This window comes from Durio zibethinus, chromosome 26, assembly GCF_047325235.1.
Source record: "Durio zibethinus cultivar Kanyao isolate XHJ-2024 chromosome 26, ASM4732523v1, whole genome shotgun sequence".
Taxonomy (NCBI): domain Eukaryota; kingdom Viridiplantae; phylum Streptophyta; class Magnoliopsida; order Malvales; family Malvaceae; genus Durio; species Durio zibethinus.
This window is the reverse complement of record NC_143187.1, coordinates 1,467,382-1,529,184: the sequence shown is the minus strand read 5'-3', so window position 1 is coordinate 1,529,184 and position 61,803 is coordinate 1,467,382. Positions and strand designations below refer to the sequence as shown.

Sequence of the window (61,803 nt, the reverse complement as noted above, 5' to 3'; positions counted from 1 at the left end):
CTTTTTTTTCCTTAGCTTTTTCTCCAAATTAGGGTATTAAAAAAGTAAATATTACAAGAGAAACTAAAGGTTATTCAGTTTTCATTTAAATTAAAAATTTATCCAAATAAATGAATTTTTTTTTTGTTTTTATTACTTTCTTTTATTTTATTTTCTTTTCCTTCCCCTCCCCTCAATCCAAACATAGTGTTAGAATCTTATTATAGAATAAAATTTTTCCTCATTTTTTATTATTATTAATAAATTAGTTAATTTTTATTTTTATTATATAATTTTTAGTTAATTTTTATTTTTACTTTATAGATAAAAGAAAATTTTTTATTGTATTAAAAAAATTTTATAAATACTCAAATATGTTGGTAGTATTTAAAAAAAATTTTCACACTTAAAGATTTCATTAGTATCATTATTCGAAATACTTTTGAATTTTATTATCGGATAAAATTTTTCTTTCTTACATTTTTTATTATTTTTGGTTATTTACCATTTTTCAAATTAAAAAAATTTAAATTTAAAAATCATTTTTTTAGTGTTAGTATTATAATCCTTAGATATTATTTTTATTATGATTATATTGTTTTATAAAGTTCATTTTAACTTTTAGTAAAAAAAAAATAGACTTTGTTTTTCATTATTTAGTGTTATTTTTTTTTTCATTTTTTATTAATTTCATATTATAAAAACCACAAATAATCATCATAAGAAATTTAGAAAATTTTAACATGTATAAATATTAATAATAAAATTCAAAATAACAAAAATAATATATAAAAAAATAAGTAAAAAAAAAATTTTTTTTTACTTGAATTGGATCGATCAACAGTTCGATCAAATAGCCTAGTGCTGGTTCAACTGGACTGATTTGGGCAAAGAGGAACTGAGTCATGGATTAGTTACTCGGATCTCGAGTCAGGTTGTGGGTTGGTTCACAAATTTTAGTGATTTAAAACGACGTTATTTTGACTATTAGCTACCTATATCAAAGCTTAAAAAAAATTTTTTTGTTCATTTTCTTCTCTCTCTAAATAAAAAAGTCCAAAAACTCTCTAAACAAAAAAATAAAAACAGGGGTCAATCGGTTGCCAAAAATTGATCACTATCTGTCATGTCGGTCATCAATTGCCATCGGTGATCGAAAAATGCAAAAAAACCCCAAACACACCTCTTGTCTCTTTTTTTACAAATGTGATCTTCTTTTCTTAAAAAAGAGTTCCAAATGGCCTATATTTGCTCAACTTTTGGTCAAAAACTACTTTTTTTTATTTTTTTGGATCTTGATTTTTTTTTTGTTGAATTCAATGCTAGGTTCTTTCACCGGAGAGATTGTATTCTTTTTTTTGTTTCATGCTTTTTTTTTTTATAGTGATTTTTTTTTTTACAAAAGCTTTTTTTTTGTAAGATTTTTTCTTTTTTTTTTGTTATTTTTTTAAGGCATTTAGGCTGACTCTTAAGATCTCTTCCTTTCTGGTTCGCCGCCACGGAGCTCTATTTAAAGAGTTTTGGTCATGCTTTCACCTGGGTAGGTGGCTCCAGGACATGGGTTTTGTTGTTCTACTAGATAGGAGGGTTGGTGGGTAGAGGTTCAGGGAGTGAATAGGTATGCAGAGAGGTTCAGGTTATGGTGTATGGATAAGGGCTCTGGTTTTGGTAATGCTTAGGGGACAAAAGCTGTAGGTGGCAATGGTGTTGTGCATAGCACTAGCCCTTCTACCTCTTTGGTTTTTTTTTTTTTTTTATATTTTTTGATTAATTATTAATACTTATATTAATGTATTTTAATATTAAACAAATACAATAAAAAAAAAAAAGCTTAGGCCTAAAAACTGAAATTAGGCCCCAAACTTGATTGAATGGAAATCGGATCTCGACTTGAGAACCCAATAAATTCGATAAATTTTAAACTAAGATTCAATTAAAGTTTTATATAAATTTGATGTCTATATTTAGGCAAGCCAAAAACATTACAAAAATAAAAAAAAAAGATTAATAATTTAATATAGCTACCATACATAACACAATAACAATGCCAATGAACGAGGACATATATATATATATATATATACATATATATATATATATATGTTGAAAGGTTTTGAGGAGATTAATTTCATCGAAAATATAATAGCCAAGAGGGTAAGTATGACCCATTGACAGGTGTTATCCATTTGTCTTATTCAATTGATTCCTACATACACCAATAATTTTGGTAAATTATATAGTGTCTTTCTTTTCTTCGAAAAGATGATCCCCTGTTCCACTCTGCCCTTATATTGGATAAAGATTAAATATATTTTCTTTTCAAAAAGAAAAAAGAAATAGTGTTAAGGATATTTTCTTTTTAAAAAAAAGTGTTAAGGAAATTTTAGATTAATTAATATCGTTAACATTGGTGCAACTAATAATAATTTATTATAAGCTGGCCGGCATTGATCCCACCTACTTAAAATATTAATGTATTCATACAAATTTAAATGGTTTCTTTCTCTATAAATCATGGTAAAAATCTTAAACTTAACGAAATGATGTTGAAATATTATCATAATTTTTATTATTTTTTAAATACATTTCTATGAGTATTTGACAGAAAAAATCTTCATCATTTTTGCAAACATTATTTTTTTTACAAAAAATAAAAAAGATAGATTTTAAAATAAAATTTTGTAGTTAGAGTTGAAGAAAATAAAAATCGAGTAAAAATTACATAATAAATAATTCTATGTAGATCAAAACATGGTAAAAAAACTATGTTACTAATATTTGCCAAATCTAGTAACCTCGTCTTCTCGAAGAGCATAAAGAGATAATGCATTGTACTTTTTACCGTATATATAAAATCTATGTTCAAAAGCGCATATATTTCAAACTGATCACAGAACTAAATAATTTGTTAGAGATTTCTAATTTAAATAACCCAACAAATAAAGAAATAATAATAAATAATTGAAAAGAGCAAGTAAAAACTAAAAACCATAAAACAAGAGAGAAAAAAAATGAAATTCACTAGTTCCCTGGATAACCCATGTGGGTTTCAAGTTGCAAGATCTCTTATATACACAATGAACTAAAGATTCTGAATTTAAGAGGTAAAAGATTGTCAAGAAACTGCCACCCCATTATTAGAGCTGTTGAGTGGACAAAACCTGGTGGGTTTTGGATGGAAGTTCCTTCGCCTTTGAATATCGTGGCTTGAAGGCTTGATTATCTGCATCAGAAAGGCCTTGATCAGGCTTGTTTTTGATGATGATGATGATGAAGGTGATGCTGTCATCATCATCATCATAGCCGCCTTTGACTCCTCTCTTTGTCTGTTAACATGGGGCGTCGCCGATTTGCTTGAAACTTTGCCCAAACTCCTATGGAGGCTGCACCTGAAAGAGCCAGGGTGTTTGGTTGGAGAGCAAAGGCAAGCTCGTGTTGAAGAAGGCGATGATGAGCTCTTCGTTGCCATCGAATGGATCAGTTCCAGTGCTTTCTTTCTTTCTTTTCTTCTTCTTTTAAACAAATTTATTTGGGGTGGGCGGTTAGCTTCTTTTATATATGGCCATAAGTATATGGGTGCTTTACCAAATAGACCTTTGTCTTTGTCCAACTTTACGATGAGATAAGATAGTTTTCTCGTCATTTTGTGTATCAATTGGTTAATGACACACAGTATTAATTATTTAATGATCATGCTTTAGCGTAATATCATTGATGATCAGACTTGCATTAAATTTCTAGAGACTAATTGCTAGGCATGGAAGGCTAAGTGACAGCCATAGACATGGTGATTAAGATGGTTAATTCATTAAAGCATATGGTATACAATAATTATATTATAATTAATCAATTATAATTTAAAATTATATAAGTTTTATCAAAATACACTTATAAATGTTAGATTTTTATATAATTTTTAACATAATTAAATAATTAATAAGATTGTAGTTGAAATACATTCGTTTCTCACATGTCTTGTTACAACTTAGAGCTACATGAAATTTGTAGCATGCATGCATAATGTTTGTATGTATGGCTTTGAATTTATTGATTAAATTCTACAAATTTGTGATTAGGCCTTGACATATTAGGACATTTCTCCTACTTTCCTTTACCCTGCACTCCCCATGTGCATGCCAATTGCCAAGCCATTAACTCAAAAGGAACAATACAAATAATTACGAACGGATTGCTAATGTTGGTGCAATAATACAAATGTAAAGTTAAAAAATGAACAAGACAGAGCACTCTGGAAAACCTCTTTGGTCGGTTCAGTCCTATTTTGGACACAGCTTATCCTTATCAGATTAACCAATCTCTGCTTCAATCTCCTTATCTTGCAAACAGATGTCTGAGAACTTGGCACATGTGAGGTTCATTTGGGCACGTACTCTCAGATTCTGACTGAACTAATGACATGTTACCAAACCCCATAAAACAGACAATAACTAGAAAATAACCTTTCTTTCTTCAATTTGTTTTATCCTATTCTTTTCCATCTTTCTACATATTCCACTATTCCAGCAACAAAAACCAGGTGCTCATTTTGAAGTTTTTATGAATCAAAACTGGTTGTCAAGATCTTGCTTTTATATTATTTTCAGCCCATAGAATCATACGGCTGTTGGGTTTTGAGAATTTTTTTTTACCAAATCTTCAGCTTTAGCCCACGGATTTTCGAAGGTGCTTGGCCATGGGGTTGACGCTTTAATCCTTGGTCACACTGACCTCCTGTTTTCTTAATTGACTAAAGAGTAGGGGTTTTGAACTTTGAATTCCAAGCTTTCTGGCACGTTGTTATTAGCAATAAATAAAATACTCCACAATTTGTATGGATAGAATCCTTGAGGTTTCTGTTAAAGCATGGGTTAACGTTTGACTGTCCATTAAAAAAATAAAACATGAATCAATTTTTTAATTTCATTTGTGAAATTAAAAAGATATATATTCATTGACAGTATATTAAAAAAAGAAATTCATAACACCTCAAGCACATGGAATGGGAATTAACCCAGAAACGCTCTCCTTGTTTTTAAGGGTATTAACTAATTTAATGTGATACAAAAAAAATAAATATATATAAATTGATTTAATCTCACAATCTAAACTTTTGAAATAATTATTTACTTAGATAATTACTTCATTTGTTTCAAAATATTTGTTATATGTTGATTTTTGTGAAATTAAAAAAAATTGACTTTAACGTATTTAATATTAAATTTTAATTTTTTTATAAAATTAAAATTCTATTATTTTTAATTTCAAAAAAATAAAACAATTATAAAAAAATAATTTTAAAATATAAAAAAATTTTAGATATTAAAAAAAAATGGAACATAATTTTGGGACATCTCAAATAAAAAAAAAGATAGACAAAAAAATAAAATATAGAGAGTAAAATATAATATGATAGAAAAAAAATCAGGATTCAGTTTGATCAATATCCAATGAATTTTGACCCAACTTGATCTTTTAGGGTCGATTTTTTTTTTTTTTGAAAATTAGGTATCAAGTCGGTTAGGTATGATGATAGAAAGAAAAAGTTGAGATCGAATTTTAGACAAACTTTATCCTACTCAATCCGATATATATAAAATTTTTTTTTCAATTAATTAATTAATTTTATATTTATATATTTATTTTATTTTATTTTATTTTTATATTAAAATAATATTTTATTAATTTCAAGTTGAATCAAGTATAATTTTATATAATATCTAATCAGATTTGAATTTAGGTACGAAAAAAATTAATAAAAAATCAAATTGAATCAAATTTGAATATTATATATATATATATATATATATATATAATCGAATCGAATTCAAAATAAACAAAAATTCTCTTTGACTCGATTGTTGCTCTCCGTAGTTTAGTGTTATTCCAATTATAAAGGAAATAAACTAATAATAAACCGCAAGTTCGACAAGTTAATACGATCAGTAGTTAAGAAAGGTAGTTGATAACTTGATACCATGGTCTCAGAAATTTAAATTTGAAACTAATAAAATTTCTATCTTAACCCTGCATCCTAAGCTTTAGTACATTTGAAAAAAAACGTTGTATGACCGTTGCAAATGTGACAACCGTTGGAATGACCGTTGAAAAGCAAAGTTGTTAAAAAGGTCCCTAGATTGAATGGGTGGGGTTTCAATTCTCGGTTCAACCAAGTTGATCCAATTCCGTTTAGAGTGAGATGCAAGAGATTTTGGTATTAAATATAACAAATACCTAACAAAAACATGCACTTAATTTGGAGCCTGTTTCTTTGGACGGTACGATAAGATTCCAATCAGGTTGCTGTTTTGAATCACTTCAACAAACATCGTGTTTGATCGCTCGACAAACATCCAATTCAATATACTTTGGTTCAGCATTCAGAGAAGAAAGTGTGGTGGGGAGGAGTTACATTGCAGCAATGGTGAAAAGTGTGATAAAAATAAGAGAAAGCCGATAAATGGTTCGAGAATGTCCATAATGCTGATGTTGGCAGCAACAATGGCGGAGAAAGATCACCGACAGGTACATGGCAAATCCCAAAAATCAAAATGGAGCAATGAGAAACAGAGGAGACAAATTATGCGAGTAAAGTTGAGAATATCTTCAAGCTATGAAAATTATAAAAATACCAATATTCAAGCTCTAACTATCTATATATAATCTTTTAATCATAGAAATGCATCTGAATACAAAAATTACAACAATCATATAGGAAAATCCACCTAGGAAAGTTCATGCTGCTTTTCTTGGAACACCACTTTCTTGCTTGAAGAGCATTAGACCAAGAAAATATAACTAACTGGAAAGGGTTTGGTTGGTTCATGATAAGATGAAGAGGCTTTATGAGAGAGTGAAAAGAAGGTTGAAAGAAAGAAGACAAACGTTGGAAGGAGAAGAAATTGATGTGATTCGGTACTGAGCATTGCGTTGAATGTTTTCGTTTCTTGTTGTGTCTCAACAGTGAAGAAAAGAACTGATTACTAATGTAATGACCATCCTGAGTTCTGCAGGCTTATGATTCAAAGCCATTCTTGTCTTTGGCATTGTAGTTGAAACTCTTTTGACTTGTACTTCTGCTGAGAATGGTAAAAAGGGAAGCACATATATGGTTGAATAGAATATTACTTGCAGGCAGGATTCAATAGAAAGAATCAGGTGTGCTCCATTGCCAATAACATAAATTTACTACTTGCCAAAAATTATTTTACATCAATAAAACACGCATATTGGGAAAATAATTTTTGAAAATTTAGGTTAAATTACTTGAAGGGTTTTTTTTTTTTTTTTAATGTAATTGCTGCTTGTAGACGGCATATATATGTGGGGTCATTTGCGTACAAAACATTAATTTAGTTGCACACAAGTTCTATTCTAGATGAGAACTCACAAATAATAGTTGTTAATTTTTGTTTTTTTGGATAAATGGGGTGTTAAAATTCTGAACAATGGACAATGCTATATATGAACAAGACATGCTTAATTTGAACCTAATTAAGTCGGTCTAGTTTATGAACACTTTTCTCCAATCTGAGGTAGAGCAGTCACGATCATATAACGTTAAAGATGTGATTTTCGAATGTTGTAGATATCCCATCCCATCCAACCCTTCATTTTTGTTCTTGCCATTTCTTGTTATATAGCAAGGAAAGGGTGCACATTCTGAGATAGTTTATAAGCAGAGAAGTTTTCAGCCTTAATGATGTGACCTGCTCAATTCTTTACAGCTTCCTCCCCCCAACAAGAGGAGACTCATCATACCTCTTATTGATCCTTTTGGTATAATTCCGGTGCCGCCTTTCTCTAGCGTACAACACCCAAAAGATCAAAGAAAACATCACCGAACCTGTAGCAGTTACCAAACCAATATAGACCCATTGACTGTATCTCCTCAGCCCTGGACAATGATTCTCATTAATGTCTTTGAAAGTGTCTCGGATCACGGTGCAGTCCACTACACTAGCAAGGAAGGGGCTATAATTGTACAATCCGAAGCTTACATTAACAGCTGAACTCATCTGGATGTACATGTCAGGGGTCAGGCGGCCTGCTGTGGTGCAAATACCAGCTGCTGATACTTGACATACATATTTCTTCCATTCCTGCATGAAACCTAATAAATCACGTAAAAAATTGGACAGGTTTTGAAGCTGCAAAACAGCTTAAGCTTCTAGGCTTTTTTACCTCGGCTGCATTGCTCAAGGCTACTTCACCCACACCGCAGCTCTGTCGAGTGTCACCTTTTGTGTATGGGTCACAGATGACGGGTACTAACGGACCAGATTGATTGTGATAAACAGGTACTGCTTGTGAAGGTATAAGGGTTTCGTTGTTGGCTACAGCGACAATGTACTGGTTCAGAATACCATTAACTCCAGTGGTTACTGATCTGCTTGCGTCCAAGACATTTTGGCCAAATTCCCTGTCCCAACAAGGGATAAGTTCCTTCATTGATGAATTGGCCATGGGGTTTTGGACCCATTCGTCCATTGCAACGCATGTATCTGCCACTATGCTGAATTATGGTGAACATTCGGTTAGATATAACAGAAGATGGATGCATGCCTAAATTCCTTCTGAAATCAATCCTAAACATCTTAATAACTATTAGAGTTAGATTCAAGTTTAGCAATGCATATGATTTGTTTGGACTTACTTGTGAAAAACCAGAAATATGCCACACAAGATATATGTGAGTGTGATAACAATCCACCCTATGACCACGAATCTGCAATTATAGAGTGTAAATTTTCAGTGAAAAGATGGAAAAGAAAAAGAAATAAAGAAGACACTATAATCATATATTCTAATTCACTTACAGATGCACACAAGATTGCATGCCAAGAATCGAAAATACTGCAATCCATCAACAACAACAATGACAATGTGAGGAGATAGATTAATAGTTGTTCTATTAAATAGGAATGGATAATGATAACCAACTAGTTTGGGGGAACCAAAAGGCTTACAGAATCCGAGAAATGCCAATAGGAGCAGGAAAACAGTAATAGTGATAAGAGCAACGTTCCTACAATAAAGAGCAAAGCATTGATTAAATAGCCTATTAATAGACTATTTCTCTTGTGAATATTGATATAAAAAAGCAATTAACGACATACACGGGGTTAAGAATGTTTAGCATGGAATCTGTAATGTGAGCGGATTTGATATGAGGAATGTTTCCTGTGGCATTGATTAGCGACTTGACCTTGTCGATCTCGGTTATGAGATTAGGAGGTAGAAAATGTTGGTTCAAAACGATATTCTTGGCTGATGAAAGATAATTGTACACGCTTATAAGATTATTGACGACACTTATTGCTTGATTCACGATGTAATTTGTTACACCGTTTACGCTGCCCTGGAATCTTCCCTCTCCAGTGTACATTATTGCACATCCAACACTGAAAACGAAACAAGTACTTCATTGATTAAGCAGTTAAAACATAAAACTCTAGGCTTAGAAATGTTGAGTTGAATACTGGAGGACTTACATTGCAGCAATGGTGAAAAGTATGAGAAAGATGAGAGAAAGTGCATAAGCAAGTCGAGAATAACCATAGGGCTTCTTGCGGCGGCAGCAGCAGCAGGAACAAATACAAGTACATAACAGAAATAGACCAAACAGCACGAACCAGACTATAGCAATGGCGGCGAAAGGAGCAGAACTATAAGCAACAGACTGCAAACAGAAAGATGGAGCTGTACTTTTAATTACTCATCATTGAAGTCAACTGAGAATTAAAGCAATTTCAGTGGCAATATATTAGAAATTGGCATCATTGATTGGAATTTGGTCCTGTAAAATTAAAGAAGGTATTTACTTTTATACATTCAATGTCAAATCTACAACTGAGTTTGATCTATTTTGATAATTTCTTTTTGCAAACAAGTGAAATAAAACACACCTGGCATTTTGTTCTTGAGATACTTAGATTAAAGTTTCAAAAACAATATTTCAAAATGAAGCATTGCAGCAAACTTGAGTAAAGAAGAAAGTAACATTTATTATCTACCATGAAAGCAATGTGGTATAGAAATCTTACAGCCAGGTAATGTACGTTAGCAATATTCCATCCACCTGTATAATAATTAAAATTGTCTAGAGGATCCTTCCTGTATGTCTGTTTCACAGCTAATATGAAACTTCCATTTCCTGGTCCAGCTTCTTCCATTTTCACCGTCACCAAGCTCATAATTCCTGCACGTAAGAGAATGATTTAAACATGAAGATTAAAAGAAAATATTGGCGAAAAAACAGCCCCAAAGTTCTTGATGATCAAATATGAAAGCAGAAAAAAAAAAAAAAGAAACAACATATAACAATCATACCTGGAGAATCATCTTCGGATGGCAGATCACCATTCTCATTCTGTCCATGAGAAAGTGAAAAGCCGGTTGATAAAATGAGAAACAAAGCTGCTATAGTAAAAAATGGCTTCAATTTTACAGGCGTCCTCCTGATCATCATTCTTTTATGCAACTATACCTGTTCTTTTTTTTTTTTTTAATCTCTGGGTTTGATCTTAATTCCCTTTGTGAAACAAAGGGTTTAGGCATGCAAAGAAATCTATTGCTTTTCATTAACGTGAAGCTGTAAATTAAATGTATGTTTCGGGTTTGCATTTTGAACGCATACTTGCTGTTTTTGCATATCTATATTTGTCTTTAAATTGTTATTATCAGTTATATTTGGAGCTTTTTGGCATCTTATAACTGCAATAAAACCAGCTGGCCGTAAAATTTTATCTATTTCTTGTTTTTTTTTAAGGGGTTTCTTGCACATATAAATATAATTGTTAACAATATTCATGATCTGTCACATTGGTCTCCAAGAGAATTCAACGGTTAGAAGTTAAAATTTCGACTTTAATAGTTTCAGATTCTCTATATAGTTTGTCAAGATGAGAAATAAATATAGAAAAGAGCTATCTTTTATATATAAAAGTGAACCACGTAAATAATCATATAAATTTTAAAAATTAACGAATTTACCTTTAAACCTATAGTATTATTTATTTATTTAGATCTAAAGCTTTTGTTAGTTAGTTTTTTAAATTTAAATCAATTAAAAATTTAAAAATGAAATCCATGTCAAATTAAATTACTCTAAATATGTATTTGGTATGAAATGATGAGTTATCAAATTATAGTAATTTGCGTTAAGTAATTACATTACCTTGTTTGTTAGCATTTTTGAAATCTTAAGTGGCATTGACGTTAAATCACTAGAGTGATAAGATTATTATCTTGAAAAGTGATCTAATCTCTATTAAAAGGTTGAAAAAGTTTAATCACCGTGAAAAAATAATTTCTACAAAATTTTTTTATTAATTTATCCGAGAATAAAAATATGATTCTCTCCAAATTTATTCTTTATAAGAAAAGAGAAATCAACCATTTTGCGTCTTTTCCCGCATTCTTTTCTAGTTTTTATTTAAGTTTTTTTATTATTTATATTAGTCATTTTTTAAAGATTTTTCATTCTTTTGTGATATAAATACAAGTTTGAATTTAAATGAGTGCTTGAATGGCAGATATAATTCTATGCTTAATGAGCTGCATCCACTTTTGAGCTCAGAAGCTCTGCAGCTAGCTCAGTTATCTCATGAGACCTCTGAGAAGTCTCATGGCAGTAATAATGATGAAAGTGTTAACTCGTATGAGTTAGAAAACCAGAGGGAGGAAGATAATGATGATGAGGAGGATGAGCAAGGAGCAAAGGGAGAAGTATCCCAATTTCTGCATCAACTGTGTCAGCCTTGGCTTTATCAAAACAGACATAAACTACACTATTCTTAACTGTTGAAGAAGGTGCCGAGGGTGCTTGGAGATTAGCTTGGTTGCCTAGTCCTTCTGGCCTCTTCTTTTTTCTGATGGAAGAGTCCAATTTTTTATTGAAGCTGCTTTGTTTTAAATAAGTTTGGTGTTACTCTTAAATATTTTTTACAATTATTTTAGATATTTTGTACTTAGATTTTTTTTTCATATAATACTAAAATGATTTAAAATCATTATTAATTTATAGTATTTAATTAAATATAATTTAAGATCACCAGTAATCAATTCACTTTGATTATTTTATTACTATAATAATTAAATTATCACGATGATTTTGAAAATGATATCAAATATTACCTAAAAATTTATTCATAAGATATGTTAGAGTAGAGGTGTTGTAAAAAATAAGCCCAAATTAAAGCACCTTGGTTGTTTTAAGAGCAATAGCTGGAGATCAATTGCAAATTAATAAAAGGAAGGAACCAAATTAAAAGGATAGTTTTATTTTATGCAGCCGATTAAAGAACAAAGTTGTTACCATTAAAGTACAATGTGATATATACCTTCGAAGAACGAAAAGGAGATTCAAGCACTAAGCCAAACTTTTTTTTTACTTTATTATTAGACATAAATTTAATTAACAGAAAGAAAAAGAATCACACACAACCCAAAAATTGAAAAAAAAAGGACAACAATCCTCGATAAGCTGAATTCATGGAGTGAAAGAATGCATCCCAAGAGATGGGAACTTGTTCAATCACTGGTTCCAATATGGAAAACTCGACTGCAATTATAAACAGAGCAAAATGCTTGTAATGACATCAACAACAAGAGCAAAAATGCAGCCAAAAATGAAAGAAACTGCCAAGAACCAAACACATAAGACTTTATCATGTTTTTAGCTTTGATGTTCCATCGTCCGTTATGATACTTGTTAACTTCTTCAATTGCCTTGTAAGGAAAGGCACTTTCGTCAACCTGATGGACTGGCTCATCCCATTCCGAAGATCGGCTGCATCTTGATCACTCCTCAAGTGATTCAAAATTATTCCTTTTTCTCGAAGCAACTTCACATCTTCCTCAGTATCGATGATCCCATTCATCAGTTCAGTGTAACGTGTAAACACCAATGGCCCTGAGGCATTCGATGCTTCGTATGCCACTATGTTTCTCATGACTACCTCAGTGTTCACATCTAAGCTAACAGTGGGGAGGTGAAATGTAAAACTCTTAGCATCAAAAGCAATGGTTAAGATGCTCCCTGTGGTGGGCAAGAAACGTACCCCGGAATTTGAAAGTTCAGAAACAGAAGGAATTGTGATCTCTTCTACTAATGGTGGTTTGTCAGCGTTGGAACCCTCACCTTCTGATTTGGTGTCCTTTTTACCTTCATCATTGAAGAAAAAGTATTCCACAGGCTGTTTCAGGAATGAAAATCCGGGAAGTTTAGAGAGGACTGTCCATGGCAATTTAAATATGACTTTGACAGGCTTTGATAGTAAAATTTTCTTGACCAGGCGTGCTGGACCTTTGTTTAGCTTCAATAGCAGGTTCCATATATGGCGGAGGAGTTGCTGAACGTAACCTGGGTCGCTGGAGGATCCTTCTAATTTACCTTTCAAGCCTTCACTCTGTTCTTCAATCTCTGATATGATCTCAGATGTGATTCTGGATTGGAGTTTAGGCACGATGATATCATACAAACAATCTAGCAAATGAGATGTTTCTGAAACATGGATCTTCGGCAACACCATCATCTTGAAAGGGGAAAGCTCTTTGCAGAGCCGAGTTAGCATTGACAGCAAGAGATCATCAGCTGGTTCAAGGGATGCAGATTGAACTTCCAGCATCTTTCTCAACACAAATAGAGGAATTTGATTCTCAAGCATCATTATGTCTTTAAGAATCGCATTATGGGTGGATTTCTACCTGCATAATCAACCAAGTGTGTCATTCTTGAAGATACTCTGGCAAGTAACTTACCTTCTTTCATGGCATAGATTTGAAGAAACTCAAGCAAGAATGAGGCATCAATAGCCATCATCGAAGCCAAAGTTTCATTGCTGAAGTCTAGTAACTTATGGTAGCATGCTCGGATCTTTGGCTCTAGCCTGGCTAGTTGCTCAACAAGGTCATCAAACGAGAGATTATTGAGCAGATTTTTCTGAGTTCTTTTTGCAGCATCGATCTTATATCTCTCCAACTCATACAGATTTGGACGCCAGTAATGGTAAGGGCCAATGGCAACCGTGGGGTGTATGAATCTGGATCACTTGACTGAAGGGTTTTGGGGACATTGAATATGCTGACAGGAATTTCATAATCGTCTTCAAGCTCTGCCTCGAGTGTCTGTCGGATGTTAATAACCCATCGACGCTCATCAAAGCTTGGATTGGAACTTGAAGACATAGTGTTTTGCAGAGAAGACACGGTGATAGGTAAGGTAAGCTTTTTGGTGAATGAAAGTTTGGAGTTGAGTGACGCAATTGAAAGAGAATGTCTCTTACAATTTAATGGTGTAAATCACTATCATTAACGCGGGGTTTCTTTGTCCTTTATAAACATTGGCAGACGCTTTCCTCTTGCTCAAATTAATTTACAGTTAATTACAATTTTGATGTCTAAATTTTAAAAAAATTGTACAAATTTATACCTTAACAGATAAAATATACAAATCACTCCTTCCATATTTATCTGCTTAGTAGGAATTAATATATCGTTAGTGAATTTCTTTTCTTACATACCATCCACATGGAATTTTCATGTGGTATTTAATATTTTTTAATTAAAACATGGCAAATATTTGACGTGATTTTATTGGTTAATTATTATGTATGCAAGTTGAGTTAAGGATTTAAAAAAAAAAAAAAACAATTAGAAATTAACAAGTGATTTGTACATTAAATATTAATTTTTACATTTTTTTAAAAAAGTTTGACTAGCGCATTAAACTCGATATTTTATTACCTAATTGCCTGCATTTGGGTATGCCTGCACACATTTAAAAAGAATTAATATATCTCAAGTAATTAAAATGGAATAATAATGAGTAAATTAAAGTATCTCTCCTTTCTTTTGGAACACCTCTTTAATTTTAAACTTCATCTTTACTTAAGAATGGAATCTCTTGGAAATTAATCAACCTGCCATCTTGATTTCCAATTGATCATCATGATCCAATTCCTAGAACAACAATTCTCACTATATACGCTTTGTATCCAAAGTCTGTTAAATGCATGTAATTTTGTGATACAAGTCAAATGCCATAAGATTTATCACTAGTCTCTACCTTTTGATTTCCTTTAAAGTCTGCACTGTTGGGTTAAACGTGCCTAGTTGCTTGAACTTGAATGTTATCAAGCAAAACTTCTATATCTCACATTTAATAGTCTATGATTGGACCGTGATTTTATAAATAAGATAGAAATATTTTTAATCAAATGATAAAATTATGAGGGAGGTTTTATATTAGAGTAGGCAATATCTCATAACAAACGTAGTCCAATAATCTTTACATTAATAAAATTAAATTCTAATTAAAAAGAATCAAATAAAAAAAAATAAACTAACATAAAATATGTTTTGATTAAACCACACGGAATTGAATCTAAAACTGAAAATTTTCAAGGGCTTCCTCTTAGGTATTAGCAATTAGAATAAAAAAAAGTTGGTGAAAATTCCTAGCAATGAGGAACCAAAGAGCTATCAGGAAATTTCACTATTTTTAACTTCATTAATAAAGTAAATGATCCATGCATGGTGCCTTCGATTTCACATGTGAAAGAAGCTGCCAATAAAAAAGTAGGTGTTGCCATGGTTGCGCGGAGGAAAGAATAATTTTGACCTCTACATGACAAAGCTATGTTCACAGTATAAATGTTGGAACATACTATAAATATCTTTAATTTGATTAATTATTTAATTTTTCTAAGAGCCGCAATTTAGTATGCCCAAAAGAGTAATTTCCTGTTTTGGTATGAAACGTGACCTTGTGTATGATTTTTGTGTAGAATAAATTAAAAGAATACCGATCCTAGATTGCTTTAGATTTGTTTTAATAATAGCAGTATTGATAATCTAAGAGAGACAAAATTAAAGAAGAGGGGCAATTGCACCAACATCCCTCATACAGATCCCATTTTTCCGAGATTTATCTCGTTCAACTTGGAGTAATAAAAAAAAAAAGAAGAAAACCATGTAAATAATATTTATTAATTAAACCATGAAATGGAAATTTAAGCACATTCAATTCAATTCAAATGAGTGTTTATTCTCAAAAAGGAAAAAATAAAAATAAAAACCTTTGACCAAGGCCAATTAAAAATTGGGTAGGCCAAGATAAACTTATCCTTGTAACTACGATGAATGAATTCACCTATCAAACATGAGTTTGAAGAAACTCAAGCAAGAATGAAGCACTAATTAATGGCCATCATCCAATCCAAGCAAAAGTTTCAGCATTGAGATCCAACAAGCTCGAATCCTTGGCTCAAGCTTTTCCAGCTGTTGAACAAGGTTTTGAAATGAAAAACACTGCAATTGCTTTTGGGTTCTTTTTGCTGCAGCCTGCAGGTTGTATCTCTCCATCTCATACAGTTCTGAACGCCATTAATGATAAGGACTGATAGCAACCTGTTGTGGGGTGTAACAATTAGGGTTACTAGAAATGAGTACATTGGGAACGTTGAAGATTGATACAGGAACTTCAGTATCATCTTCGATCTCTTCATCAAGGGACCTATGGACGGATGTTGATCACCCATCAAATTCATGTCGATGGATCGGGCCAAATTTATATGGCCTCTATTTCTAAAAGTCAAGCTAAGGCTTGATTCTAACCCATCTACCAATTTAATTATCATTTTATAATTAAAATAATAATTTTTTATTAATACTAATATTTTAATATTTTCAAATATATTTTAAATTTGAAATTAAACAAAAATACAATTATCCATAAAATATTTTAATTAGGTTAGGCTAAACTGGGCTTGAGCCTCAATATTTGTTATTCTCAGTTACTCACGACCCAAAACATTGGTGTTCTTAATACTAAAATCTTAATTTTTATAAAATATAAAATTTATTTAATATATTTTCCTTTTACTAAAATTGGTTTATATAGTTAATTTAAAAAATATCATTCAACAAGTTTGAAGTTTAAATTTTAACATTTATAATTTTTTTTATATCTTAAGATTGTGACATCTCTTATATGAAAAAAAGTTATATTTAACAAGAAAAACATTTGAATCTCACAAACAAATGCATTTTTGTTGATATTAAACATTAATTAATTTCTATGGTTTGAAATGGTATATTAAACGTTAATTATAAACATGTGATATCTATTTGAGCTAAACAACTAAACAATTTCACTCTTGTAATTAATACATAGATATAGATATAAATATAAAGGGAGGTTAAGAATTGTATTTGGGCAAACATAAATTTAATGTGCAAAATTGTGCGATAAGAAAATTCCTAGATTTTGACAAATGAAGAGTGTCCTACATAAGTTACACACGTGAGTAAAGTAGTCAAGCAATGTGGCCATTCATCGTAGAATGAAATCTTACAGCAAAAAAGTTTATTTTGGGTTCATTAATTGACTTTATGACAAAGGGAAAATTCATTTTTAATTTGCCTGAACTTGCTCTGCACATGGTAATTATGATTAAATTAATATTTTTCCCAAATTGCTACGGTAATGTATATATACTTTCCTTTCCCTTTTTTCACATTAATATTATAAGAGATCTCTCATCCTTTCTTTTTTACTTTTTGATTATTTCCATCGCTTCCCTAATTTAGGTTACAGTATGTTCTCTTTACAGGGTTTGGCTCAAGGTCGGTGCATATTTCATCACCAATAATATTCGATTCAAATAAAAAAATTTTCAAAAACATTTAAACATTCGATTTAATGATTGATATATATTTTCGTATTGTTTCCAAATCTTTTATTTAATAATTAAAAATACTTGAGGGAATATCAAAATTCTGATTTCGAATCAGGCTTTTTTCTCTCCTTACTTATACTAAAATTTAACCTTCTTGATGTAATAAAAAATATATATATATATTCTCATATTCAAAAATATTATGGGATGTCTTTGGTTTTTGAGTAGAGCATGCCACTTTGTTGATCATTGTTGATTTTACAATATCTCGGTCATGTCACTAACCTTTTTTCTTTTCGTTCTTCCCTTAGTCCACACAACGAGAGTATGTCACTTACGTACCAATCCCCAAACGCCATTGGAGAGGGGTCAGATTCTCCTTTAATTTATTTGCCTTTTTAAATCATCAATCCTATATCTAATATCTTTGCCAGGAAGAAATGATCATATATCCTTCGGAGACAAGTCCTCTCCGACTCTTGTTATAAACATATATAATAGTAAGATTTTAGCTTTGTTACCACCATTATTCTATAGGTTTTTTTACGGTGATGGATACGATCTTATCAACTGCTGGTGATTTGCTTTTTCACCTTTTAAAGCTGGATCGTCTGCTTTATAATCTTTCTCGCATTGTTTAACCAAATCTTCATATAATTATGTAGGATTCTGCTTATCACACTCATAACGACAAGTGGGGTTCCTCCCAAATATATAGCTGCCATTGTGGGATTAATAAAAACCATTGTACTTTCGGAATGACCACCAGCTAAATCACAATAAAATAAGAATAATCACTGCAAGTTGGCACCTTTGCAATCCAAATTTCCTGTCAGGAAACAAAATACTATTTTTAATAATAAAAAAAAGCCACTATATGGTCATTTTTTTATTGATTTTGGTATGATTAATACCGGTATGCAAATGATCCACTTGCATGGTTTTTCTCTCGTATTAAGAAAAATGGAAAATTAAGCAGCATCCTATCATGTGATTCAAGATGTATATATACGTGTGTTCGAATACGTCTTTTCAAGATCAAAAGCGAGAAACTTAAATGCTTTCGTCATCATTCCCATTAACCTGAGTTGAATCCGAGTTGCATTTTCCTTAATTCAAACATGAAACCCTTCAAAACACAATTTTTAGGCAGACTCTGACGCTTTAATCCATATATCTCAAATTTCAATTAACGACAGTTAGATCCAAATTAAAGTCTCACTCCACACAACAATATTCAATGAATCAATCAATAAAAAAAAAATGAAGATATTAATTTGTGATGCATCTTGGTATACTTCAACAAAGGATTGAGGAAATGCACCAAAGTAAGTCAGTCAGAGGTCTGGATACGTGCAATTCGAGAGCAGCTATAAACCGAGCAAAAGGCCTGGAATATCATCAAGATCAGAAGCATAATTGCAGCTAGCAATGTGAGGAACTGCCAGGAACCATATACATATTGCTTAAAGAAGTACCTCGCTTTAACATTCCATCTGCAATTATGATACCTGTTAACATCTTCTATCACCTTATCTAAGAACGGGACTTTGGTCAGTCTGATGGACTTGCTCATCCCATTCCACAATGCTGCAGCCTCTTCATCACTCTTCAAATGGTTTAAAAGTATTCCTCTTTCTCTCAATAACTTGACATCCTCCTCGGTATCGATAATTCCATTCATCAATTCAGTGTAGCGCGTGAAAACCAATGGCCCTGATGCGTTTGATGCCTCGTATGCGACCAAATTCCTCAAGACCACCTCTGTATTAATGTCTAAACTGACAGTTGGGAGATATAATGTAACAGTCTTGACATCAAATGTAATGGTCGAAATGTTACCATTGGTGGGTAAAAGACGGACTCCCGATTTAGAAAGGTCGGCGACAGAGGGAATTGCGATCTCCTCTGCCAGAGGTGGCTTGTTGAGGCCAGAACTGTTTTCAGGTTTTTCTTCTTCCTTGTCTTGTGAGAAGAACAAATATTCAATTGGTTGCTTCAGGATTGAAAATCCAGGGAGGTTAGATATGATTTTCCAGGGCAATTTAAGTATGACTCTGAGAGGTCTGGATAGCAGCAGTGCTTTGATGAGACGCAACGGGCCTCTCTTTAATTTTGAAAGCAGATTCCATACCTCACTCAGGAGTTGTTTTACATAACTTGGATCTGCAGAATCACTTTCTTTGTCTTCTGGGGCTTCTTTATGATCCTCTGCTTCATTTGTTTCACATGGTTCATCCACCTTCGGCACAATCATGTCGTAAAGGAAGTCTAAAACATGAGCACACTTGAAGATTTCAATCTTTGGCAAGTTATCTATCATTTTGAAGGGGGAAAGCTCTTGAGACAATCCCCTTAACATCGAAAGTAACATATCATCAGCTGATTCTAATGACGAGTATTGGACTTCTAGCACCTTTCGAAGAATAAACAAAGGAATTTGATTCTCAAGCATCACGATATCTCTCAGAATTGAATTGTGAGCCGACTTCCTTCCTGCATAATCAACCAAATGTGACATCCTCGAGGAAACTCTCGATAAAGTCTTTCCTTCTATGAGAGCATAGATTTGAAGAAACTCAAGCAAGAATGAAGCATCAATGGCCATCATCCAAGCTAATGTTTCACCATTGAAATCCAGATACTTGTGATAACATGCTCGAATCCGGGGTTCAAACTTGATCAATTGGTCAACAAGATTATGAAACGTAAGAGACTGAAGCTGCTTCTGAATTCTTTTGGCTGCGGCCAATTTGTATCTTTCCATCTCATACAGCTCTGGACGCCAATAATGGAATGGACCAAGAGCAACCAATTGAGGGGTATAAGATTCAGGATCAGTCAACATTAGTGTTTTGGGAACATTGAAAATGCAAACGAGAACTTCGATTTCTTCATCGAGGTCTTCATCCAGGGAACGACGGACGTTGATAACCCATCGAAGCTCATCAAAATTTGAATTGGAAGTGGAAGACGTTGAAGCTTGGAGAGTAGACATGTTTGCTTTTCTGGTGAAGAACTTGGCAATTTAATTTGGTGGTTTTGGAGTTATGAGAATGAAGCTTTTATGGGGGCATTTAACAGCAGAAACATCATCACCATTAATGTAATGTAATACTACTTTATTCGGTTCCTTTTTACCAAACAAAAGGATTGAGAAATGCGTTTCTCATGTTCTTAACTATTGTTTCACATCGATTTCATCGGTAAAACTTCAAGTCTAAGGTGCTTTTCCATTTTTTTTTTGGTTAGTCATTGAAGCAATCTTGAAACAAAGTGCTTGAGAAAAATAAATCAAACCACACAAAAATCAACGCGGTGCTCTTTTCATTCATGAATCAATGTAATTTAAAAGCATTTTGGTCTCTTAAATGTCACACGGTCATCCATTATCTGGGCGTTTTGAAAAAAAAAATTTGTGTTTCAAAAGGGAAAAAAAAAAGGGAAGTTACGTGATTAAAAATGTGGTAATTGTTTTCAAGAACTGGATAATTTCTTTTAAAAATAAAATGTAGAATTTTTTTTTTGCCATCATATAAAATAAAATATAGATATACTTATCCATTTATTTTAGAAAAATTATTTTATTTAGCATGTTTAGATAATTAACATGTATCTATCACTGTTATATATTTGATTCCTTTGAGTCGACGGAAAGGAAAGTCCTGGTAATCACCTTTTTTTTTTCTAGGACGCCAAAGAAAAAATGAGTTGTAATCTTTCTAATAACTTGCGCTGCACATGATAAATATAATATTATTTAATAGAACATTTATTTTTCACATGCCAATTTACATTTTATCTATTTAGGAAAAGTAAAAAAAAGCGAATTTCAGCTAGCTCGTCCCCTTTCATTTTGCTTTCTGTAGACTAACCGTCCCGTTGTAATGTATACTTTTTTCATATATATTTGATTTGATTTAATTTATATATTTATAAATTGTAATCAATTCAATATAAAATTAATTTAATAATTTTAATTTTAATATAAATTATATTTTAATTATATATAAGATATAATATTTTTATTAAGTTAATATTTTAAATTAAAATATTAAATGATAATTTTATTAATATAATTCATAAATATATAATTAAATAAATAATAAAAAAATTTATATGTACCCTAATCGGATTAGAGAAGTTATATAAATTAATGCATATTACTTAAAATGTAATCCCAGTCGGATTGAAGAAATTATATGGATCAGTACATATATTTTTTTAAATATATTAAAAGTAAAAATTTAATTAAAAAACTAAAACAATTTCGTAATTTTACTTTTTTCTTTTTTTAAGAAGAAAAGGCGAAACTGTCTAAGCTGTGCACCCAAAGTTGACTGCTCTGCAAGAGTGCTCTGTTTACTCTTATTTTTGCTTCTCTTATCCACCAAATGGCGGCTTCTATTCAGCTACATGCCCGGTCCATCAAAGCTCCGTTCAATCTAAAACCCGTTGCCAAACAGTCTCTCAAACCGAGCAGGATCAGTTGCGCCGCCGCTGTCGCCAAACCAACCACACGCTACAGCATCACTCTCCTTCCCGGCGATGGCATCGGCCCTGAAGTCATCTCCGTCGCCAAAACCGTCCTCAAACTCGCTGGCTCCCTCGAAGGTTTTCTTTCGTTTCCCCATTTCTCTATTTTCAGTGCTTAATTGCTTTCTGTTTGGTTACTGAGAAGGTGAATCAAAATAACCGAAAACTCAAAAGGCAATGATTAATGGTATTTCACTATTACATTTTCTGATTTGAAATGCATTTTAGCTCTGTTTGGTTGTTGCTTTGGCCTTTTTCATATAAATGAATATATAACATGAATTGTTAGAAGTTAATTTTATTTCATGATGTTTAGATTTATCGGATAAGTAACTGAAGAATTACTATATTATCATTTGCTTTCCCTCTGTAGTCATCTATTACTCATTGCTGATAAAATAGAGGCCAAATAAAGAACTAAATATCTAGGTTTTTCACAAATATTCTCCTAATTAAGTTGCTTAATTTTAATTTTTTTGTCCTAGGGTTTAATATTTTGGTGTTTTTATTAAGAAATGATTTACATTTCATATAATAGACTTTCTTTATTGTACATATGTTTTGGTATCTATTAGGGATTGAATTTAGCTTCCAACAGATGCCGATGGGTGGAGCTGCTTTGGATTTGACTGGAGTTCCATTGCCTGAGGAAACCCTTTCAGCAGCACAAAGAGCTGATGCCATTCTCCTTGGAGCAATTGGAGGGTATTCCTGTATATAGTAGCTTATCAATTATTTTCTTATTGCACTTTTTTTTTTTCATTTAACTAATTTATTACTTCATTTGGCTTCAAGGTATAAGTGGGATAAAAATGAAAAACACTTGAAGCCAGAGACTGGTCTACTTCAGCTTAGAGAAGGACTTAAAGTCTTCGCAAATTTGAGGCCTGCTACTGTTTTACCACAGGTAATGGAGTTTTAATTTATTTTTCTGAAATTCTCTTAATATTTCAACTACATAATCACTTCGTTTCTTTTGCCCACTTAATGAGTTTAATGAATTTTTCGAATTGGGTAAAACTTACATTTGTCCATCAAAAATAAATTATTCTCATGTATGATGTAGCATAGGTATGGTTTTGTTGAAATTCATTCCATTTTTAGCCTTTGTGCATGTAAAGACTTTCTCATTTACATGAACTAGCTTAAATTGATGTAAATGTTTTTATGTGTTTTTCATTTTCTCTGTTCAGAGGAGTTGGGGAGGGGGGAGGGGGGAGGGAGGGAGTGGGCAATGGGTAGTAATGTGCATGGAAAATTAACCTAAATAATTGGCAGTTAATGTGCAAGCTTGCTATGTGCCTTTAGTGGTTCTAATAAATGGCCTCACCTTCAGTTGTTCCCAAAGTGGTTATTTGTAAGCCAATCTTCTGAGATTAGTTATGCATTCTTTTTCTGGAGGTTATAAGTTGGTATCATAAGATTTGGACTATCCCTTAGCCAAGTAACTATTATTATATTTTGAAAGAATCATCTTCAACAGTCAACAGTGAGCTACTGGATTAGTGAGTTCATCATTCTTTTAGGGTGGGTGGGGGTTGGTGGTGGCATGTGTGTGGAAGCTATTATAATTATTTCATTCTGCCCTTTTTGACAGCACAGAATGAACTTCTTATTTCCATGAAAAACCTCATTCTAAATTTGAATGCATGCATGCATATGTGGAAGCAGGTTTAGCTCGTGTTGCTTTTATTTCAATTCTGTGGTTGATGAAAATCTCCTTTTATGTTATTTGCCATTTCAGTTAGTGGACTCTTCAACTTTGAAGAAAGATGTTGCTGAGGGTGTTGACCTTATGGTTGTAAGGGAGCTTACTGGAGGTCAGTATACACCATGGAAAATAAAATCAAGCCAGTTGCTTTTCTTCCAATCATTTTGTTGCCCAACCTATTTTCTATGTTAATAATCAGCGTTGATGTTATACTGGAATCAGGTATTTATTTTGGAAAACCAAGGGGATTTGGTACTAATGAAAAGGGTGAGGATATTGGCTTCAACACTGAGGTGTATGCTACTCATGAGGTAGTTTTGACTGATGATTGCTGGTTGTCATTGTCCATTTCTTTATTTACTTTTCTAAAACAAGTTATACATCTTCCAGATGTGATGTCTTGAGTTGGTGATTTGGAAGATCAAGTGAAACAGCATTCTTTCAAATATAAATTGAATGATGGATGGAGGCTAAATTAAAGAATTGTGATTGTTTTAGTGAAGATAATCTTAAATGTTCATATTCTTTAATGACTTTATAGATAATTCTTCTGTTTTTTCTTACCTTTTTCTTTCCCAAAAAATATTTCTAGGATATTTGATTGGATTCAAATATCTGCTTAATGGAATGGTTTGATGAAATGAATGTATATATGGACTTTTATTTGACTGAAATAAAAGAATTCAAATTTTAACTAGTCTTGCTCTTAGTTGGTAATACCCTAAAATGTATGGTTGTCAACAAATCACGAATGCTTTCTTGATGGCGAATAATGTTGCATGATTGTGGAACCACTTCTGAAGAGGGAGAAACTTAATGATAATTTGCTACAATGGTTTATGGTTTGGGATTGAATGGATGAGTTAAATAAAGAGAGCTTGATTAAATTTAACCTTATATTGTTATAATTTAGAAAAAGCTGAATTTTTTTTTCATATCATTCTTGATTATAATGGATGCTAGTGGTATACTTCCTCTTCAAATCCTTCGTTTGACTTGTGAAGTGCCTGTCTTATCTTTTTCGTCAAATTCCAATGGTTTTACTTTCCATCTAAAATTATTAATTTTGAAAATTAAACAAACGGATGCCAGATTGATCGAATTGCTCGTATTGCTTTTGAGATTGCTCGGAAGCGGCGTGGACAACTCTGTTCTGTTGACAAAGCTAATGTTTTGGAGGTTTGTTGTAATGTTACCAATCTTGCCTATTGCATCTTCTTGTACAAAATGATGGAAAAACGTTAGGTGTTGATTATTGCATCATAATGTGCCCTTTTGTATCTATAGATTGTTATTGTAATTATCAAATTGAACTGTATTTCTTCACTGTTTATATCTGATAAATTATTCAAGGGTTTGGGGGTTTTTATAATCATATAATTCAGTCTTTTATTTTGTGATCAATGAACTTGTTTCATAAAATGCACTGCAACCTATCTTGGTTTTATGCATGGAAAATATCTTTCTTCCATCTGTATTGCTGCAAATTTTTGTCAGCTTACCACAGTTTAGTGTAGGCACTAGGCACCACTAGTATTTGAAAGGAACTACTGCCAAGCAATTATTAGTGCATTTATAGGATGGAATAAGAGGGCTGTTCCTAAATTACCATGCTTTGAGCATATTTCAACTGACTTCAGGGCAATGATGACTTCTAAGCCAGCATTAGTTTTGCTTTAGTTTTAAATCCAGCTTATGCAGTGACGTGGGCATATGAGTCTGGCCTTATGATGTAAAACCGTATGCAGAACGTGAAGTTTATCTGTGAATTATAGTTGCATTTGCCTTTTCTCATGTAATGTACCTGGTATTTTTCTGTTCCATTTTCTAGGCATCAATGTTTTGGAGGAAAAGAGTTACGGCAATTGCTTCTGAATATCCTGACGTTGAGCTCTCACACATGTATGTTGACAATGCAGCAATGCAGCTTGTTCGCTACCCAAAACAGGTTTGTCTTGAAAAGAAACACACATATGCTTCCTTCTCACCTTTTTGAGGTCCAAATGAAGTTTTATAGGCAAATTGTTTAAACTGGAAAAGCTTACAATACTTTAAAATGATATGGTGCAGTTTGATACAATTGTGACCAACAACATATTTGGTGATATTTTGTCTGATGAGGCTTCAATGATCACTGGAAGCATAGGGATGCTTCCATCTGCTAGTCTTGGTGAATCAGTATGACAACTTATTAACCCCTTTGCAGATTGGACTGAGAATATTGGTATTTGTATATTCTTTCTATTTGACTATATTGGTATTTCCATTTGCACAGGGACCTGGACTATTTGAGCCTATTCATGGTTCTGCTCCTGATATTGCTGGACAGGTTGGATTTACCATTTTTGTTGACTTTTTAGACTTAAAGCTTAATTATCATTTCCCATCAAACTGAAACTTCTGAACCTGAATTATAATGTGGAATACATTATGGTCTGAGTGACAGGACAAGGCAAACCCGCTTGCAACAATTCTCAGTGCTGCAATGCTTTTGAAGTATGGCCTAGGTGAAGCAAATGCTGCAAAGAGAATTGAGAATGCAGTTCTGGATACTCTTAATAGGGGTTTCCGAACAGGCGATATATATTCTGCTGGAAACGTATAAGCTCCTTATCCCAAAATACCTCTTTCTTTGTTGCTTTCTTCTCTTTCATTTATTTTTTTAATTCTGAAAGGCAATAATTATTCTCTTCTAATTTTTGCCAAAAGAACTTTAAGTTATCTTTTTTGGCAGTGAAAGAACTCTAATTACAATGGTATATCAAAATTTTCTGAGATAGTTACAATAGCCTTTGTGCCTTGTTTTCTTTTTTTATCTTTTGCCATATGGTGTTTCGCTTTCTTCATGTCAATTACAGTTCTAAATGTCGTTTGCTACTTTATTCCTTGGACAGAAACTAGTCGGCTGCAAGGAGATGGGTGAGGAAGTACTGAAATCAGTTGGCTCCTCAGTTGCAGCTGCTATCTGAATCAAAAACGGCTGAGTACCAATACAGGAGGTCCCCATCTGGTTTAACCATTTCTTCTTTTTTTTTTTTTTTTTTCAAAGTTCTAGCAGACTCTTCGCGGTAAAAAAGGCCTAGTTTGTTGTATTGGAGTGAAAGCTCTATTCATGTGTTTCAATCATAATTTTTGTGTCAAATTTTTGGAGGCTGTGATTACTGATTAGCATGGGAAATTGTAATTGTAGGAATTAATGGCGGCCGTTTATATTAGAGTAAAGATGAACCCAGATTTTGGATGAGCTAAAATTACATATTTCTTTAAAATGCTTTCATGCTTCTGAGTTTGGGACCTGATGTTTCTCTTTCAAGACCAAAGAAATTAGGGAAACATATTTTGTAGAGATAATGGCATATTAATAAATGCAAACAGTTTTTATGCGAATAAAATTACGTGATATGTTGATAAATATTAGATTTTTAATTTTAAAATTTGATATCTTCGAATATGAAAAAATTAAATAATTGAGAGAAATGATTTTTCTTTTCCTTTCCTGCCCTTTTTCAATTATGGTGTATGCCAATTAAAAAAGCTCATTATTTCATAAACATTAACTTTCATTAATAAAGATTTAAAAAACATGTCTTAGATTATGATGAAGATTTAAAAATTAAACTTAAGGTCAAATTTTTTTTATTTATTTTGAGTTCAGTAATTTGAATTTAGATTATTTTGATTCGTCATTTTAATTTTTACGTTTTATGAGTTTGACTTTTGAATTTCAATAACTTTGAGTTTTAAATTGTTAACTTTTATAATTTAATTAAAATTAATTAAAATTTAAATTAATTTTGAATAGTTCGAATTCGAACTATTTCTCTTTTTAAGTTAATTTTAATTCGAATTGGAGGGTGGTTCATGTCATTAATTCGTGTGTTTGTCTGGTTACATAAGTTGGGTTGATTAGGGGATTCAACAACTTTGTGAATTTTGATCATCTTCTCGATAGAAATAGCAGAATTGACAACTGGCGGCTGCTCTGACGTGGCATTTTTTGATTGCTTCTTTTAACACATGGCACCGACAGAACCCGTACTCTCTCCTTTCCTATATAAAACCCACAATTTCATTTGTATTTATCTTCTCGTTTTAGACCCAAAAATTTAAAGTTACGAAACGAAGTCATGTCATCAAGCTCCAGCACGGTCACCGGAGACGAGAAGCTCCGGCAGTCAGAGGCGGCGATCTCCGGTAACCTAACAGCTCCAAACATGAGCACGGAGGCCATCCCATTTTCCTCTGGAAACCCTAGAATAGAAGAGACGCGTGGAGTTATGCATCTCTTCTCCAATGACGCTGTTTCCACCCTTCCGGTAATCTCGTCCTTTAAATTTTTTCCAGTCTTTGAGAATTCTCAATGATTCTTTTTATCTTATGTAAAAAAAATTGTAAAATTTTCATATTTATTTAACCGAAAATTTAACTAATTTAAGAGAGTTCGTTGTAGTTAATGTTATTTCAATGTTTATAGGTTGAAAGAAAACCTCTTGTGTGTGTGCTAGGGGTGCCGAACCACATGACATACGCCGATTTCTGTCAGTTTTGTGCTTCATTTATCCATCACATATTGGAGATGAGAATTGTCAGGTAAAAAGGATTGACATATTTCAACATTATTATCATCCATTCTGTGATTCATGGTCAATGCCTTACTAAAAATGACTGGAGTTGGCGTTAATGTGCATCCATTCGCCTTTGTTTAGATAATATTTCTTTGATTGTGGTTGGTCATGCTCATTGACTGAGATTTTAAATTTTTATTGCTGTCATTTGTGGCGATGATTAGGAACGATGGAATGGAGGATCGCTATAGTGTTTTGATACGGTTTGATAGTCAAGACTCTACAGATAAATTCTACAGGCATTTTAACAACAGACAATTTAATTCTCTTGAGGTAGGGCTTCTTTTTCTTTAGTGGGAGAGTGTAGTTTTGATGAACTTATCTGTGTTTATGCTGTTGTCATTATTTATTGTTTTTCTGGGCAAGTTTTTTTACTGATTTTGGTTTTATTTAGGAAGAAGCTTGCCGTGTGCTTTTTACAGTGGATGTGCAGTTCACGGGCTACACTGGTTCTCTTGACCATGTACAGTCTCCCCCTGCAAGTTCAACTGAGCAGCCTTCATGTCCAGTTTGTCTTGGTACCTTCTTCAGCTATGTTTTAGAAATTTCCTATAATTTACCTTTTCTCTGTAGAGTACTCTTTATTGTTACTTCTTAGTCATAAAGTTTCACACATTAGACGAATATGATCAAAATTTTTGGAAAAAAAGAAATAAAAATTATAAAACAGAATTGTCTGGTTTTACATATAGCTTTGCCATCCCTTTTAAGGACTTATTCAGTTAGAGCATCCAAGTGCTAGCCATGCTGGTAGACTAAAATAATAAGGAAACCCTATTTGCTTCTCATTTTGGCCTGTTTAATGGCCAAGTCGATATACTATGCAAAGTACGTCTTATGAGTCAAATTGCATGTGTCAAACCTGAATTTTCTGCTGGGCCAAGTGTTAAGGAGATAAAGCATTGTAATCTAGTTGAGTGCATACCAGATTAAACCAAAGTTATTAATATTGTATTGGTACTGATGTGCTGGCCAGTGCACACCAACTTTTGTCAAACCATTACACAGTACCCTCACTGCTATTCCGCATCATTCTAACAGGCTGCAGCACGTATGCCATACAATACCCTCAATGTTGTTCTCCTTTCTTCTTCCATTTACTGTCCATACGTTTTCTTTCTCTCTTGCATAGTTCTTCTCTTTAAGTCGGTTATATCATGTATGCTGCTAGTGAGATCAGCACATGTGGTATGTTTTTGCAAGCTTAGTGCATATTTCTATGGGACAGTAAACTCTGGATGGCATAATATTCCTCTTTCTTTTGCCTTCTGTTACAGAGAGATTAGACCAGGAAGCAAGTGGAATTCTCACAACCATCTGTAATCATTCCTTTCATTGCTCCTGTATTTCAAAATGGACAGATTCTTCTTGTCCAGTAAGTGACTATGATTTTTTTCTACCATTTAACTTTTTTAATAGTCATTGTCCCAGCTTGTATACTGCTGTTGGGCCTTATGAAATTTCAAATACCTGCTCCTTATAGAGAAAGTTTTGAGAGTATATTGAATGTTCTTCACTATTATGTTGCAGGTATGCCGATATTGCCAGCAGCAGCCTGAAAAATCAACATGTTTCATATGTCAAACTTCTGAGAATCTTTGGATTTGTGTCATTTGTGGTTTTGTTGGCTGTGGAAGGTAAAACCCTAGAAGTTTGCTTTCCTCTGGCAGCTTGTGTAGGAACTCTATTCTTGCCATTACTTCCTCTTTTCTTATGTTAGCTGCATCATTTCTTAGAAGAAGCATATTAATGTAGGTATAAAGATGGACATGCTATAATACATTGGAAAGAAACACAACACTGCTATTCTCTTGAATTGGAAACACAGCGTGTCTGGGATTATGTTGGTAACAATTATGTCCACCGACTAATTCAATCCAAAACTGATGGTAAGCTGGTTGAATTGAATTCACATTGTCTGCATGCTAATGATGGCTGTGGGAGCTGTGACTGTGTAGATTCTGGAATTAGTGAGGCTTTTTTGAGCTGTGAAGCTGAGGTAGTAAATTTTCTATATTTTATTTTGACACATGTTTTTGGTTCTATTATATAATACACTGCTCTTACTTTTAGTTTTTTTTTTCTCAGATTGTTAATGAATACAATGAACTACTTCGCACCCAGCTTGAGAACCAAAAATTTGTAAGTGTTTGCTTCCCCCTTTTTTGGACAATGAAGGAGCTACTCTTTAAGCTTATGATTAATGCAAGCTTGATTTCATTATAGTATTTTGAGTCTTTGCTTCAACAAGACAATGAAGAAACAGAGAGAGCAATTGCAGATGCCGTTAACAAGGCTGCCATGCAAAAACGACAGAAAATTCAGGCTAAGCTCGAAAGATGTGTGAAGGAAAAGAAATTTCTAGAGGATGTGAGTACTAAGCTCTTGATCTCAAAAGTATCTACAGTTTGTTTCAGATTATTTCAAAAGTAATTATTCTTTCTTTTTTTATTCTTTAACAAATTAATTAAGTACAAATTTGTTGTTTCTGCATGTAGCTCAATGAGAATCTTTTGAAAAACCAGGAGATATGGAAAGCAAAGCTATTGGAAGCTGAAGAGAGGTATGGCTAGTTTAATAGCCTTTTTTTGTTGTAGGTTATTGCAATAATCTTTTACATGCTATTGTCTTTGACATGTTTGGATGTTTTTAAAATTGGAACAGACCTTTGTAAGTTTACAATGACTTTTGCAAAGTTAGGAGTATTTTCCAAAATAAAGCTATCAAAAAAATTTATTTCTACCTACAGCCCTACGTGAACACTTAAGATATTTGCCAACACATGTCATTCACTGTATTTTTGGGGTGGTTGTCTGTCCCTTTAAGATGGGATAATCATGTGAATTGTAATTTGAATGCAGGAAATAGATGTTGGTAGTTGTTAGATGTAAGTTTGGCTAGCTTCAGTCTTTTGCCTTTTCTTTTTCTGATAGGTGAGCAAAGGAATGTATTTTGAGTTTTATAGTCTCGGAAGTTGTATATGACATTTTAGTTAGATAAACATTTTTATTTAAAAATGGCTGAATTCTGATATTATAGTTTGCTAGCCATTTAGAACATATCACCGTCACTGAGAAAAAGGAAAGGTATGACGGCAAAATCAGTTCAAATTAAACTTGGAAGAATTAGACCATTAAACAGTAACTTTCCATTTAACAAACTTGCATCTTTGAAAATCTTATATGCTCTAAGGATCATTTTTATTTTGATTGTGCGTTGATGGTAACTGGAACTAAGGTTGGATTGCAAAATTTATTGGTACAGCATGATTGGATTTTATCCCCTGTGAGTTGGATTTTAGGTCCAAATAACGTTATGATCCTTAGAGGCATTGCTGGAACACAACCTAGTGTTAGAAAAGCTTTCTCCTTTGGTGACAGCCACAGCATTATGAATCTATAGAGGAAGCCATATGATGTCTTTTTGATCAACCATAAATGCTTAGTTGTAACTTTTAACCACATGCAAACTGATTCTATGCTGAAATGATTATTTGATCTTCAAATCATGTTCCTTTGTTGAGAAGGATAGTCACTGACATATATGCCTAATGAACTAGTATTTTGGAGAGCATATTACTTACAATCAATCATTGCACTACAATTAATCAATTACAATTCGGAATTATGTGGGGTTCATCAAAATTTTATGTGAAACCTAAACTTATAAGTGGTAGACCTATATACAATTCTTTATTTTGATTAGATAATTATAGAATTGTAGGTGAATGCTCCCAGTACGTGGTAAATGTCTGGTTTATCTCTGTTGTACTTTGATTTTATGTAATGTTGAGAACTTTTTTCAGGGAAAAGAAGGCTTTGAGGATGAAGGATGAAAAAATCCAGGCCTTGGAGGAACAGGTGAGGGCATTATTTGGATTTTTGAACAGCTTTAGTGCACTGTTGTTGTAGTCAGGTTGCCATCTTAATTTACCTATATCAATCTTCAGTTGCTAATTTCCATGCACTTGCAGCTTAGAGATTTGATGGCACAGCTTGAAGCAGGGCAGACAGTTGAGCAGTTGTCAATATCAAATGAAATTAATGATAGCACTGTCTTGCCAATATCAGCAGAGCATTCTTTGGTGAAGGAAGAAAAAGATCCTAAAAATGAAACAAGCAGCTAAGGATGGATGAACAATGATAAAAGCTACTTCCAGAAAATAGTCCTTGTGTATGAAATTATGAATTCCTTGTTCCTCTACAAGTCTGAGGTTTTTGGTTTTAGGTTTCAGATTGATCAGTAATTTTTGAGTTTTCTCTAGAGAACTAGCTGTAAAAAGTTGAGGGTTAAAAGCTAAAGAAAGAATTAGAGCAAATATGAGATGATTGTGCGCATAAACACATCTTTTGATGCAAAAATTCCAAAATATTCTCATTAATGCTCTTTTGTTTTTCATATTTTCCATGTTTCATAGTCCCGCCTGGCACATCAGAAGCCAAAAGGATTTAATTTAACCCAACGGTGAAATGCTGGAACTTTAGTCCTGAGGAGCAAAACATACTTTGATCATGTGTTCCCGTTTTCTAGTTCTTGGATTTGTTTTCTCTTAGAGAAATAAGTTACTAGTAACTAAAGCGTAAATAGAAATTACTAGAAAAAAATAATATCCCTGGATAAACCTATGTTTGGCAATTGCCCGTAGCATCTCAAAATCGGATCAACGTTTAGATTCGCTGATTCACTGGTTTGTTCGACTAACTTAAAAACTATTTGTAAGGTTGATTTCCATTTTGAAAAAAATGAGAAAATATTTATAATGTTTATATGCATATATATTTTTTTATTTAAAACTATATTTAATTTAAATTAATTATTAAAATTAAGAGTTAACCATTCTATTAATAAGTTAAAAAAAATTATTATGCTCGTTGTGTTGACAACAATAGTTAAAAAATAGTAGCATAAAAACTATTCCTGACAATCGTGTACCAGTCTTTGGGCACATCCATTAGTTAATGGCAGGTGAAGGAATAAATAATTATATTATTTAGATAAAGATGTCATGCGTGGTCGGTGGTCGGTGGTCGGTGGTCGATGGTCGATGGTCGATGGTCAATGGTCTTTCCAAGGTATGTAAGTGATGGCAAGTTTGAATATTCCACGTAAAAGGTCTTGTGTGATATTCGGTGATCAATGAATATTGCAATCGTCAAAAATCTGTGAAAAAAAAAAATGTTCTGCCTATTTTCATGGACTTAAATTATGAATTCAATGTAAGAAAACCGATAACTTAAAAAATAAATATATAATTAAATTTATTATTCTAACTCAAGGAGAAAATCAAGTAATTATATATATATATATATGAAGAGATACTTATAACAATGTAAAATTTATTTAGTTTATACGTTTTTATAACATTTTTATATGATTTATATTTGATTAATTTAATCATTATATTTCATGTTTATTCATGTAAATCATGCATATTAAATTTTAAATTAATAACAAATGTCTAATTATTTGTTTGATATAAAAACTTTTAATTGTTAAAAAAAATTATTTATCTGATACAATAAAAATATCAAATCAATTAAAAACTTTACATGCATAACAAGTATTAATTATATTATTAAATCCAACAATCAATTTATTAAAATACTAATTGTAAATTGAAATTTTAAACTATGTAAAATACACTGATATAACTTGATTCCCTTTATATATATATATATATATATATATTTGGATAAAGGTTTTATATATTTTCATTTTCAAGTGTGAAGTGGGTGTATAATTTATTAAGTTGAAAGTCATTGGTTTTCTTTGAATAATATTGCTGCATCATTCTTACTTTTTGAATTAATCAATTTTGTTTGATTCTATTAAATTTGATATATAATCATTTTAAAATGAAAAATTAATATATAGTCGGTTGATATTATTTTTTACAGAAAAAATATGTCCAAACACAATTTCAAGCATAATAATAACTTATCTAGTATTTTTTTTTATGATTGCAATGTGTCATAACTTCTTTATAAAAATAATGAAATTTTTTTTTTCTCCCGTTTTTCTACGTCAGATCCGACCATTATCTGACTAGATTTGATCTTGGCCTCTTTGAAGGCAATTCAATTGATTTGGCATCAGTTTCAATCTCATTAGGCCAAACTCGAATTCGATCATATGAAGGGAGAAATAGGAGGATCGAGAAGGAGAAGAGGAGAAAAAACGAGAAAAGGAAATACAACTTTTTTTTTTTTCCAATCAGTGTTGCCGCTACCAAAGCTAGTATCAGATCCGGGTATAGCCTCCTCTTTCCCCCAAATTGCACTCCGAATCAATTCATTTGTTGAATTATTAATAATCTTTCTCTTCCAAACGCTACCTTTTGCATTATTGTCCTAAAACCAAATTCTTCTCTCTTTTTTTTTTTTTTTTTATTTGTGTTCTTAAATTTTTTTTCGTTTGCTATATAAACCCGCAAAGCCCAACAGTAATAAAAATCAAAGCTTTACCAAAATCCGATAAAAGAATTAAAATAACCAAAATGGGTTCTCTCCAGCTTTTTCACAGCTATGCAGTGTCAGTTTCTCCGGTGACTCATCTCCGCCGTCCATTGAACAAAGGCAGAGTGAGTGCATGTCTAAGCGTGGACGTGGAAGCACCGAATCCGTTGAAATTAAAGTCGAATGGAAGCAAGGGCGTGATAGAAGAAGAAGGGAAAGTTCTTGTGGGAACGTATGCAAGAGCTCCGGTGGTGCTGTCTAGTGGCAAGGGCTGTAAATTGTATGATCCTGAAGGGCGAGAGTTTCTTGATTGTGCAGCTGGGATTGCTGTCAATGCGCTTGGTCATGGGGATCCCGATTGGGTCAGGGCGGTTACAGACCAAGCTAATGTGCTTGCTCATGTTAGTAACGCCTACTATTCCATTCCTCAGGTTAGTTTTTTTTATTGGATTTAAAAATTTTTTTGGGTTTTTGATGTATGGATTTTTTTGTTTTTTGTTGTTATTGAAAGGTTAAGTCCTTTTTAATATATATTTTTAGTTGAATATAATTTCGATTCTTTGTTGTTGGGTTATTGAATTTCAGCTCTGCCTGCGTTTGTTACAATAGAGAACAAGGTGGATTTGCTAATATTAAAATTGAATAAACGTTTAAATATTATATCAATGCTAATATAGTAGTTGTCCTACATAAAAGTAAACCATCATGCATATTGTTGTATTATAAAATTAATTTTTTTTTTTTTTCATTTTTACTCTTGCTTTATAATAGCAAAAGCAATTACCGAAACAGTGCTGAAATATGTTGGTGAAGCAAGTATAGAATTTTTCATTTTCTTTTTATAGGGAAATGAAAATACCTATATTGCTTTTTCTTTCTTAATTACAATTTCATCTCTTTTTCTTGAATGGCTTATAAATTATTGGTTTAACAAGCGTGACAGATATTCCAAATGTAGCTAATGTTTTATGGTTTTTTGGGACCTGTTTGTATGAAAGGATATGTTTTGTTGTTGTAGGTGGAGCTTGCAAAATGTCTGGTGGCTAATTCTTTTGCTGATCGTGTATTTTTCACAAACTCTGGAACAGAAGCAAATGAAGCTGCTATTAAGTTCTCCAGGAAGTTTCAAAGATTTACAAATCCCGATGATAAACAGCCTGCTACAGATTTTATCTCCTTTACTAATAGCTTCCATGGTAGGACCCTGGGTGCCCTTGCTTTGACAAGTAAAGAGCATTATCGTTCACCATTTGAGCCTGTTATGCCTGGAGTTACTTTCCTGGAGTATGGCAACATACAAGCTGCAAAAGATCTAATCCGGCATGGAAAAATTGCTGCTGTATTTGTTGAACCCATTCAGGGTGAAGGTGGAATACACAGTGCAACAAAAGAATTTCTGCAAGCTTTGCGTAAGGCATGTGATGATGCTGGATCCCTCTTGGTTTTTGATGAGGTACACAGCTTCCTCTCTCTTAGAAATAAATTCAATTCAGATTTTTTATCATATCTTCTGAATGTCTTGATCTGATTTAATTTGTGGTTGATCTCGTGCTACCTTGTCTTCCTCTTGTATTTTTCCCAAACAATCCAATGCATGGATTGATGTAAATAACAAATTATGTAAGCAAAACAAATTTTATACATATTTGTTACGATACTAATGGGAAGTCCTATTGTGATCTTATAATGGACTTATGTAATTGTGATTAATCATGATTTAAATTAAAAAAAAAAAAAAACACTGAAACCTCTTACATTCTGCTTGAAACAAAATTATAAGATATTCTTTGATTACATTAAAGTCATATATCTATTAAAATGGGTTAAGATCCAATTTTCTCACATGGATCATGATTTAGACTTTAAGAGTAAACTTTAACTTGATAGTAATTGGTGTTAGTAGAGAAGTAGAAGTAGTTAATCATATTTTCTTCTTCATCGATAACAGAGAAATTGCCAATACACTAGTTCCAATTTTAAAGCACGAGAATGCTTTGAAGACAATCTTTTAGTTGCTCCTTTTTTTTTTTTTTAATTTTTTGAGAGACTTAAGTGGCTTTCTGTTTTCTTTGAATTTTTGAGACTTTGGTGGCTCTCTTTGGTATACATATAACATGTAAAGCTTTTAAATTGGTAAAAGTGATATGATACTTTTCTTTGGTGCTAAAGGGATGTGTAGGTTATAATGAAGATGGAAATTATGCTATGGTAGCTTTGTTTTGTTTCACTTATTTCTAAATTCATCTTGTGCCAGAAGGGGTTCTAACATTTGTTGTCATTGTTGCAATTACTCTTTTTTCCTAGGTCCAATGCGGATTTGGTCGAACTGGTTATCTCTGGGCACATGAAGCATTCGGTGTTTTCCCAGATATAATGACACTTGCCAAGCCTCTTGCTGGAGGTCTTCCTATAGGTGCTGCTTTAGTAACAGAAAGAGTTGCTTCTACTATAGTCCACGGAGACCATGGAAGTACTTTTGCTGGTTCACCTCTTGTGTGTAGTGCTGCTATTGCTATTTTGCATAAAATTACAAATCCTAGATTCTTGTCCAGCGTCTCAAAGAAAGGTCATTACTTCAAAGAAATGTTGATCCAAAAGCTCGGAGGAAATTCACATGTGAAAGAAGTGCGTGGTTTGGGCCTGATAATTGGAATAGAGCTGGATGTGTCTGCTTCACCACTTGTAGATGCCTGCAGAAATTCCGGTCTTCTAGTATTAACTGCAGGGAAAGGAAATGTTGTGAGACTGGTGCCACCATTGATCATCTCAGAGAAAGAATTGGAGCATGCAGCTGAGATTTTACATGAATGTTTACCTGCACTTGATAGTAGTAACTGAGGTCAGGAGAATTGATAACAGCATCTAGTTCCAAATAAGACATTTAGAATGTTTAATCTAGTATGTGAAATTTGCTGCTGTAATGTTAACTAATAGAATAATCAAAATCCCATAATTATTCTAAAATTTCTAGTCAATCCCATAACGAAATGTGTTGTTTGAAAAAGGGAAATGAAATAGCAGTAGTGTACATCTGGTTAAAACAGTAGTAGATGAATGATGGAGAAAATCTAGCGTTGAGGCGCAACCTACGCGATTCTCTTCTTACTTTAGAGACGTCCTTAATCCTTACAAAGATTTTTCCAAGTGGGGGTACCTGATTTTTTTTCAATATTTATATCATATTTTATATAAAAAAATTATGTCAATTAACCTCAACATAAAAAAATATAAAATTTATATTTTTAATAAAATATATAATTTTTATTAAAATTTTAAATTATATTTTTAGTGTGTTAACATATGATATTTTAAATTGCAAAATCTATGAATGGTCATCATTCTGCCAATGCTAGCAGCAGTTGAGGTTGAGTGAAGCAAGGCACTAACCAGCTACCATGTTGGAAATTACATTAAACTTGATAATAATTTACATGAATTCGGTGCAAACTATATGACATGACTAATGTAATATTTAATTAGAAACGAGGCAGTTCTAGGGTAAACTTCCCTATGGTAAAGCCAGTGCAAGGGGTGGGGTCCAAGACTAGGCCATTAGTGACTTAGGCCTAGCCCAGCATTCTTCTATGCTGAATACTGACAAGAGCGGGTCCGTGGGAGTAAACCAATGAAGCAAATCCACCTTTTTGTTTGACCACTATTGATCTTTTCGTTCAAAATTACTATTCTTGTGAAAAGGGTACGTGGATAATGGAAGAATCTTCACAGGTGGCTCTATCAATTGACTCAAATGAGGAAATTACAAAAGTTAGTGGCATCTGATGACCAAACTCTACATTTCCCCACACAAGCGAAACCAAAAGCAATACCAATGAAATTATCAAAATCCAAAACCAACCGAGATTCGACTAGAGTTTTGCTTGACACAAAAATACAGAGCTCCGAAGTACAGGAAATCATAAAGATATCATAATGGCATTCTTTCTTCTTGGGATTTTCTCATACACCATTTTTTTTTTTGTTCTCTCTCATTCTTTCGCAAAACCCCGAGTTAAAATGTGTCCTATTACAAGTGAAGAACTCTCAGTCCAATGATAGTGTTAAAAACACACACACGCACACTTAATTATAAGCCCATCGCGTGCTTCAGTATCAGAATTCAGAACCCACTTTCTCTTGGGAAGAACACCCCATTCCTCTCTTCAATATCTGCATAGATAGACTGGTTCAGAGACTTATAGACCGACATTCTTCTTTGTTCCTAGCGAATGTTTCTTCAAATATCCCAATTCCACCAACAACATTGAAAAAACTGCCCAAAATAAAGCCAACAACCCCAATCTATTGTAGGTATTTTCTTGCATGTTTTTAGTGTTCCATTGAGAGAAAGATTTGAGTTTTTGCATGGATTATTTGCCTAGCAATTGACTTCAAAACGTCCAGCCTGATGTATCTGATGGACCACTGATCATTTGCTTGTGCTTTGCAGTTTCTATTTTGTTTCTCCTAGTCAAGCCAACTAATCTTAATTAGACAGCAAAAGTTGCATTGGTTTGCTTCAACTTTGGTATTTTCAACATAACCTCGGTTTTCTTATTGTCCCAGCCTTTGTTTTTGCATGAAGATGAGGTTATTTCAAGATAACTTCTTTTAAAATGTTTTTTTTTTGTATTTTTTTTGTATTAGAGGTTTAAAGAACAAATATAAATTGACTTATACATTTACCAAAGACAAATCTGGTATATGTATTGTATAGAGTGCAAATTTCAACACATTAAAACTTGTTTAGGAAGAAGGGTAGCATGCATGCATGCATGGATTCACTATCACATGATTATGATACCAATTGGAATAAATTATCAGAAAAAAACTATATGATTTTGATTAGTCAAACATATTGTTAACTGTGCAGTGAGTTTAACATCTCATTTCAACATATATAGCAAGCATTTGCAGTGAGTTTTCAATGTTGCAACATCGGAATTGAATAAATAACTGTATGTTGATCTCGAAAGAATATAGTGCTTTGGTCGGTTATAATAACATTGTTTGGCTTTGTCTTTTTGCTGTCAAAGTGTTTAATATTGATACTTGAAACATGCAAATATTATTATGTTATCGCAATATAAAGCCTCTTACCAAGTATATATTAATTAATTGTCGTAAGTGTAACACTCGAGTATGACTGATCAATTATAAATGCATACATATATATATATATATATTCAAAAAAAGTTGTTTGAAATTTCTTTTAATAAAAAATAAATTTTATTATAAAATTTTAGGATATTATTAACAATTTAACAAAATATTGGCATTATCTTTCCTATGCACGTAGGGCTCGAAATGTTGTTTATCAAAAAAATTCTTTTTTTCATTATATATATATATATATATATATATATATAGAGAGAGAGAGAGAGAGAGAAAGAGAGCAATATGAATGAAATTATCAAAATTTCATGGAAATTCACAGATTTATCTAAGTTTATATTGAGGAAATATTTACCAAAAAGTCGAGTAAATTCTACAAGCTTTTAATAATTTTGCCAATATATAATTAATGACTCCTGAAATTTTTATATTTTTAGCAAATATAAATGAGAAATTTAATTAGCCTCTTTATCCTAAGTTGTATCCCTAATATTCGCAACCGATTGAAACAAGTCAATATGTTTAAAGTACATTTGCCACAATAAACAATAAAAAAAAATACGCAAATTAAAATAGCAATAAAACAGATTACGAAATTATATGATTCGGCATAAAGCATATGTACATGGACAAAGGAAAATGAGAGAAGTTTTTACTATAACCAAAATAAGGTGAAAATTATAAATGTTTTGAAACTCATAACGCATCCTAAAATTAAGCTTGTCAACCCTTAAAACACCTTTAAGTGTGTGTATTTATATAATCTGAAGATACATAAAATATTTAAAATTTTAAATTAAAATACGATATATCATATTTAAAAATTTAAAAATAATAATTATAAATCAAGCATTCGATATGATTTTAATAAAAAAATTATTGATTAACTTTGAATCCAAAATTTTTATATTAAGAGAAATAAATTTTGCTAATTGAACTAGCATCTGGTTGATTAAAACACTTTGACTTATTTCTCTCAAACTTACCTGCTCTCTTTTTCTCTCTGCCCTCTACTTAAGGAACCTGGGCTTCCTTCTGTCTTGCCTTATCCAATCGAGACAAAGCTCAAAGTTGCCTCTCTAAACGTAACTTGAGCCCTATTGAAAGGGTTAATTAGCACTTGATGATTGTAATTCTTGTTTACGAGGGATCATCGTATTGTAATTTATTAAAATAGGTTATCTTATATTTAATAAATTTATAATTTTATATTAAGATCTAATATTTTTATTTATTATTAATTAATTTTGAATTAAATATTTAATATAATATCAAAATTAAAAAATTTTTATTTTTACTTATATATAATAATTAATTAATTTTGAATTTGATGCTTAACATAACACTGTTAATATCGAGCAACAAAATCAGCCTACTGTCAAAGACATGTAAGATTAGCCGGACTTCATTCAAGGATGCATTGCCGAGTCAACTTTGATTTTATTCTCTTCCTAATTATCCAGGACTAGTACCATAAATCATGCAATAATTATTTATACAGTTTTTGTGTCATTGTAATTTACTATTGATTTTACATTTAGGTAAACACATGTACAATTATAAATTTTTTTTGAACTGATAAAATAATTTAATTAATTTATACAATAAAAAATTTTTAATTTTAATATTTATGATCATTCTGCTATTTTAAGCTATAATTTCTTATATATTTTTTGAAAAAAAAAAACTCTCTTTCTCTCTATTTTAAAAGAAAATTTTTTAAATTAAATTTAAATCAATTAAAATAAAATTTTTTTTAAATTTTATCACTTTATTAATTATATTTATTATATTCATATAAATCTTTAATTATTACTTTATTCACAAGTAATAAAAAAATTGAAAAAAATTAAAAGGTAAGAAATGGTGTGATTAACATGATCAGGACCTTTCATGCGTCAACATACGCCAAATGGCTCAACGCTACCATCATCATCCTTCATCAAGATCAACACCATCTTTCCACTTACATATCGGTTATTCAACTGCCTCCACACGGTTACTTCCTTGCACCTTCTCTACACCCAATCCATTCTAAGTAATAACCTGTTTACCAAAGCTTAAAAATAAACAAATAAACATCATCATCAACATCTATCTCTAGTCAAAACGTCAAACAATCTAATCCTTCGATGCCAACTTGACGTCACTCAATCTGACGGCTATTAACAAAACAAGACTCTCGAGATTACGCACATTAATACCTATTACTGTACTCTATGATTTCTCCCCCAAGTTCCGGATTACCCCTAAGTTTTTATCTCATTTACAATCATGTCCCTCTCCAGTCTTCCAATTATAATTCCGAGTAGAATCTAGAGATTCCAACACAGTAGAGTTATTTCTGACCTTTTAAGTCCTTAATCTTCCCCCATCAAATCACCTTTGTCACACTTCTAGTTTAATGACATTTTCATCCCTCAAATAAGCTAAATTTGACTTTCATAATTGGGGTGTTTACGTATTTTGAAGCCTAATCCCGTTTCTTTTCATAGGATGTTTTCGTAATGGCCTTGAAAGAATCAAAGAATGTATAAAAATTGTTGTGAATTAGAACAAAACGGAAGGGTAAAATGGGTAACACTGAAAGGGATCCTCTGTACTGGCAATGTAAATATTACGGATTACGGTCTCATCGAAGTTGACAGGAATATCTTCAAATTCTAAATAAAATCTTTTTTGTTAAAGTACACAATTAATAATTTTAATTAAATATTAATTTATTTTACTTTTTATCTATAAATATATGGTTAATACTTCACTCGGCTATCAAAGCCCTTTTAATTTGTTTGTCTTGCTCATTCATTCCAGCTCCTGCGATGCAAAGCCCTTCAATTGTAAATAACCATCTCTTACAAACCGTTTCATTCTTCCATAGGCCAGAAACGTCTGAAACAACTGAAACGCCTTGCCTTTACAAGCCTCCTGGTGGTTCTTCTGACCTATCTTCTTGTTCCTCAATGATAGCCCCTACCCATTTTTACAGGCTAAACGATCTACTCATTTGCTCTGAATTTCCGAGTGTTTTTTCGCTCAATGGCTTTGATAAGAATCGTGAAAATAAACCTGAAACCATAATCGAAAGTACTTGTATCGAAACGCCTCCAGTTCTTGATGGGATAGCCGCTGTGGTTGGCCAACACGTTCTCTTTGGTAACAACAAAGCCAACCCCACCGCAAACAGCCACAGCAACAGTGTAATTTCCTCCAATGCTGACGCTAGTAAACTCGAAACGTCAGGTTTCGTTTCGGTGTCACAAGGTTTCGGGTCTAACAAGAGAAACCTGATGATCACTCCTGCTGTTTCTGTGCAGAAAAGCTACAGAGGTGTAAGAAAGAGGCCATGGGGGAGGTGGTCAGCAGAGATACGCGACCGTATTGGGAGGTGCCGGCACTGGCTAGGCACATTCGACACGGCTGAGGAGGCTGCCCGTGCGTATGACGCGGCGGCGAGGTGGCTGAGAGGGTCAAAAGCCAAGACCAACTTTGAAATTCCATCGGTTTTAAGTCTGTCATCACTCTCTGCTTCATCTTCATCTACAGATGCAAAGAAGAAGGTGAAAGGTAAAGCTAAAAGCGAGAGGAAATGCGCGGTGGTTACCTCCGTGGCTCATTTGTTCAGTTCTAATAGTAGCTTTGGTAGAAACGAAGGGAAAGTAAATGTGGAACTGGAGTTGAAGTTGCGTGTGGGACTTAATAGCAAGGGTACTACATCAAATATTACCGGTTTAGTCAAACAGTCAATTCCTTCCTATCAGTAGCTTCTTTTTACTTCCCTTCTTAAACGTCCTTTTTCGAGGCTTCTAGTAACTAAATGTAATCATGCTGGGAAGATACCTCTTTGTTTTTGCATCAGAGTGTGCATTAAAGCAAAGGAAGATGGCTTTTATGGGCTGTTAGTAGTCTAAATCTAGGAATATATAAACATATAATGAATATATAGAAAGAAACTGACATTATTGTAGTAAATTAATCTCCTTTGCCTGTGTTTGAATGCTTTATCTTTCTTTTCTTTGGTTCTTGTGTTGAACATGAACTGAGAGTGGCATAGCCTTGAGAGAGAGAGAGAGAAAATTGTTTGAAGCATTTTTTGGTGGTGGAGTGCACGAATTGCATATACACAGTGATTTAGTAGCTTTTTCTTTTAGGTATAATATTCACAGCAGTACTGAGTTAGTGAGCCCCAGAGAAGAGATGCCAGATGGTTTCTTGTTGCACGATGAACTGAATCTTTTACTTGAGCTTACTCTCTCTTAATTTGTTTGCCTATGTTTGCAAATCTAAGAAGAGCTACAAGTTAATTATACCAGTAGTTTCTTTTTAAAGCAATTTTGATGCTGTAGTTTTAGTAAACAATACACATATTTTATATAAGATGCTAATCATCTGCAACACTCGAAACCCACGAGGATGTGGAGATTCCAATAATTTCTTCTTCATGTCTTTGCTTTGTAAAATGTCTATGGATACAAGTCATAATTGTTGAACAAACTTTTGGAAAGCAAACAAAATCCAGGACACTGCTAGCCCTTTTCTCTGACGTAGGTGGCCTAGCAAAGCTGAGGGAAGGTCGGGGTGGCGACCTTTTGTTCAACCTGATTTCATGCAAGTAGTAGCTGGACTATATAAACCTAGTTTCAACAACAACATAAAGCTGAAAGATAATCATCATCATCACTGTTAATCAAGTACCAGTACAAAATAATCTATCTTACAAACAAAGCACAGTGGGAAAAGGCTAGTATTCCTCCGACCAAGGTTTTATATCAATCGAGTTACCTGGATTACTTCAATTGAAAACTAATTATCGTCAAATTAATTGATGCATGTCACTAATATATTTATATATATATATATATTCAATCATGCACCGGGACCCATTAAATCGTCAATCACATCAACTCCTCCACAAATGTTCTTGTGAAACAAAGGTTGAACAACTTTTCTTTTAACAAATGAGAATACATCACTGCTTTATAAGTTAAAATATACAAATAAAACTAATCATTAAATCTAATAATTAAAAAATCAGCTAAAAAACATATATGGTGTCCTTGTATTGAACTTAGTTTAGCTCGTTTCAAGCCTAATTCAACCTTTGGGCCTTGAAAAGACCTAAGGCCAACCTTAAGTCCCATCCTTTTTTTTTCGTCTTTTTGTTTTTTAACATAGCTAAAAGGCTAAAACAAAAAAATGGTTTCTTTGATCCAGTTAGAGTTTCTCGTTCGGGTAGAATTATTTTGAAAGTGTTGTAAAAAAAAAATTAAAATAGCATTTGAAAAATTTAATGCAGAAGTGTTATAAAATATTAAAATTATTTGATAGTATTTTCACATATTTTAATTTTAATAGAAAATTAAAATAGTTAATTTTATTAAACTAAATCATAAGTTTTAAATGAAATAAATAAAATCAATAGAACAATTAGACTAAATAAAAAATATGAATTTAAAATAATATAATTCTTCCTATAATTTTATGAATTATTAAATAATGAGGAAAGGATGTAAAAAATATTAAATATTTGTTACTAAACATTATTATTTTTTTTGAATAAATTTTTTTATTTATAACTTCATCTAAAAACACAAATAAATTTCTCACCAAAGTGAAAAATCTTAAAATTTTGAGATACAAACGCTTATCTTTAGCTTTTATAGTAAAAAAGACCTTCCATAAATTGGACCAAACACCAAATAAAAACACAGGGACAGACCTACTAACATATATGGTATCACCTTTCTAGTCAAATGAGAGAAATTACGACATAAATCCTTAATTTTTACCTTTTCATCATAAAGTTTCTTATTAAAAACAACGAGATGAGAACCAAAATTGACATTTTGTCCATATTTTGAGCCAACTTTCACATGGTTTTTCTATTCATGTAAAATTAAAAAGCCCATTGAACTTTGCATCCATGACCATCCTGATCTTTCAGAAACAAGCGCTTTTGGTTCGATTCAGATCAGTGTGGCTGTTCTTTCAGGCCTAAATTACTAAATTCCAGAAACGAACCTGGACTTAACCAAGCCACAGATTCATTGAGCTGTTGCTTACGAATTTTACCTACACGGCCCAAAACGCCCCCACACTTGCCTTTAAATTCCCATTTGTCTAGCTGGGCTAGCATGTCATGTAAGATTGATCTGTGTACAGCCGAAGCTTTAGAATTTAGATCCAGTCATACAGATGAAAAATGGACGTACTTTTTGACAATGAATCTACCATATTGCCTCGCTGCTGTCTGTCTGTCTGTCATTGCCATCAGAGTATCTCCAATCTTAGCTTTTCACTCAGAAACCTGAGTCTGACTGAAATACTGGAATATATATAGTAATATTTACAGTACTGAGTTGGCTTCCACCTCCTGCAGCCTCCCATCAGCCAGATTTTCACACTGAACTCGCCTATCCGCTTCTCCTCCACTACTGAAAGGAAAACAAGGCCTGAGCTGAGCCCCTGAATCTGAATCCAGCCTGATGTAAATATTGTAAATCTGTGGGCACTTGACACTAATGTCCTCGTGTCTTGTCTCAAGATAGATAGATAGATATTCTGTGGACCATGGAATCTAACTTTACATCTTTCCATTTGCCTAGTAGTCTAGAATGTGCACTTCACTTGCCACTTGTTCATTAATCAAACTACTTTAGGAATTTAATGTTGCATTTATAATTGACCTCTTTAGGATAATCATGGCAATTGTCAAGGCTTCGCTGTATATTGTGGTATGTACACTCACCTCCCCCCCCCCCCCTCCCATCATGAGTGTTTTTCTGTAATTATATTATTCAATGGGAAACGTTAATCTTTGTTGTTTAAGAATTCGGATGAGTGCATTGCAGTCACTTGAAAAAGACAAAAGGGGCTCGAGACAACTATCGGAAGTGGTTCTGATATTTGTGTTCCAAAGCTCATGTTTTATCACGTCAAATCGACAAAAAGACTGAAATATCTTAGAGAGCTTTGAGATATTTTAAAGTCTAAAATATCTACCTCACTGATTGAGAAAAATATTACCTAAATGCAATGTATTCTTAAAACAATTGGGCAAGAACAATGAATTAAATGAAAAATACAGGTTTCTTAAAGTAATACACCTTAATGTGTATCCTATCACCAGACGTTATTTAGCAACATTCAATGTTTATGAAACTAAACGGAGGTTGAAAGTGATTCGATATTCATTCAATAATTTAAATAGGCCGATTTAATAAAATAATCGTATCAGTATTAAATACATGTTTCGAAATTAAGCATTAAATATAGTCAATATTTAATAAAAATAACGTTAAATAATAAAAAAAATTTTAATTACTTAATTTATTTAAATAAATTTTTATATTTTTATTATATTCAAATAAATTTTCATCCTTTCATTTACATTCATATAAAATCTTACTTTAAATAAAATATTGATTTATATCAATAATTTATTTAAGTACAAATGAAATATTAAAAATTTATTTAGACACAAATTAAAAGTTAAGTGTTTATTTGAATATAAATTAAAAGTAAATAATTTATTTGATTGTTATAAAAGTATAAAAACTTAAATGAAAAGATAAAATTAAATGATTTTTTTATTATTTTAACCTAAAAATTTAAACACTTGATTCAATGGTAACATTTTTAATCCAAAATAAATAGGTCTCTTCATTACTTTGTTGTCCATTAATCTTTAATATAACTTTAATCATTATTTATAACAATGAAACTCACAATTGGATCTTACAGATGTAAACGGTGATAATGAGTGTATTAAAAAATAATGAATAACAATCAATCTTAAATAAAAAATAAAAAATTCTAATCTCATCATTTAAAAATTTTAAATTAAATAAATATTTAAAAATCGTTCAATTCCATTTAATTGATTATTTGATCAATTTATAAAAATAAAGAAAAATTATTAACAATATTAATAGTAAAATTTTTAGTTTTAAACATAAAATTAATAAGTAATGTCGTAACGGTTTTGAGACCGTCAGACGTAAAAAAGAGTTGTTTTAAAATTGAGAAAAATAAAAAAAAGAGGGAGTCACCACCAATCTTTATTAGAGTGTGATTGGCCACCCAAAAATTTATCTTTTTAATAAAACTATAAAAACGGGTTGTTTAAAGTTTATCAAAAAGATATATTTCGGTCTACGAAAAATCAGGTTGGGTCCGAGAGTCGGTTACGCATGAGAAAGGATTAGCACCCCCACAACGTCTATAAATTGGTACCATTCAACTATGCGCTATTTTCAATGTCAAATAAAAATGGTTTTAATTTGAAATTTAACATTAATTTCCTTTATTTTAAATTTTTTTTTTTGCTAAAATTTTTATTTAGGAATATTGAGAAAATCTTTAAGTTAAAGAATTATCTTAAAATTCTCCAACATCTAGGCAGAATTTAAAGTAACCCTTTTCGCTTAAGATTTAACACAACAATCCTTAAAATGAAATAACACTCTTTACAGAAAATTGTTGGTGACTCTCCAACATCTAGGCAGAGTACTATGAGTAAATTAAAGAGAGAATAATGCAGACAATTATTGATGATAATACGATAACGTATGTATGCTAATGAATGTCATGTAAAATGAAATGCAATTTAAGAGTTGGATTCTTAAATATAATGAGACCACCCCGACTCTCCAACATCTAAGCAGAGCTTAGGTGCGACTGTTTATATTTAAGATCCCAATTTTATTATACTTTTTTATTTATTAATCTTATTATTAATAAAATGCAATTTAAGAGTTGGATTCTTAAATATAATGAGACCACCCCGACTCTCCAACATCTAGGCAGAACTTAGGTGTGACTGTTTATATTTAAAATCCCAATTTTATTATACTTTTTATTTATTAATCTTATTATTAATATGAATTATGAATTCGTGTGAAAAGACTTAATGAAGTAAAATTTTCTAAATACCCCATCATCTAGGCGGCATTCGAGAACAAATTGCTTCCAATAGAATTTTCACACGTGTCCTTAGGATTTTTCGGACTTTGGACTTCAAGGTTTTTGGATTTCGAGCGGTTTTGGATTTAATGGATTTTGGATTTTTAAGGGTTTTAGAAACCTAGGATTAAGAAATAGCGCTTAAGGTTTCGTTTTTAAGAAAATACGAATATCTCTAAAAATCTCCAACATCTAGGCGGATTTTTGAAGCAAGTTCGATTTTAATAATTTTTGAAAATTAATTAAAAATTTCTTATGTTTATTTATTATTAACAATAATTCCCCAACATCTAGGCAGAATTATTGTTTTAGAAAAATATTTTTATTCCCTCCAACATCTAGGCAGGGAAAATTATTATTATTATTTTAAAGCATTTTAATATATTTTAATTATTATTTGTTTTTAATTTTATTATTATTAAAACGATTAAACATTTATTCTAACAAATTTATAAATTTATCATGCATAAATATAAAAATATATTTAAAATAACAAAAATAATAATAACAATAAAAAATTAGAAAATTCAAAAAAAAAATTTTTTTTTTTACTTGAACCGAACCGGTCAACGGTCCGGTCAACGCTGGTCCGGGCGGTCTGACCGGTTCGACAGTTGGATCGACGGTTCGATTCGGTCTGGTTGGTTCGGCGATTCAGTACCGATTCGGTTTTGTCTGGCGGTTCGGTCCGGTCTGGTTGGTTCGGCGATTCAGTACCGGTTCGGTTTTGTCTGGCGGTTCGGTCCGGTCCAGTCAGATCGAGCAGAGCGAATGAAGGAAGCGGGTCGCGGGTCTGGCGCGCAGACCCCGGGTCGGGTCGCGGGTTGACGCGCGGATCTTTGGGCTTAAAACGACGTCGTTTTGGGCCTTTAATGAAACGACGTCGTTTTGATTTTGGCAGTTTATATAAAATGCTCAAAAAAAAAAAATTTTGGTCAGTTTTTCATTTTTCCAAAAAAAAAACTTTTTTTTCTTCTTCTTCAGCAGATCGTCGGTCAACCGTTGGTGCCGCCACCGTCCGTCGTCACCGCCGGTCTCCGGTGGTCGAAAAATTCTAAAATTCTCCCATAAGCTCTTCTCGACCCCCTGAGCGTAGATCTGACCTCCTTTTCACCAAAAGGAGTCTCAAAATGCCTAGATCTGTCTCCAAAGTTTCGGCCCAAAAAAAATTTTTTTTTTTACGTTCTTTTTTTTTTTTTTGAAGCTGACCTTTCTTTCTCTTCTTCGTGCAGGAAGCTTGGCGCTGAGGTTCCTCGCCGTAGGCGAGGACTGTGCATTTTTTTTTATTTTTGTTTCTGTTTTGGTTTTTTTGTGGCGGTTCTGTTTGTGGTTGTTTTCGGTTGGTTTTTGTGTTTGGGTATTTTGGGTGTTTGGGTGGGTAGGTCGAAAATTTTCGTTCCTGAACTCTCAAGCTGGAAAATTTTTTTGTTTCAGAACTCTCACCTGAAAAATTTTTTTTCCCCCTCTTTTTTTTGGAGTTTATGTGTTGATTTTATAGAGTTTCAATTAAGGGGGATTTTGCTGGCTGTAGGGTGGTTAGTTGGTAGCTGTAGGATGGCTGGCAGGAAGCTGGTCGGGGGGGCTGGTTGGGTTGCTGATAAGGAGTTGGTCAAGGAGTTGGTCGAGGCAGCTCGGCATCGCACCAACTCCTTGACTTCTTTTTTTTTTTTTGTTTACTTGTTTTGTTTTTTTTTGTTTTATTTTTTTATTTTTTTGTTTTGTTTTGTTAAATATTATTATTATTATAAAAAAATAAAATAGTAAACCCGGACAAAATCGGTGTCTACAGCTGCCCCTCTTTGCACGTTTCTGAGAATCAGGAATAGGGCAAAGACAAAGACAACGATTTTGTCCGAAAATAAATCGTGTTATTTTTTTGGTTTTACAGAAAAGGGCTCCTCTTAGCAGAGGCTCAATCAACTTTAAAATTTCTTCTTGAAAAAACCCCTCTCAACAGAGGCTCAACAACTTTAAAATTCTTTCTTGAAAAAGCTCCTCTCAACAGAGGCTCCACAACTTTAAAAAATCTCATTTGGAAAAGCTCCTCTCAGCAGAGGCTCAACAACTTTAAAATTTCTTTCTTGAAAAAGCTCCTCTCAGCAGAGGCTCAACAACTTTAAAATTTTTTCTTGAAAAAGCTCCTCTCAACAGAGGCTCCACAACTTTAAAATTTCATTTTGGAAAAGCTCCTCTCAGCAGAGGTTCCACAACTTTAAAATTTCATTTTGGAAAGGCTCCTCTCAGCAGAGGCTCAACAACTTTAAAATTTTTTCTTGAAAAAGCTCCTTTCAACAGAGGCTCCACAACTTTAAAATTCTTTCTTGAAAAAGCTCCTCTCAACAGAGGCTCTACAACTTTAAAATTCTTTCTTGAAAAAGCTCCTCTCAACAGAGGTTCCACAACTTTAAAAATTCTTTCTTGAAAAAGCTCCTCTCAACAGAGGCTCCACAACTTTAAAAATTCTTTCTTGAAAAAGCTCCTCTCAACAGAGGCTCAACAACTTTAAAATTCTTTTCTTGAAAAAGCTCCTCTCAACAGAGGTTCCACAACTTTAAAAATTCTTTCTTGAAAAAGCTCCTCTCAACAGAGGCTCAACAACTTTAAAATTCTTTTCTTGAAAAAGCTCCTCTCAACAGAGGCTCCATAACTTTAAAAAATCTCATTTGGAAAAGCTCCTCTCAGCAGAGGCTCAACAACTTTAAAATTTTTTCTTGAAAAAGCTCCTCTCAACAGAGGCTCCACCACTTTAAAATTTCTTTCTTGAAAAAGCTCCTCTCAATAGAGGCTCAACAACTTTAAAATTCTTTTCTTGAAAAAGCTCCTCTCAACAGAGGTTTCATAACTTTAAAAATTCTTTCTTGAAAAAGCTCCTCTCAACAGAGGCTCAACAACTTTAAAATTCTGTTATTGAAAAAGCTCCTCTCAACAGAGGCTCAACAACTTTAAAAATCTCATTTGTTTTCAATTTTGAGTTTTCATCTTTGAACAAGTAAATTTCTCTCTTTTGAATTCCTTTGTTTGATCATTGTCTTTACCAAAATCTTATTTTTTTCATTAAGAAAAGGAAAATTTCTATCTTTGTTACAGCTTCTCATGGATGCATGTACTGAGTGCTCATGATGCAATGCATGTAATGCAATCAAAATCGTTCATTGTAGTAAAAAAGTTCTCAAAATCTCTCGCTTTCAGCTTCTTTTATCAAAATTCTTATATGACCAATCTGTCTTCAACATCTGACCACAATATTTTTTCTTCAAAAGTCTGCAACATCAATGTCTTGTCATGCTTTTCTCATCCTTTTTCATTTGCCTTTGTCAACTTTAAAAGTAATGCTGAGATCTTTCATGTTTATTTTTCTTTCCATCATTTTAAGTTCAAGACAAATAAAATGCAATCACACATTTCTCTGATAGACAAAAAATATCAAATAAGGATAAATGAAAGGATAGGCATTATTTCAAATGAAGGATAATGTATTTCTTATGGCTGATAACAAGTGTATGTCAAAGTGTTTGAATTGAAATAAAGGTGTCAAAAGAATGATCACAAGATAATCATGAACGAAATATTCTCAGATTCTTTCTCTAAAACTAAATCAGATGACTTCCTTGATTATTCAGAGTTCATCAAACTACACTTGCCCCTACATTGTGAGATCTTTTCTTGATGATGCTTTTGCTTCACATCTAAGCCGCCTTTTCAGGTTTTCAACTTAGATAAGTCATCATTTTTTTCTTTTTGCTTTTTTCTTTTTTTTAAGCAAAATATTTCTTCACAACATCTGAATTTATTGGGGTAGGCAAATCACCTCCGTCCATTTCTGTCAAAATCAATGCCCCGTTAGAAAAAGCCTTTTTCACCACATACGGGCCTTCCCAATTTGGTGTCTATTTCCCCCGATTATCATGTTGATTTGGAAGGAATCTTTTTAGCACTAAGTCTCCTTCCCTAAAGCAACGGGGATGAGTTTTCTTGTCATGTGCTCTTATCATCCTCTTTTGATATAATTGACCATGACAAAGTGCTGACAGTCTTTTCTCTTCAATAAGGTTTAACTGCTCGTAGCGATTTCGGACCCATTCTACTTCCTCTAACTCCACCTCCATCAGGACTCTCAGTGAGGGAATTTTCACTTCGACTGGTAGCACAGCTTCCATACCATATACCAAAGAGAACGGTGTGGCTCCAGTAGACGTTCTGACTGATGTTCTATAAGCATGCAAGGCAAAAGATAACTTCTCATGCCAATCTTTGTAAGTTTCAGTAATTTTCTCCAGGATTCTCTTGATATTCTTATTCGCAGCCTCCACTGCTCCATTCATTTTTGGACGATATGGTGTCGAATTACGATGGCGGATCTTGAACTGAGTGCATACTTCATTCATCATTTTGTTGTTCAAATTTTTGGCATTATCAGAAATAATTGTCTCCGGAAGCCCATATCTGCATATTATCTCTCTTTTCATGAACTTACATACCACAGATCGGGTCACGCTAGCATATGATGTAGCCTCTACCCATTTGGTGAAGTAATCAATCATCACAAAAATGAATCTATGCCCATTCGAAGCTTTTGGAGTGGTGGGACCAATGACATCCATGCCCCACATTGAGAATGGCCAGGGAGGAGCTAAAACATGTAATGTTGATGGTGGAGCATGAATCTTGTCAGCATAAATCTGACATTTATGACATCTCCTAGCATAATCAATACAGTCACTCTCCATTGTCAACCAATAATAGCCAGCCCTCATAATTTGTCTAGCCATCATATGACCATTTACATGTGCCCCACAAACTCCATCATGCACTTCTTCAATAATCTTTTTTGCTTCAGCTGCATTTACACATCTTAAAAGCACTTGATCTCGACCTCTTTTGTAAAGGATATCTTCGTCAATGAAGAAATTCATAGCCAATCTTTTAATAGTCCTCTTATCATTTTCAGTTGCATGTTCTGGGTATTGCTGGCTTTTAATGTATTGCATGATATCATGATACCATGGCCTTCCATCAATTTCTTTTTCAACACTTGAGCAATGTGCTGGTACATCTTTCACATCCAGCTTAATGGGTTGGATTTCAGTATTTACATCTATTTTGATCATTGCAGCTAGAGTAGTCAGTGCATCAGCAATTTGGTTTTCCTCTCTAGGTATATGCTCAAACTGAACTTCTTTAAATTGCTTGACCAACTCAGAGATGTATTTATGGTATCGAATCAACTTAGAGTCTCTTGTTTCCCATTCACCTCATAACTGATAGATGACTAAAGCTGAATCTTCAAACACATCTAACACTTTGATCTTCTTTTCAATTGCTGCTTGTAAACCCATAACACATGCCTCATATTCAGCCATATTGTTTGTGCAATTAAAATTTAATCTGGCTGTGATGGGGTAATAATGTCCATCAGGAGATATCAAAATTGCCCCAATACCATGACCCAAAGCATTAGCAGCTCCATCAAAATATATCCTCCATGATTTTTCAACAGGTTCATTTTTTTCAATGGCCATCACATCCTCATCATGAAAATCTAATTTCATTGGCTCATAATCTTCGACTGCACGATCAGCAAGAAATTCAGCTATTACACTCCCTTTAATAGCTTTTTGAGTCACGTAAATGATATCATATTCTTGAAAGCATAACTTACCACCGTGCTATTCTTCCTGTCAATGAGGGCTTTTCGAAGATATACTTAATAGGATCCAGCTTTGCTACGAGCCAAGTAGTGTGATAAAGCATGTATTGTCTAAGTCTTCGAGCTGTCTAGGTTAATGCACAACACATCTTCTCTAATGGTGAATACTTTGACTCATAATCAATGAACTTCTTGCTCAAGTAGTAAATTGCTTGTTCTTTCTTATCAGTTTCATCTCTTTGCCCCAGCACACATCCTATTGAATTTTCATGCACTGTCAAGTACAAAATCAAAGGTTTTCCTAGCATTGGTGACACCAACACAGGTGGATTTGACAAGTATTTTTTGATCTTATCAAAAGCTTCTTGGCATTCATCATTCCATTCTCCAGGATCATATTTTTTGAGAAGCTTGAAAATAGGATCACACTTATAAGTGAGTTGAGAGATGAAGCGAGCAATATAATTTAATCTCCCTAAGAAACCTCGCACTTCTTTTGAGGTATGAGGAGGAGATAAGTTTTGAATGGCTTGTATCTTATCTGGATCAACTTCAATTCTTTTTTCACTGACTACAAAGCCCAATAGTTTTCCTGATTTGGCTCCAAATGTACATTTGGCAGGATTCAACTTCAACTGAAATCTTCTCAACCTGTCGAACAGCTTTTTGAGACTGACTATATGATCCTTTCCTTCACGAGATTTTGCAATCATATCATCTACATACACTTCTATCTCTTTATGCATCATATCATGAAAAAGAGTCACCATTGCTCTTTGATAAGTAGCACCAGTATTTTTCAACCCAAAAGACATGACTTTGTAACAGAATGTTCCCCACATGGTCACAAATGTAGTTTTTTCCATATCATCTCGAGCCATCTTGATCTGATTATAGCCTGAGAAACCATCCATAAAGGAAAATATGGAGTGCCTAGCAGTATTATCCACTAGAGTATCGATGTGAGGTAAAGGAAAGTTATCCTTAGGGCTTGCTCTATTTAAATCTCGATAATCAACACACATTCTCACTTTTTCATCCTTCTTAGAAACTGGCACTATGTTGGCTACCCATTCAGGATATTTTACCACTTCTAAAAATCCAGCATCGAATTGTTTCTTCACTTTCTCCTTAATTTTTAACAGCATCTCTGGTTTCATGTGCCTTAACTTTTGCTGCATCGACTTACATCCTGGTTTTAAAGGTAACTTGTGCTCTACAATATTAGTGCTGAGTCCTGGCATATCCTGGTAAGTCCATACGAACACATCTACATATTCTCGTAGCAGCTCTTCTAGCTTCTGTCTTTCAGTTGGTAAAAGAGATGTACCAACTTTGACCTCTCTTTTATTCTCACCATCTCCCAAATTTACTGATTCAGTAATTTCTTGATGGGGTTCAATTGGCTTATCTTTATGTTCTATTAATTTTAACAAATCAAGAGACAGTGTATAATTATCTGAATCTTTCTCATTATCAAGTTCATCAACATGAATTAAGTTTTCAAAATCAAATCCGAGATTAATGCCATGATTATCCTCATGTTCATTGTTTGAGACCCTGCAAAGGGTAATATGGAGAGAATATTGGCACACAAAAATGGAATGGCAAGAAAATGTAGGAAAGAAAAGGATGAAAGGTAAAACGAAGATAAAAATGACAGAAAAAATACGGATGCATCTTCTAAGTCTTTTATTAAAATGACAAACATAAACACACCATAAAAGATCTCTTAATACTCGTAGAAAGTAATTAGAGATTTTAAGTTTCACATTACTTTTCCAAAGTTTTAAAGGCAACAGGCAGCTCTGTAACTTTCCAATTATCCAACTCAAAATCTGAAGGACAAGGGTACACGAATAGCTCTTCACTTCGACTCTTCTTTTCTCCATCATCCACCATTTGAATGGCCAGCTCTGAAAATTTTTTCATGAATCCTGCACTTGGGGCTCTCGATAAATCTGAATAAATATATCCTCCCGAGTGAAAAGAATCATAAAGGTATGAAATGACTATCAGCTCTGACTCCGGCTCATATCTCTTAAAATTAGCTATCCTCTTATCTCTTTTCTCATTCATCATTCTTACTCTGTCCCCTCTTGTTAGCTTATATCCCAAGCCAAACCTGTCTCTCTTTTCATATATGGTCGATGGCTTCGTAATTCCTTGCAGGTTCTTCCCAAGTCTGACTTCAGGTCGCCATCCCATCTTGGTAAGCTGTTTGAGTACCATTTTAGTAGTCGCAGATAAGTGTGGTGAATATAATTTAGATCTTTCAGCTATATATGTTGCATTGGCAATCTCGAAAGATCTATAAGAGCATTCTAAAGCTTCATCTGCCGATTCCACATAAGGAGTATTTATTGGTTGAGTTACCAATAAATCTTCTTCTCCTGCCACACATGTTAGCTTCCCTTCAACAATAAATTTAACTTTTTGATGTAATAAGGATGGGATAACACCTGCCATATGGATCCACGATCTCCAATAAATAACTATATGAAAGAGAGATGTCCATGACTTGAAATTTCACATTGAAAGTACATGGGCCAATCTGTAATGGCACTTCTATATCTCCCAACACTTCTCTTTTGGTTCCATCAAAGGTTCTCACTATCATATGACTAGGTTTCATATAAGATCCATCAACAGGGAGTTTTGTCAGAGTAGTCACAGGTATAACATTGATGGATGAGCCATTATCAATCAAAACCTTAGCCATTATATGACTTTTACATTTCACAGTAATGTGAAGAGCCCTGGTACTTTCTCTACCTTCAGGAGGAATCTTTTCATCACTGAAAGAGATATAGTTTGAAATCATCAGATTGCCAACAAGCTGTTCCACATATTCAACAGAAGCATTGTGAGACACATATGCTTGATTTAACACTTTCAGCAAAGCATTACGGTGTGACTCTGAACTGAGCAATAATGACAATAGCGAAATTCTAGCTGGCATCTTGTTAAGCTGTTCTACCACGCTATACTTGCTATGTTTTATTAACTTTAAAAATTCACCTGCTTCACTCTCAGATACTGGCTTCTGCCATTCTTTTTTTAAGGTTGTGTCAAGATCACTTTGACTTTCATTTTCTTCTCCTACCTTGGCTTTTTCTTTTCTAGCTTTTTCTAGAGCTTCTGGGGTATAACACCTCTCACTTCGAGTTATGCCTCCTACACCCGTTATGTTGGCAGTATCTGGGTTGACTACGACATCATAATCGTACTTCCAAGGTACTGCTTTATCATTCTGATATGGAAAAGGGCCAGAAACTTTAATTGTCACCACTGGTCGAGAGACGGGTTTTTCTAGCTTCGATGTTGGCTTCTCATCATAATAGATAGTTACTGGTCTACGCCCAAACTTATTCTTTAAATCAATGGTAGACACTTTCACCAACTCTTCTCTCTCTTGGTAAAACTCTATTCGACCTTCATCCATCAATTTTTGCACCTCTTAACGAAATTGGTGACAGTTTTAGATAGAATGCCCCAGAGCACCTCTGTGATAATGGCAGCTTTCAGTTGAGTTAATCGCTTCAGAGTAATTTTGAGGTTCTATCGACTTCAGCATGTCAGCTTTGACCAAGGTTTCAAACACTTTAGCCATATGAGTTTTGACCTCTTCTATTCTTCTTTTCACGTAACTTGTTTGCCCATCAATCAAAGCATTTATTGATGGTCTGATATGATTTGGTAGAGGGTTTCCATTGACATTTGGAGTCTCTTGTTGGCTGGTATCAAAATTTAATACTCCTTCATTGATTAACCCCTGCACTTTATGCTTCAAAGCAATACAATGTTCAGTGGAATGACCTGGATTCCCATAATGATAATCACAATGTGCATTAGGGTCATACCATTTGAGAAACGGAGGTTTCAAAGGTTCAATAATAACAGGAGCAAGCAGATGTTTTTCAACAAGTCGAGGATACAAATCTGTGTATGTCATGGGAATTGGGTCAAAATGAGGTCTTTCTCGATTGTTATTATTCTGTGAGTTTCTTTGATTGCTGTTTGGGTAGGTTGGTCGAGTAAATGGTCGAGCTGGAGGTGCCGGGGTGTAATTGGATGGTTGAGGGCTAAAACTTGATCTGGGTAACGATTGTTGGAGGGCTCGGTAATGGTATGGTTGTTGAGAGATTTGGTTTATGGTAGAGTAGTAATGGGGGTGTGGGTTATATGAAACAAAAGGATGGTGTGGGGGATTTGTGTGAGTGACAACATGTGTCTCCTACGTCTTATGCTCTTTTCAATAGATCTTGTCTTGATTGGTAGACTCTATCCAGAGTAAAGAAGAATATTCTTCGATCGTGGGAGCCAAGTCTTCTTGGTTGAATACAAAGCATCGATAAGATAGATCTCAGAACTGTATTGCGGCTCTCATTAGCTGTTCATTAACCTTCACAGACATAAGCAGTGCCACATCCCCATATTTCTTGGAAAAAGATTTTTTTTTCTCTATTCTCCACTGTTTCCAAATGGCTTCCAATTTTGATATATTATTCTGACTGAGATCCACATGCACTAACTGTAGTAGCACCGATATGTGACCATCTACTAAGCAATCTCCTTCTTTCCTCTGAATACCTTCTGAATGGCTCTTGACCTCTAAATAGCTCTTACACACAGATGACATCCTTTAGGTTTTTTGAAAGTTTTTTTTTTTAGATTGGTCCAAAACAATACCCTTTTAAAAATGGTACCTATATGATGCATGCAACAAAATTGAAGACAATAAAACAAATCAATAATGTAAATAAAACAAATAAATAAAACTGAGTAAATGAATGAACAAGCATAACATAATATACATAGTGTCCTAATTTAGGTAATCTTTTCACAAAAGGGACAGTATGGCTCTATCCTAAAGTTGGACTTTACGGCTCATTATATGCTGGGTTAAGATTTGCATGTCTAAAGGTTCCCAGACTATTCCTCACATCATCGTCCATTATAGACTAGTAAGGCTCCCCGATCCTCACCCATTACAGGCTACTAACGGAACGGGTTCAATCTGAGTGAAAGTGTTTCGCTAGCAAATGCGGAGGTTATCACCTCACGATAGCGTAGCTACTTCACTTCCTCCTAAAAGGACAGAGCCCGGGTATAGAGCTCATGTATGCAAGTGAATATGCAAAGTGTGTGCAAGGTAATGTATTAATCATGAATAAATCAAAAACCAAAATCAAAATGAAGTAATAACTAGCACATAATTTATTTCATTTATTAACATGACTGTTTTCAGAAAAAAAAATTAAAATAAAAGAAATTAAATTAAATATCAAATAAAATCAATTAAATCCAACCATTGTCAATAGCGTATAATTAAAATTTTGGCCTGACTCTCAAATAAGTCCTCAGTGGAGTCGCCAAGCTGTCGTAACGGTTTTGAGACCGCCAGACATAAAAACGAGTTGTTTTAAAATTGAGAAAAATAAAAAAAAAAGAGAGAGTCACCACCAATCTTTACTAGGGTGTGATTGGCCACCCAAAAGTTTATCTTTTTAATAAAACTATAAAAATGGGTTGTTTAAAGTTTATCAAAAAGATATATTTCGGTCTACGAAAAATCAGGTTGGGTCCGGAAATCGGTTACGCGTGAGGAAGGATTAGCACCCCCACAACGTCCATAAATTGGTACCATTCAACTATGCGCTATTTTCAATGTCAGATAAAAATGGTTTTAATTTGAAATTTAACATTAATTTCCTTTATTTAAAAAAAAAAATTTTTTTTGCTAAAATTTTTATTTAGGAATATTGAGAAAATCTTTAAGTTAAAGAATTATCTTAAAATTCTCCAACATCTAGGCAGAATTTAAAGTAACCATTTTCGCTTAAGATTTAACACAACAATCCTTAAAATGAAATAACACTCTTTACAAAAAATTGTTGGTGACTCTCCAACATCTAGGCAGAGTACCATGAGTAAATTAAAGAGAGAATAATGCAGACAATTATTGATGATAATACGATAACGTATGTATGCTAATGAATGTCATGTAAAATGAAATGCAATTTAAGAGTTGGATTCTTAAATATAATGAGACCACCCCGACTCTCCAACATCTAGGCAGAGCTTAGGTGCGACTGTTTATATTTAAAATTTCAATTTTATTATACTTTTTATTTATTAATCTTATTATTAATATGAATTATGAACTCGTGTGAAAAGACTTAATGAAGTAAAATTTTCTAAATACCCCATCATCTAGGCGGCATTCGGGAACAAATTGCTTCCAATAGAATTTTCACACGTGTCCTTAGGATTTTTCAGACTTTGGACTTCAAGGTTTTTGGATTTCGAGCGGTTTTGGATTTAATGGATTTTGGATTTTTAAGGGTTTTAGAAACCTAGGATTAAGAAATAGTGCTTAAGGTTTCGTTTTTAAGAAAATACGAACATCTCTAAAAATCTCCAACATCTAGGCAGATTTTTGAAGCAAGTTGGATTTTAATAATTTTTGAAAATTAATTAAAAAATTTTTATGTTTATTTATTATTAACAATAATTCTCCAACATCTAGGCAGAATTATTGTTTTAGAAAAATATTTTTATTCCCTCCAACATCTAGGCAGGGAAAATTATTATTATTATTTTAAAGCATTTTAATATATTTTAATTATTATTTGTTTTTAATTTTATTATTATTAAAACGATTAAACATTTATTCTAACAAATTTATAAATTTATCATGCATAAATATAAAAATATATTTAAAATAACAAAAATAATAATAACAATAAAAAATTAGAAAATTCAAAAAAAAAAAAATTTTTTTACCTGAACCGGACCGGTCAACGGTCCGGTCAACGCTGGTCCGGGCGGTCTGACCGATTCGGCGGTTGGATCGACGGTTCGATTCGGTCAGGTTGGTTCGGCGGTTCAGTACCGGTTCGGTTTTGTCTGACGATTCGGTCCGGTTCAGTCAGACCGAGCAGAGCGGATAAAGGAAGCGGGTCGTGGGTCTGGCGCGCGGACCCCAGGTCGGGTCGCGGGTTGACGCGCGGATCTTTGGGCTTAAAACGACGTCGTTTTGGGCCTTTAATGAAACGACGTCGTTTTGATTTTGGCAGTTTATATAAAAGGC

At 33.0% G+C, this 61,803-nt stretch overlaps 7 protein-coding genes and 1 pseudogene across 14 annotated transcripts; 4 read left to right on the top strand and 4 right to left on the bottom strand.

The window, feature by feature from the left end:
- Positions 1 to 2,864: 2,864 nt before the first annotated feature.
- On the bottom strand, positions 2,865 to 3,597 carry LOC111318518 (uncharacterized). Its single transcript, XM_022921378.2, has one exon. The coding sequence runs from the start codon at positions 3,446 to 3,448 to the stop codon at positions 3,095 to 3,097; it is 354 nt and encodes a 117-aa protein (XP_022777113.1). The 5' UTR covers positions 3,449 to 3,597; the 3' UTR covers positions 2,865 to 3,094.
- A 3,798-nt stretch (positions 3,598 to 7,395) lies between these two features.
- Positions 7,396 to 10,171, bottom strand: LOC111275432 (uncharacterized). The gene is made up of 8 exons (XM_089755620.1): positions 10,023 to 10,171; positions 9,471 to 9,658; positions 9,096 to 9,380; positions 8,946 to 9,004; positions 8,796 to 8,832; positions 8,633 to 8,704; positions 8,161 to 8,491; positions 7,396 to 8,078 (listed from the first exon to the last, which is right to left on the bottom strand). Exons 1-8 carry the CDS (start codon positions 10,149 to 10,151, stop codon positions 7,698 to 7,700), a joined length of 1,482 nt encoding a protein of 493 aa, XP_089611746.1. The 5' UTR covers positions 10,152 to 10,171; the 3' UTR covers positions 7,396 to 7,697.
- Positions 10,172 to 12,394: 2,223 nt separating this feature from the next.
- Positions 12,395 to 14,189, bottom strand: LOC111275431 (putative UPF0481 protein At3g02645 pseudogene; annotated as a pseudogene).
- A 4,131-nt stretch (positions 14,190 to 18,320) lies between these two features.
- On the bottom strand, positions 18,321 to 21,129 carry LOC111274406 (putative UPF0481 protein At3g02645). 2 transcript variants are annotated; one of them, XM_022859031.2, is made up of 3 exons: positions 19,139 to 21,129; positions 18,985 to 19,050; positions 18,321 to 18,489 (listed from the first exon to the last, which is right to left on the bottom strand). In XM_022859031.2, exons 1-3 carry the CDS (start codon positions 20,656 to 20,658, stop codon positions 18,435 to 18,437), a joined length of 1,641 nt encoding a protein of 546 aa, XP_022714766.2. In that variant the 5' UTR covers positions 20,659 to 21,129; the 3' UTR covers positions 18,321 to 18,434. The 2 variants fall into 2 exon arrangements, with proteins under 2 accessions (XP_022714766.2, XP_022714765.2); XM_022859030.2 differs by having other exon boundaries at positions 18,365 to 18,489; positions 18,985 to 21,126.
- Positions 21,130 to 21,984: 855 nt separating this feature from the next.
- LOC111274405 (3-isopropylmalate dehydrogenase 2, chloroplastic-like) lies at positions 21,985 to 27,158 on the top strand. Of its 3 annotated transcripts, none has more exons than XM_022859029.2 (11): positions 21,985 to 22,274; positions 22,795 to 22,901; positions 22,992 to 23,103; positions 23,941 to 24,016; positions 24,130 to 24,218; positions 25,000 to 25,086; positions 25,739 to 25,855; positions 25,978 to 26,085; positions 26,183 to 26,236; positions 26,354 to 26,506; positions 26,802 to 27,158. In XM_022859029.2, exons 1-11 carry the CDS (start codon positions 22,209 to 22,211, stop codon positions 26,874 to 26,876), a joined length of 1,044 nt encoding a protein of 347 aa, XP_022714764.2. In that variant the 5' UTR covers positions 21,985 to 22,208; the 3' UTR covers positions 26,877 to 27,158. The 3 variants fall into 3 exon arrangements, with proteins under 3 accessions (XP_022714764.2, XP_022714763.1, XP_089611062.1); XM_022859028.2 differs by having other exon boundaries at positions 22,772 to 22,901; XM_089754936.1 differs by lacking the exon at positions 26,354 to 26,506 and having other exon boundaries at positions 22,772 to 22,901; positions 26,802 to 27,049.
- Positions 27,159 to 27,951: 793 nt separating this feature from the next.
- LOC111274403 (BRAP2 RING ZnF UBP domain-containing protein 2-like) lies at positions 27,952 to 32,930 on the top strand. Of its 5 annotated transcripts, none has more exons than XM_089754934.1 (12): positions 27,952 to 28,223; positions 28,382 to 28,497; positions 28,697 to 28,805; positions 28,927 to 29,050; positions 29,810 to 29,907; positions 30,063 to 30,169; positions 30,288 to 30,531; positions 30,606 to 30,674; positions 30,759 to 30,929; positions 31,031 to 31,095; positions 32,338 to 32,392; positions 32,506 to 32,930. In XM_089754934.1, exons 1-12 carry the CDS (start codon positions 28,035 to 28,037, stop codon positions 32,656 to 32,658), a joined length of 1,500 nt encoding a protein of 499 aa, XP_089611060.1. In that variant the 5' UTR covers positions 27,952 to 28,034; the 3' UTR covers positions 32,659 to 32,930. The 5 variants fall into 5 exon arrangements, with proteins under 5 accessions (XP_089611060.1, XP_089611061.1, XP_022714760.2 ...); XM_089754935.1 differs by having other exon boundaries at positions 27,956 to 28,223; positions 30,621 to 30,674; XM_022859025.2 differs by having other exon boundaries at positions 27,959 to 28,223; positions 30,759 to 30,902.
- Positions 32,931 to 34,806: 1,876 nt separating this feature from the next.
- LOC111274402 (acetylornithine aminotransferase, mitochondrial-like) lies at positions 34,807 to 37,951 on the top strand. The gene is made up of 3 exons (XM_022859024.2): positions 34,807 to 35,418; positions 36,006 to 36,440; positions 37,292 to 37,951. Exons 1-3 carry the CDS (start codon positions 35,029 to 35,031, stop codon positions 37,823 to 37,825), a joined length of 1,359 nt encoding a protein of 452 aa, XP_022714759.1. The 5' UTR covers positions 34,807 to 35,028; the 3' UTR covers positions 37,826 to 37,951.
- Positions 37,952 to 42,898: 4,947 nt separating this feature from the next.
- On the top strand, positions 42,899 to 44,046 carry LOC111275430 (ethylene-responsive transcription factor ERF084-like). The gene has a single exon (XM_022860811.2). It carries the CDS (start codon positions 42,919 to 42,921, stop codon positions 43,858 to 43,860), a length of 942 nt encoding a protein of 313 aa, XP_022716546.2. The 5' UTR covers positions 42,899 to 42,918; the 3' UTR covers positions 43,861 to 44,046.
- Positions 44,047 to 61,803: the final 17,757 nt, after the last annotated feature.

Excerpts from the sequence above, each read along its gene's own strand:
- LOC111274406 (XM_022859030.2), bottom strand. The coding sequence starts at position 20,658 with ATGTCTACTCTCCAAGCTTCAACGTCTTCCACTTCCAATTCAAATTTT.
- LOC111274405 (XM_022859028.2), top strand. The coding sequence starts at position 22,055 with ATGGCGGCTTCTATTCAGCTACATGCCCGGTCCATCAAAGCTCCGTTC. Across the intron at positions 25,087-25,738 it reads ACAAAGCTAATGTTTTGGAG|GCATCAATGTTTTGGAGGAA; the intron begins GTTTGTTGTAAT and ends TCCATTTTCTAG. Across the intron at positions 26,507-26,801 it reads ATATATATTCTGCTGGAAAC|AAACTAGTCGGCTGCAAGGA; the intron begins GTATAAGCTCCT and ends TTCCTTGGACAG.
- LOC111275432 (XM_089755620.1), bottom strand. The coding sequence starts at position 10,151 with ATGGAAGAAGCTGGACCAGGAAATGGAAGTTTCATATTAGCTGTGAAA. Across the intron at positions 9,659-10,022 it reads CTAACGTACATTACCTGGCT|TCTGTTGCTTATAGTTCTGC; the intron begins GTAAGATTTCTA and ends TTCTGTTTGCAG. Across the intron at positions 9,381-9,470 it reads CTTTTCACCATTGCTGCAAT|TGTTGGATGTGCAATAATGT; the intron begins GTAAGTCCTCCA and ends TTTCGTTTTCAG.
- LOC111274403 (XM_089754934.1), top strand. The coding sequence starts at position 28,035 with ATGTCATCAAGCTCCAGCACGGTCACCGGAGACGAGAAGCTCCGGCAG. Across the intron at positions 28,224-28,381 it reads ACGCTGTTTCCACCCTTCCG|GTTGAAAGAAAACCTCTTGT; the intron begins GTAATCTCGTCC and ends CAATGTTTATAG. Across the intron at positions 29,051-29,809 it reads TTCATGTCCAGTTTGTCTTG|AGAGATTAGACCAGGAAGCA; the intron begins GTACCTTCTTCA and ends CTTCTGTTACAG.
- LOC111274402 (XM_022859024.2), top strand. The coding sequence starts at position 35,029 with ATGGGTTCTCTCCAGCTTTTTCACAGCTATGCAGTGTCAGTTTCTCCG. Across the intron at positions 35,419-36,005 it reads CCTACTATTCCATTCCTCAG|GTGGAGCTTGCAAAATGTCT; the intron begins GTTAGTTTTTTT and ends TTGTTGTTGTAG. Across the intron at positions 36,441-37,291 it reads CCCTCTTGGTTTTTGATGAG|GTCCAATGCGGATTTGGTCG; the intron begins GTACACAGCTTC and ends CTTTTTTCCTAG.
- LOC111275430 (XM_022860811.2), top strand. The coding sequence starts at position 42,919 with ATGCAAAGCCCTTCAATTGTAAATAACCATCTCTTACAAACCGTTTCA.
- LOC111318518 (XM_022921378.2), bottom strand. The coding sequence starts at position 3,448 with ATGGCAACGAAGAGCTCATCATCGCCTTCTTCAACACGAGCTTGCCTT.